We start from the raw sequence: 72,089 nt of genomic DNA, 5'->3' as shown, positions 1-72,089 counted from the left end.
TTAAAATTTTCAGTGTACAGGTCTTTTTACCTCTTTGATCAAATTTATTCCTAGATATTTTACTAGTTTTGATACAATTGTAAATGTGATTGGTTTCTTAATTTTTCTGATAGTGTATAGAAATACAACGTATTTTTGTATACTGATTTTGGACCCTAAAACTTTACTGAATTTGTTTATTAGTTCTAATGGATTTTTGGTGTTCTTAGGGTTTTCTACATATAAAGTCATGTCACCCACAAATAGTGATGGTTTTACTTCACGCTTTTCAATTTGGATGCCTTAATTGTTTTTCCTTTTCTTGCCTAAGAAAAGGCTATGATTCTGGCTACGATTTCCAAAATTATGTTGAATAAAAATATCTAAAATTGGCATCTTGTCTTACCCTGATATTAGAGGAAAAGCCTTCAGCTTTTTACTGTTGAGTATGATGTTAGCTGTGGGCTTATCATATGTGGCCTTTGTTATGTTGAGGTACATTAAGCCCACTTTGTTGAGAGTTATCATAAATGGATGTTGAATTTTGTCACATGCTTTTTCTGCATCTATTGTGATGATTATATGATTTTTACCCTTCCTTTTGTTAATGTGGTACACCACTCTGATTTGTAGGTGTTAAAGCATTCTTGCATCTCTGGGATAAATTCCACGTGATCATTGTGCATGATATTTTTAATATATTGTTGAATTTGATTTTCTAATATTTTGTTGAGGGTTTTTTTTCATCTATGTTTATCAGGGATATGGACTTGTAATTTTTTTTTTCTTGTGGTGTCCTTGTCTGGTTTTGGTATCAAGGTAATTCTAGCTTCAAAAAATGAGTTTAGGAACATTATCTTTTTTTTTTTTTTTTTTTTTTGTAAAAGCTTGAGAGGATGGGTATTAAATCTTTAAATGTGTGGGAGAATTACCAGTGAAGCCATCTGGTTCTGGACTTTTGTTTGTTGGGAGATTTTTTGATTACTAATTCAATTTCCTTACTAGTAATCAGTTTATCCAGATTTTCTGTTTCTTCATGATCCAGTCTTAGAAGGTTATATGTTTCTAGGAACGTATTCAGGTCTTCTAAATTACCTAATTTGTTGGCATACAATTTTCAATAGTAGTCTGATGTGATCCTTTTTATTTCTGTGGTGTCAGTTGTAATTTTTCTTTCATTTATGATTTCATTTATTTGAACCCTCTTTTTACTTGGTGGGTCTAGCTAAAAGTTTGTCAATTTTGTTTATCTTTTCAAAGAAGCAGCTCGTAGTTTCATTCACCTTTTCTATTTTTTTTAAGTCTCTATGTCACTCATTTCTGTTCTGATCTTCATTATTTCCTTCCATTTACTAATTTGGGCTTTGTTTGTTCTTCTTTTTCTATTTCCTTTAAGTGTAAATTTAGATTATTTAAGATTTTTGTTTCTTGAGATACGCCTATATTGCTATTACACTTCTTTCTTACAGCTGCTTTTGCTGCATCCCATAGATATTGCTAAGTTGTATTTCCATTTTTATTTGTCTCAAGGCATTTTTTTATTTCTTCTTTGATTTCTTTGTTGACCCATCAGTTGTTCTGTAACATGTTGTTTAATCTCCACATATTTGTTATTTTTCTAGTTTTCTGCTTGTATTTTTAGTTTCACACCATCCTGGTCAGAAAAGATGATTGATACGCTTTCAATCTTCTTAAATTTGTTGAAACTTGTTTTGCGTCATTCTAACATATGATCTATCCTGGAGAATGTTCCATGCATACTTTGAGAATGTTTATTCTGCTGCTTTTGGATGGAATACTCTGTATATGTCTATTAGAGCATCTGATCTAATGTGTTTTTTTTTAATGTTTATGTATTTTTTTAAAAAATTTAAATCTTTTTATTTTATTTTTAAGAGAGAGAGAGACAGAGTGTGAATGGGGGAGGAACAGAGAGAGAGGGAGACACAGAATCCGAAGCAGTCTTCAGGCTCTGAGCTGTCAGCACAGAGCCCAAAGCGGGGCTCAAATTCTGTGTCTCCCTCTCTCTCTGTTCCTGAGAGAGAAGTTGGACACTTAGCTGACTGAGCCACCCAGGTGGCCCGAAATGTTTATTTATTTTTGAGAGAGAGAGAGAGAGAGAGAGAGCACAAGCAAGGAAGGTATAGCAAAAGTGGGACAGAGGATCTGAAGCTGGCTCCACACTGACAGCAGCAAGCCCAATGCAGGACTCAAACTCATGAACCATGAGATCACAACCTGAGCCAAAGTCAGACGCTCAGCTGACTGAGCCACCCAAGTGCCCCTGGTCTAATGTGTTAAGATTGATTTTCCTCATTGGCTTTCTGTCTGGATGATCTATTCATTGATGTATGTGGGGTATTAAAATTCCCTACTATTATTGTATTGTTTTCAATTCTTCCCTTTAGATTTGTTAATATTTGCTTTATATAATATTATGTCCTATTATTGTCTTGACCTCTTTATCATTATGCGATGCCTTTCTTTGCCTCTTATTCCAATCTTTGCTTTAAAGTCTCTTTTGTCTGATATAAGTATAGTTACCCCAGCTTTCTTTTGGTTTCCATCTTTATGGAATGTCATAGACTATGAGTCTGGACTTCTCTCTTGTAAGCAAGAGAGTGGACACAGAATTGAATACAAGAGAGGTCTAATGTCTGGGAGGAGATCAGAGCCCCAATCAGGGGTTTTGTCTCCACATTTATTGAGCTCTCATGATCTTACACATGTGGTGAATGTGAAGAAAATAATCAGATAGTAATCATTAACTTGTGTGTGTAAGAAGCAAAGGGTCTTGGGGGCAAGTGGTTATGATCAAAGTTATTGGTACCAGACAGAAAGTAATTTCCTGCAGGTGATATAACAAGTTATTCATGATCCCTTTATAATACCTTGCTAACTAACCTTGGGCACTTTTGCCCAGTGGTGGCGGCTTTCCACCCTAAGCTTTTTTTTTCTAACCCATTTATATAAGTATAAGTCATTCTTGAATCCATTTCCCCACAATGGAACATTTTTTTCCATCTCTTCACTTTTAGTCTTTGTTCATTCTTACATCTGAAGTGAACCTCCTATAGGCTGCATATAGGTGGATCTTGTTTTTTATCCACTCAGCTATTATGTCTTTTGACTGGAGATTTTAGTACATTTACATTTAAAGTAATTATTGATGGGTATGTACTTAGTGCCATCTTAGTTGTTTTCTGGCTGTTTTGTTGTTCCTTTCTTCTTCTCTTGCTATATTTCCTTGTGGTTTAATGACTTTCTTTAGTGTGTTATGTGTGGATTCCTTTATTATTATGTCTTTTGTATCTACTATAGGTTTGCTTTGTAGTTTCTATGAGGCTCACATATCACATCCTATATATATGGTCTATTTTAAGTTGATACCAACTGATGTTTGAACGCATTCTAAAACTACATTTTAATCTCTCATGTTTTCCTTTTTTTTTTTTTTTTTTGAGAGAGAGTGTGATCCAGTGTGCATGGGGAAGAGGGGCAGAGGGAGAGAAAGAGAATTTTAAGCAGGCTCCATGCTGAGCGTGGAGCCTGATGCAGGGCTTGATCCCATGATCATGAGATCATAACCTGAGCTGAAATCAAGAGTCAGATGCTCAATGGACTGAGCCACCCAGGTGCCCCTGTTTTATGTTTTTGATATTACATTTTACATCTTTTTATTTTTTATATTTCTTAACTGATTATTATAGTTATTCTTTTTTACCTTTTGTTTTTTAACCTTCATATTAGCTTTATAAGTAATTTATCCACGTTTACTGTATATTTACTTTTAGCAGTGAAGTTTATACTATCATATACTTTCTTGTCACTAATTAATGCCCTTTCTTTTCAGCTTAAAGCTTTTATTTTAAATAAAATATTCTTTATATTATATATTAAATATATATTTTACTTAAAATACATTTTTAATGTTTACTTTTGAGAAAGAGAGAAACAGAGTGTGGGCAGGGGAGGAGCAGAGAGAGGAGACACAGAATCCAAAGCTGGCTCCAGGCTTCGAGCTGTCAGCACAGAGCTCAATGTAGGACTTGAACCCATGAATCCTGAGATCATGACCTGACCCAAAGTTGGAGGCTTAACTGACTGAGCCACCCAGGCACTCCTAAGCTTAAAGCTTGAACATTTCTCATAAAGCCAGTTTAGTAAAGATGAATTTCTTTAGCTTTTTCTTACCTGGAAAATTTTTTATCACTCCATCAATTGTGAACAGTAATATGACTGGATAGAGTATTCTTGATTGTAAGTTTTTTTCTTTACTTTCAGCACTTTGAATATATTGGGCCACTCTTTTCTGGTCTGCAAAGTTTTTGCTGGAAAAATCTGCTGTAGTCTTATGGGAGGTCCTTCGTATGTATCAAATTATTTTTCTCTTATTGCTTTTAAGACTCTAACTTTTGACATTTTAATTATAATACGTGTTGGTGTAGATTTTTTGAGTTCTTATTTGTGACTTTCTGGAATTCCTGGCTTAGGATGTCTGTTTTCTTCCCCAGGTTAGGGATATTTTAAGGCATTATTTCTTCAACTATGATTTTTGTTTTTAATCATTATTTTGTTTTGTTTTGTTTTTTCACTTTCCCTCTCCTTCTTCTGGGACCCCTATAATGGCAATGTCGTTCTACTTGATATTGTCCTATAGGTCTTTAAATTATCTTCAAACTTTTTTTTCTTGCTCTGTTGGGTGAGTTTCACTGCCCTGTCTTGTAGCTCACCTATCACTTTTTCTCAGTCATCTATTTTGCCTTTGAACCCCTCTAGTGTATTTTTCAGAGCAGTTATTGTACTCTTTAGCTTTGTGACTTTTGTTTGGCACGTTCTTATATTTTCTATCTTTTTTTGTTGAAGTTCTCACTATGTTCATCCATTCTCTTCCCAAGTTTGATGAGCATATGAGTATGTTTATGATGATTATTTTCAACTCTTAACAGGTAAGTTACTAATCTCTAGTTCATTAAGGATTTTTTTTTCTTGAGAATTTATTTTTTTTTCTTTCGTTTAGAACATACTTCTCTGTTTTGTCATTTTGCTTGACTCTTTGTTTGTTTCTCTATATTAGATGAAATAGCAACCTCTCTCAGTCTTGAAGGAGGGGCCTTGTGTAGGAGATAAACCTTGTCCTAACTCTTGGTTGGCCCATGAACCTTTATGATCATCTAAGTAGGCTGATTTATTGATAGGTTACAGGTGTTGAGAGTATTCCAAGACTTGCCAGTATTCCAAAGGGAGGGAATCTCAGTTGGCACCTAGTTTCAGGCTGATTGGAAGCCAGAATATAAGGCAGCTGCTTTTATATTATGAAAATATACAGTTCTATAGGATTGCAATTGTCAACCTTGGTGGCCTTTATATCAGGTGGTAAGAAGATGTCCCCTGGACAGCAGTTGCAAAATCTGAGGCTTTAGACAAATGTATAAGCTCTTTTCTAGGAGGTACTGGTGAGCTGTAATGAAGCCATGGGACAGCATAAAGATGGTGTTCTCCAGTCTACATTCCCTGAGAACACTTCTTTAGCCTTCATATATGTGTAAAACCTGAAGTCTTCCCCCCCAGATTAAAGCTCCAGGACAAGTAAATTAGCCTTTTTCACAGAAAGACTTGGGGTGCGTGTCAGTCTGCCATGTAGTGCCCTGTAGGTGGTAGCCTTCCAAGAATTATCTCTCTGATTATTACAGTCCCCTGGGACCCATGAATGCAAAGTCTCCTAGCCACTAGAGCCAGGTGACCAAAAAGCATCCTCTGTATGGACTGCATATACCTGTTCCTTTAGAGAGGCAGCAGGAAAGCATAGGGATGGGGCATGACCATTAGCTGTCACAGGGCCATGGGAGTATGCAAGGCCAGGGTACACATGCTGGCACTATCAAGATAGATGGAGAATACAAAAATGGTATCCAACAGCATCTCCATCCCTGGAGAAAGTTTCAACAGGCCCCTGTTCCTCCAACAGATGCTTTAAGATTATAAAATGTACCTCGTATAAATACTCTATAGGTGGTTTTCAAGCTACTGTTTTTTTGTTGGTCCTTATGGCAAGTGAGTCTGTGCCAGAGTTCTTTAAGAAAAGTATCTTGATTCCCTACAGCCTTTGTGTTTCTTCTGGACATGAACTCCATTGGCTTTCAAAAGTAGACATTTTAGGACTGATCTCTCCATTGCAGACAAGGGTTGAGACATATGATATAGGGCATAGACTTCTTGTTCCTCAGGGAAAAGCTGTGAATTAGTGAGATCCCTACTGATTGTGGGTCGTCATGCCAGGAGTGGGGTTTGTGGTGAGAGTGCATCTCTGACTGTTTTACCATCTCTGTGTGACCCTTTTACTGTTTATTCTGAAGGAGCTGTTTGGCTAATTTTCAAGTCATTTTTCAGAGGGAATTAATTTTTCATATGTAGCTATAGATTTGATGTATTCGTGAGAAGAGGTAAGTTTAGGATTTCCTACACCATCACCTTGGACCACCCTATTACTTTTTTTTTTTAACTTTTGAGAGAGAGAGAGAGAGAGAGAGAGAGAGAGAAAATCCCAAGCAGGCTGTATGGCTCAGTATAGAGTCAGATGTGGGGCTTAATCTCTCAATGGATGTTAGACATTTTGTATTTTACCTTATTGGGAGCTAGATTTTTAAAAATTCTTATTAATAAACTTGAGCTTTTTTCTGGCATGTAATTATGTTACATGGAAATAGTTTTATCTGGGTGGAAGAGATGGTCTTGCTTTTAATATCTGTTACGAGGGACTAGAGTTATGGTCATTCTAAGACTATTTTCCCCAGTACTGAGACAAAATAAATATGTGGGACCTACCCAATGTGCCATGAATCATGAGTTCTTCCAGTTTGGATGGTGAAATCAATAGTTTTCTAGGCATTATGCAAAAGCTAGGCATTCTTCCTGCTAAGCCTTTTGGGCAGCTCTTTTCTCAGCCTGGTATAATTTCCTCACATGCAAGTGCTGAATACTCAAGTAGAACACTGCACATTTCCAGACTTCTCTTTAGCTTTTTATGGTATGGTTGGATATGCATATATCAATTGTCAAAAGTTCTTTTTTCTTAATAGGATGATTCCTACAGAGCAACTAACTTAGGACTTTGTATGATTAGAAAAAAAAATAACTATCTTTAATATGCTATATATAGTATTTATAGCATATAAACCATCACCATATCTCTTAAAACTTTACAATAGTAATATATACCTGCTTGCTCCATAAACTGAACATCTCACCTGCCACCATCATCTCCAACTCTCACATTAAAAGAGAAACAAAAAGACATTAAATTTCCCCTTTAATTAAGCGTCCGACTTCGGCTCAGGTCATGATCTCACGGTCTGTGAGTTCAAGCCCCGCGTCAGGCTCTGTGCTGACTGCTCAGAGCCTGGAGCCTGTTTCAGATTCTGTGTCTTCCTCTCTCTCTGACCCTCCCGCATTCATGCTCTGTCTCTTTCTGTCTCAAAAATAAATAAACGTTAAAAAAATCTTTAAAAAAAAAAATTTCCCCTTTAACCTCTTTGTTCAGATTTACTTAAAAATAAATATCTACTCTGAAAAGCTGTCAGTTATTTCAAATCTAACACTTAAAAATTAAAAAGCTACCATCAGACACCTACTCCATTTCAGAGATTTTATCAATTGGGTTAAAAAAAGGAAAGATGTCTTAACACTCCTACTTTGTTTTTTCTTCAATTATAAATGCAAACATGCCTTCCTGTGACAAGTGACAGTGGTGTAAAATGCACTTCTCCACCCCCAATCTCCCCAGTCCTAAATGAACCAAACACTCTTATTATGGATATATTTAATCTGTTATCCTTGCACTATTAAGTTTTTTCTATAACAACAAAATCCTTCAGGCTCCTGTGATCTCACTTTGCTTCTGCAACCAGATTCTTTCTGTCTCCAAAGAATGCCTTTGAATCAGGCCATCCAAAATGTGTAAACATGCAAGTGATATTTCTGTTCTTTTTATCTATCCTATGAATGTGGGGGCTTTGGTGGTAAGAGTCTGCCTTCATTGAAACATAGATAATTTGCCCTCAGAAGAGCCATTAAGCTTCTAGCTACAGGTAGTAACAAAATGTTTGAACCTTGATTTTAGAAGCCATGCTTGAAACTTAATACAGCAAGTCTTTAATTTCTGTGTCAAGTGAGAACTGAAGGAGTCCATTGGCAATAATTCCTTCACTAATTTGAAATTTAGAAAAAGAGGTGAATAAAAGGACATGGGAAGAAATTTAAGTGAAAAGGAAGATTCTCAAAATTTAGATATCCTCAGACCCGTAAAAACTCTGTGAGGCTGCAGAATATAAGATTTTCTTCTTTTTAATTCTCTAGCTTATGGTGACTGTTATCTTTTTACAAATAAAAAAAAATGACACTGTTCATGTATGAGAATCAGAAGTATGTCCTTATTCTCTTCCTACCATAATCTGGGTCTTTCTTGGTGATATATCTATTTTTAAAAATGTAATTTTTAATATAACAGCCATCAGAAAACAATCCATACCAGCATGTCTCAATATGTCCCATGAATCATTTTTTAAAGATGTTGTCTGGTAAAAAAATAATTTATTGTCAGAAAAGTTTTGGATCATCTGAATGTTAGATAATTTTCTTGGAGACATAAAATGCCCATTATCATATTATTGAAGAATTCTGGAGAAGTCAACTTCTATTTAACTCTGCAATTCTCAAAAATTTTTAACCAAAATTGTATTGTTTCTATAATGCAGAACTACTGTTACTGAACATTCAGGGATTGTTGCCTCAAGTGCTTCTCAACAAAACCCTTTATTTGTATTGTTTTGCTACTTTTTAGTGTTTAATTAAAAGCAAACTGAGAGCAAGAGGGAGGCATAGCCCAAGAGACAGTGGTTGGACTTAAAGGACAACCTTGTTCTCTTAGCTTATTATGCTCAAGTCTGCCAGTGCTTGACTCATCACATTCCCCCTCCAGGACTCCTCTGGCCAGGAAGCTGAGGACTTCAACCTCTGTGACAGCAACGACTTCACTCAGTGATATTCATATCAATAGCTTGAGAAGTTTTGGGCTCTGAATTATTCCATATCTGCCCCAATTTCCGAGTTAAAAAGTGTAATATCTCTCTGACATTAATATTGTAGATTCCAATATGTTTTGTCAGGGAAATTGTGGGAAATTTCATCTTTTTCTTATTTATCCACATAACTATGTAAGCTTTAAAATTTTCAAAATATTATCTTATGTGGCTTCTACAATGAGAAAGTATAATTTCATATTTCAGGATGTGTGGAAGAGAGGATAATCTATATTCTTAGATTTGTGATTAAGAAAAAAAGTTGTACAGAAAAAAAGATATGGGAAAGAAAAAGGTAGTATAAAAACGACATATTGAACTTGAATTTTTTAATTTGAATGTCTTGAATGGGACCTGCAAAGATTTTATTCATGTGATTTGGGGCTTGATGTCTGCATTTAGATGCTCTAAAGCAGCTCAACCTCAACTAATCCCAAACTGAACTTGTGTTTTTCCTATAAATACTTTGTCTCAAGCAGAGTGTTATTCCTTAGGGGATAGCATCACAATTTAGCTAGCTGAATAAGCCAGAATCATAAAGCAGACCCTTAAAACTTTCTTCTTCATGACTGAAATCTAGTCCATCTCAAACTTTGTGATGATAGCCTAGTACATATCTCATAAATCTATTCATGCCTGAAGTATCTATCAACACATGCCTTTTGAGTGATTACTAAGTGTCTGCCATTGTAATAGATGCAGAATATACAGTTCTAAACAAAACAGAGTTTTCTGCAATCCTGAGTGTCCATTTTAGTAAAGTGCAAGTAAGGATGGTAAGCAAATAGAAACATATATAAGCTGAAGAAAAGTACTACCAAAGACTAAAGCAGAAATAATATGATAAAGAATTGCCATTACATATGTGCCATTTCATAGAGCTGTAGTCTTCGAACTATAAATAAGGAGGATATGAAATCAATTTAGTGGGTCAAGGGCAGTATATCAGTATATATGTATATGCATGTGTTTTGTGTTTCATTTGTAATTGTGTTCTGAATCATTTTTAAGTGGAATTATTTCCATGAAGTATCAGTAAAACAAAAAACAAAATTTGAAAAAAAAAATAAAAACATTATATGGAACAGTTGTGAGTTAAAAATGCAAATAGGTGGGAGAAATTCAGGAAAATAGAACCACTTGTGTAAAGACACTGAGGCAAGAGGTGTGTTAGTGGGGCATCCAGGATCCTGGCATAGCTACAGTGTAGTGAGACAGGATCAGAGGATATATGACTGGAGAGACAACCAGGAGCTATACCTGGAGGGCCTTTGAGACCAGGGGAAGATCATCAGATTTTACTCCAAGTAAGTCGGGAAGTCATTTGAGGTTTTGAACATCATGTCACAGCCATATTCACTTGTCATGTATTATTTTGGCTTATGTATGGAAAATAGATGTAGAAAGGCAAAGATAGAAGCAGGGAGAACAGTAGGAGATGATAGCAATGGTCCAGAAAGACATGAGAACTGGCTTGAGACAAGATGGTATTAAAATAAAAACAGAGACCAACCTTGGAAATTCCCTGAAGAGATGAAAATTCAATTTAGTTTAGTCATACAAACAAAGCTTAATTTAGCTTATTCTGCAAGGCTAACTTGACTTGGGTCATCTCTTGCCTATGTCTTTGAAAATCATAAGCAAAACTTGAACTGTTTCCCAAGGTTGACATGAGGTAACTATTGACCATTTTTTTAAATCATTTAATAAAATACTACTATTGTAACTAATCACTGTGAAGAATAGTCACTGCTTTCTCATGATAGAGTCTGCTTTATAACAATATAACCCTGAGCCTCTTTCCATGATTTGGTTAGAGTGTTCCCAATCTTTTTGGTGTGGGCACAATAAACTTTTACTAATTAATATTTCAATGATTCATCGGTTCTAATCTGGTTATTTATGAACTTGTTGACAATGGTAATTATGCAAAAATTGAGAAGTCATTTGATTATGGTCACATTTTAAAGGTAGAGCCAAAAGGTTTTGCTAATGGGTTGGATGTTGGTGAAAGACACTCAGAGAAGTGAAGGACACCAAGAAAGTTTGGCCACCAGTTAAGAGAATGAAGTTTCCCTTTACCGAGAAACTCTATGAGAGCACAGTTTTATAGTCTCTAGGGGAGATAAGAGATCAGTTGAGAGCAGGTTTTGCACCAGCAGTTGGGCATATGGATTTAGTATTCAGGGAAGTGATTTTCTGGAAGAAAACAACAACAAAATGGGTAGTATGTGAAGCCTTGAGAGTGGCTGAGTACCACAGGAAGTGTATTTAGAGAAAGAAAAATAGAGAAGGGAGCAGAATAGAAGGGAAGTAGAAAAAAGAAAAAGATCTAAGGACTGATCTTTGAGGCAATCTAATATTTAAAGGCTTGGAAAATGAGCCAGAAAGATTAGCCAGTAACAGAGAAAACAAGAGGAAGTAGAATAACAGAAACCAAGAAAAACAAAGTATTTCGCAGGAAATTTTATTCAACTTTTCCAAATAGTGATAGGTCAAATAAGAATGAATTTTTTTTACTGTAAAGATTATCGATGACTTTGATAGCTAGAATATATTGGTGGGGATTAAAGCAGCTGAAAAGAAACCTGAAAATGCATAGTAAGTAGACTTCTTCTAAAGCTTTGCTAATAATGAAGGGAGCAGATAAATGGGAAGGCTGATGGCTAGTGTGGAAATGAGATCTAACGAACAGATTAAGGAATTAGCCTTGGGTAGAAGAGAGGGAACTTCCCTGCATGGTATCTAAAGAGGAGACAAAGGATATGGAAATGGACTCATACAATTTAAGAGGTGATGATGGAAATGGGCAAGTTTTTTCTAGTTTTTTAAAATCTTCCCAGTGAAATATAAATCACAGTCATCAGGGTATATGAAAAGGAACAAGGAGGTGATGAATGTCTAAGAATTACTTATGGGGGGGTGGCACCAGGGTGTCTCAGTTGGTTAAGTGTCCAACTCTTGATTTCGGCTCATGGCCAGAATCTTAAGGTTCCTGAGTTCTAGCCTCCTGCTGGCTCTGTGTTGCCAGCGTGGAGCCTGCTTTGGATTCATTCTCTCTCTTCTCTCTCTCCCTCTCTCTCTCTCCCCCCCACTCACAGACACACACTCTCTCTCAAAATAAATTAAAAAAATAAAGAATTATTTACTGAGTTCCTAAATCCTCAGTCGGTGTCCACTTTAGCTCCTTTTCTTCCATTTAAAAATAAATCACTCCAATAATGGTACTAGGTAACTTAAACACCAAGAAAACCTCCCCTTTGCTCTTTAACACCTACAGTATTTGCCTATCAGCCCCCTCCCGAACTGGCTTCTTTTCCCTGTGCAGCACCATCTCTCTCACTTCTTATTCCTGCTTATGTTTTAAGACAGACTGATCCTGGAATATCATGTGCTACTTCTTATCAAGGCCTTTGCACATGCTATTGCTCAAGTGTAGATTTCTCAGTCTCAATCTTGCCTCATGAAAGTACTCATCATTTCCAGCTCAATCCAAATGTTACTTTCTCAGGGAGTTCATTTCTGAGCACTACTACTTTCTCACCTCCAGGAGTAGAAGTTGTATTTCTTGTTGGCTATTTTGTTTTTTACCCTTAGTCCTTACCAGTTAATAATTCTTTACGTTTCCCAATGTTTATCTCTTCCTGTGGTTTCTATGGGAACACTGTTCATGTGTGTTGTGTTCAACTCTGAAGTCTCCAGTTGGCCTGATAAAGAGCATCTCTTGTTACTTGAGTTATAAACTGAGAGATGAGACAAAGGAATAAGGCTTATGGAGGCCAAAATATCAACCTTATCATTGATAAAGGTTGAGTTGAAAGACATAGCTTATATCTATAGAAATATGAGCCCACTAAAACCTACCCGCAAAACAAGGCAGACTCACCCACGAGAGATCATGGTGGATCTCTCCCACTCCCTCCCAACACACACACACACACACACACACACACACACACCAACAAAAAAACCAACAAAACAAAACAAAACAAAACAAAACAAAACAAAACAAAACAACAAAACGAATCAAAACTGCCTGGAGCAACTCACTCCCAACACCCTAAGTCCAGTTGTACAATCATCCCAATTTATTTAGATTCATATTCTCTCATAACTTGGAACAGAGATGACAAACCGTTGTTGCCCATGTGCTAAATATGAGCCACCTGCTTTTGCAAATAAAGTTTTACCAAAGTATAGCCACATTTACTGGTTTATGTATTGGTTACAGTTGATTTTGCATCATCACAGAGTTGTGCAGTTGCAACAGAGATGGGGTGACCCGCAAAGCCCAAAATACTTCATCTCTCACCATTTAAAGAAACAATTTGCCAACACCTGGTTTGATTCCATAAAGCTGCCTATACTTGCATTTTGTAGTCTTCCTTGTTAAACATCACTATCTGTGTTGCTGAGAGATTCAGACAAATAGAGAAATTAACTTTTTATAGCTTTGTTCATGATAGGGCTCTATTTGGCTCTGTTCTTAGTAGTACCCATGCCAATGTCTCTAAAGGTACCTTTTTCAAATAAATTGGAAAGTGGCAAAATAATAAAAATGCTTTCCAGTACATCTATTCATCTAATTATCTCATTCTATAACAGATATAGTGGGTATCTGTAGTTTCTTTTGAAATATACCACATTATTTTTTTTTTAATAAAAAATTATCTTGGAGGGACCACTGGGTGGCTCAGTTGGTTAAACATCCAACTCCTGATTTCAGCTCAGGTTATGATCTCACAGTTCATGAGGTCGAGGCCCACATCAGGTTTCTTGCTGACAGCACAGAGCCTGCTTGGGAGTCTCTCTCTCCCTCTCTCTCTGCTCCTCCCCTTCTCACATGTACTGTATCTCTTTCCCTCAAATAAATAACCTTAAAAAAATTATCTTGGAATAACTGTTTAAGACACACACCACGAATAGTAATACTGGATTTACAAAGTATATCAGTGCTTTGAAAGGATGTGAACTGGGGTTGCAAACTCAGAAAAAATAATAGCTAACATTACAGAGCACTCACTACTTTGTAGGCAATTTTCTAAGTATAACCTCAGTTAATATTTGTAGAAAACCTTGGAAGTAGGTACTGTAGTTACCACATTTAGTAAAAAATAAAAGTGGGGCATGGGGTAAAGAAACTTGCCCCAAACTATAAATCACTTAATAATGAAGGTGGGATTTATTTATTTATTTATTTATTTATTTATTTATTTTCAAGTTTTTAAATTCTAGTTAACATATATGTAAAAGGTTTCATGTGTCAAATTTAGTGATTTGATACTTACAGATAATACCCAGTGCTCATCACAAGTGACCTCCTTAATGCCCATCACCCATTTAGCCCATCCCCACTGACCTTCTTCCATCAACTCTCAGTTTATTCTCTATAGTTAAGAATCTCTTATGGTTTGCTCCCCTCTTTTTCCCCCTTCCCCTATGTCCATCTGTTTTATTCCTTAAATTCCATATAGGAGTGAAATCATATGGTATTTGTCTTCCTCTGACTTATTTCACTTAGTATATTACACTCCTGCTCTATCAACATTGTTGCAAATGGAAAGATTTCATTCTTTTGGTAGCTAATATTCAATTCATATATATATTCATATATATATAAAACCCATACAAAGGTGGGGTTTAGGGGTTTAAATATCTTATATCAGAGGCTCTCAAACTTTCTTTGTTCCTGGAGCCCTTAGTGTTCAACTAATTTTTCATGGTGTCTTTGGCCAGAAGAAATGATACACACAGTTTGTTAAGTAGCACAAGTAGTCCAAGATTTTTACTAAGTAGATCCCATGAATCAGATTAGACAGGAATCTAAGAATGTGTCTGAGGCATAAACACACAATAAAAATGAGAAAATAGTGGAATGATACAAGGTAAGAGCAGAAGCTTGGAAGTAAGACAGTCCTATATTTGCATTGAGGCTCTTAATTATACTAGTGCTGCTCTAAGCACATATTCGTGTCAATTCTGCCACATCTGAGAGGCACAAAAATATTTATATTAAAAACATAAATAATAAGAGTCAAATATTATGGGTTATAATTGATATCCTGCCATTTCCATCTCTAATAATTCCTAAATTCATTTCATTTTTTGCCTTTCCACCATGGTTACTTAACTCTGACACTTACTACTTTTTGCTTATGTGGGGATGGAATTCTGGAGTCCTAGGAACATAGTTTTTATTACAAGACTACTTAAAATGCATCCTGCAGACTACTGTTAGTTTGAAACACATTTGTTATTGGGAGTGCCTGGGTGGCTCGGTCAGTTAAGTGTATGCCTCTTGATTTTGGCTCAGGTCATGATCTCACAATTTGTGAGACTGAGCCCTGCATCACGTTCTATGGTGACAGTACAGAACCCGCTTGGGATTCTCTCTTACACTCTCTCTCTGCCCCTCCCTTACTCTCTGACTCTCAAAATAAATAAACATTTTTTTAAAAGAAAAATGTTGGGGCGCCTGGGTGGCGCAGTTGGTTAAGCGTCCGACTTCAGCCAGGTCACGATCTCGCGGTCCGTGAGTTCGAGCCCCGCGTCAGGCTCTGGGCTGATGGCTCGGAGCCTGTTTCCGATTCTGTGTCTCCCTCTCTCTCTGCCCCTCCCCCGTTCATGCTCTGTCTCTCTCTGTCCCAAAAATAAATAAAAAACGTTGAAAAAAAATTTTAAAAGAAAAATGTTTGTTATTGGTTTGTAACAACATAAGGGCATAAATTGATGTAAGGGTTTTAGACACTTTTGTAGCAATTTGGAGAACTAATTTCTGTTGAATAAAAAAAATGGGGGTTGCATTTTATATGTTAGCTTTTTAGATTTAATTTCCCCAGTAATTAATTTCTAATATATTTTATAAAAGCATTTCTCCACAGCCGATTGGAAATTAGAGGGCACAATAAAAATGGGTTCTTCACCACAGATAGTTTGAGAAGCACTGGCCTGGAAGAGGTGTATTGGGTGGGCATATTTCCTGGTCCTGTGGATTCCTGGCCTCATGGGAAGTACCATGACTGGGAGAGGGCTGGGTAGGGATCCTCCAAAGCACTGGGCTCAGGATAAGCTCCAGACATCCAGGTCTAAGTGCTGCATGGATTATGATCATTAACCCATGACGGATAACATGATAGAGCACAACTCATTTCTGTCTTCCTAGCAACTAGTACCATAACTTGTGCCTTAAAGGCCCTAAATAAATTATATTTGAGTGAAGAGTTAAATACAATGCTGAAAGCACTGATGCTGATGCTGATGAGGATTATGAGGATAGTTTCCATCATTTATTTTAACTGCGTCCTGTGCCAGGAGCTACATTAAACATTTTATATAAATTATCTCTAATCTTCACCAAAACTACCAGAATAGGTATTATGCCCTTTACTGAGAGAGATCTCCGTTTTTACAATTTTGAAGAGGGAATACACTTTTGAGAGTAGGCTTAGGGAAACAGAAGGTGGCTTTATGGAAATAAATGTGATTTGAACTGAGTTTTAATGGATGAGCAGAGCTGTTGGAGGCAGAGGGAAACACCCTGGCTCGAGTATGGAGAATCGTAACAACCAAAGAATTTAAGATGCAAGGCATACTCAGGATAGGATGGATAAGAAATGCATGAAGAGTCTAGACAGAAGATACCAGGACTGAGGCAGCTTGTTATCTATGTAGAGAGGGCATGTTCCACTTAAAAGTATTCAGATTTATTAAAAGCACAGCAAACCAAACCAAACTGAACAAACAAGAGAACCAAATGCCAATTACCCAAAATTCTTACAGGTTGGTGTAATGCTGGGTTTCTGATTTGTTACATCATCCTAGAATGAGCTCTCATTACCTCTGATCTGTACCTTTTACATCCTGTTTTAAGTCTCCATGCAAAATCTATCATTGCTTGATATACTTTGATATAGTATTTTCTTGTGCATGTATTTATTTATTTTTGCCATTCTCTGCTTGCTAGGCTTTAACTGTAATCAAGGTTCTTTTTTTTTTTTTTTTTTTATTAATGACTACCTGGCACCTAAAAATATATCTACCACATGCTTACCGTATCAACTATTTTGCTACATAACAAACTACCAATACTTACCAACAAGTACTTAGTGGTTTAACACAGTATTACATTATTAGTATCCTCACAGTTTGGGGGGTGGAGGGGGTAGTCCTTCTTCTGGCCTCCCCTAGGCTTACCCCTGTGGCTGCACTTAGGAGGAAGTTTACCTGAGTTGGAAGTCCAAAATGACCTCACTCATGCATGGGCAATCGGTACTGTCTGTCAGCTAAGATGCCTCATACTTCCTCCATGGTCTTTCAACCTCCAGTGGGTTAGACTGGTTTCCTTATGTTGTGCTCTCTGGGCCACATTCCAAGAGGGTGATGACAGAATCTGTGAGGCTTCTAAAGCCCAGCCTTAGAAGTGTGCAGTATCACTCTGCTTCATGAATTGATCAAAGCAGGTTGTGTCACTAGCCCAGATTCAAGGGATGGGGAAACCATCTCTATTTCTTGATGAAAGGGGCTGCAAAATATTGTAGCCATGTTTTTTAATCAACCGCAATTGAGGTTCAATAAGAATGCATTATATGAATGAATAGATGGTGTGATTAAAGGCATAGCCAAGAAATAATATCGCATATTCTTTGGTTTATAAGCAATGGGCAGTAATGTGGATTCTGGAATATGAGGTGACATGATCAAAGTGAAGTTTCAGGAAGATTAATCTGCCTATGGCTAAAAGAGGAAATAAATTGGGGAGAAACTAGATGCAGGAAAGCCATCTGAAGCCTGCCATGATAAACCAAAAGAAATGAAATTAGGAACTTGAAGATTCATCATAAATTCTATTCCTATTTCTCATTTACTTACTTGGGGTTTACAGCAATGTATGAGTGTGGCATGTACTAAATGATTGCTTGCCTAAAGACAGATGCATGGGCCTGCCAATGTATGGCAGGAGAATAAAATGCACCTGAAAAGGAATTAGGATGACATTGATATCTGAAAGGCTCCAGCCAATTGTCCACATATTTACAGGTTAATTTTAATTTATTGGCAATTCAAGGTAGTTTGCATAATTGAAGGTAAAATGTGAGATCTGTTCTTTTGAAGAAAAATTTCCTTGGGGTATTTTTTTTTTAATGCCTGAAGACATTACATTTAGAGCTGGCACTTTGTGTACTAAAGTTAACTTAAAGCCTGATGGCCATTTGCTTAGAACTGACTGATACTAAAGAAATAAAAATATTAACACAGCATTTCAGTTCTCCCTGGAGACACCTCAGCTCTGTGTCTACTCCCTTGCTGAAAAATGAAGAAGCTCGTATATTTCAAGGTATTTTCACTTTGGATGGTTATGCTTGTCAGTACTTCTCCTGTTCAAAGATAGATTTGAAAAACACCCCAGTTTTAGGAATGTTTTCCTCTAGAAAAAAATATTTTCTTTCTTAAAAGGGCAAAAGAGAAAGAATTCAAGCTTAACAGAAATCAAGTTAGAAGTTTTTCTGGAGAATGCTGCCTTTTATATACTTTACCATAAAAAAAAGAGGAATTGATGGAAATATATCTGATCCCTATGTAAAAAGGTTATCTTTTGGAGTTTGAAACTGTATGTCATTTAAAAATTTTGTCTCGGGACGCCTAGGTGGCGCAGTTGGTTAAGCGTCCGACTTCAGCTCAGGTCACGATCTCGCGGTCCGTGAGTTCGAGCCCCGCATCAGGCTCTGGGCTGATGGCTCGGAGCCTGGAGCCTGTTTCCGATTCTGTGTCTCCCTCTCTCTCTGCCCCTCCCCCGTTCATGCTCTGTCTCTCTCTGTCCCAAAAATAAATAAAAAACGTTGAAAAAAATTTTTAAAAATTTTGTCTCAATGTGCAATTACAGAAAATAAAATCTCAACTGTAATACACCGAGCAGCAGTCTAGCAATTAAAATCTTTTATACAATGTTGAACTCTTCAATGGCTAAAAAATAACAAACAACAATTTTCAATAAACTTCCACTAAATCAACTTTTCAAAAATAAAGATTCTTAAATTTATAGGTATAAGAATGTGAAGTTGGTTTACATTTTATGTGTTACAATGCAATTCAATTCTAGCTCTAGTTTGTTGTTAGCTTTTTTGTTGTAAGTAGATTGTGACCTTTTTTAATAAAAATAATGATTTAGGGTTTAGATCTCCCTTTTCCCTCATAATTCCAACTGTCAATCATACTACTTTACATGGTTGAATGGGAGAAGTTTTACTTGTTTGGTTCTTTATTCTTTTTCCTGAGACCTCTAGGCCAGGGTGTCTAATAAGTTTGGGTGATGAAAATCATCACTGCTCCTACTTCAAACATACAAAATCAGCATCTCCAAAAATGTGGTCTTTTGATCTTTATTTTTAATAAATTATTTAGGTGACTATTTTGAACTATAAAATTCAGACACCTGCTCTAAATTTGACCTCTAGTAATTTGTTTGATACACCCTTGATTTGGTAAGAGGTAATAGTCATCTCTGTGTTTATAACTGCTTATTGGGTACTCTCCTTATGCTAGAAATTGCTCAAGGTGTTGGGAATACAGTAACTAATCAGATAAATTCTCTGTTTTCAAGGAACTCTGGATCTATGGAAATAATTCAATTACAATTAGAAAAATGCCATGAGACATGTCAGGACACATGACAACTTCAGGGAAGAGTGGCCATAGGGATATTAGGAAAGATTATATAAAGGAATTAACATCACATTGTAGTCTTAAAGAAAGGTTCTAAGAGATGGAGAGTTTTGCATAGTGGTGAGAGAGACCATGCTGTTTTCAGATGCTGCAGTTTGTTCTTTATTACTGGAAAAGAAGGGATAACTGGAAACATGAGATTAAAGAAGAGGTAAGAGATAAAGCTGAAGAAGTCTACTGGAGTCACTCGTGAATTTTTTTTAATATTATTTTATAAATTTTCTTTAAAAATAATTTAGCAAATAAACTCCGTATATGAGGTGAACTGACATTAGTTAACTAGATTTTACTCCTGTTTTTCTAAAAAATATGGCTAGTATTATTGTTCGAAACATTGCTACAGTGGGAATCCCATTTTATAAGAACAGAGTATAACCTTGTTTCTAAAATGAATTTTTTGGTACATGAAAGCAGCTCACTGTCAAAAAAAAAAAAAAAAAAGAGTCCTCAAGACTTTCTCGTTTTAGAAAATAATCATTCTTGATTGTGGTCTTCATCTCATACCTCACATCCACTCTACCAAAAAATCTTGCTAGCTCTACCTTCAAAATATATCCATAATTTGACCACCTTTCACGATTTACATTACTGCCACCTTGGCCCATCCACCCACCCCTCCCCCCACTCCCGCGAGCGCGTGTGCGCACACACACACACACATTCTCTTTCCTACTCTGTAATTCAACAATAGCTGCCTGGCTTCTCTGCTTTCATCCTTGCCCTCTTGTAGTTTATTCTCTACACAGAAACTAGAATTAGGGTAAGATAAGACTTCTGTTACATAAGGAGTTCAAGCAGGGAAGTTTGTGGCTCTCAGCTGATGCACCTGAGGGTTTTTTGTTATTCTTTTCTGCCTATTTTGATGGTAAATTTACAAATGTAGCAGGTATGGCCTAAGAAAAACACGGTGAGTAGGGCTCAGATCTACATCACCCTAACGATGTAAGTCACCCAGATCAATAAAGGAATGAACAAAAGCTGGGGGAGATCTAGAAATTACGGCAGACGAGGAAACACTGAGCATCAGTTGTGGTCTTATGGCCAGCTCCATCCGTGAAGGTTATAGTTTTTTGCACAAATCTTCTCATAAGTTTTTTTTTCCCCAAAAAGACTTAAGCATCCTAGAGAAGCTACTCTCAGAATTTATAAAAATAGATCTAAGTGACACAGGGGTTGACTGTAGTGGGTAATGTGTTGTGGCATCCAGGTCTGCTTTCAGATTTAAGAAATTATTCTCCTGGGAAATTGTTGTTGTCTTAAGCCCTTAGCTACCAACCCTCTCTGGGATTTTTATCTTGTCTGAATCTCAGGTGAATCATCACCAAACAGTAATGATCTCAAGATATTTAATTTACTTCTTGATAGGAATATGAAATTTAAAAAGCTCTTATTTGAGCTTAGTTTGATTTCTTTTGAGGACCCTAAATTTAAAGCATCCCAAAGCCTTAGAAAAGTCTTTTGGGACATTTTGATAGGTGTTTAAGTCTTAGATACACTTAATTTCTTCATCTCAGTTGAGAGGGCCCAGTCTCTAAAAACAGTAAATAGAATTAACCAGGAGGAGGAAGGAGCTCCTCATATGTTTTTGCTACTACTGTTTTTGCCCTTGAAGATATAAGTACATCAGGCAGATGCTGTTCTCTGTGTAAATGAAATGACCTTTCCCAACCTGCACATTTGAAATGAAACATGCTTGCCAGGGCCTGTATTTCCAAGATACGCATTTGTTTCTGGCCTGACACAAAAGGCACTATGTCTTATTTGGTTTTGTTGTTTTTTGTTTTTATGGATCACTATTTTCTGATTTCAAAAATGAAACTAGAACTCAAAAGAAAAATGAAGACAGAACATTTAAAGTAATAATAATCCGCATCATGAAAATACTCCATAGTGAGAAGGAAGATTAAAAAAGTGTAATAACCACCCTTCCCAAAGGTTCCAACCTTCCCATGACTTTTTGACTCAACACATATGGGTCAGCGTATGGTTTTTCATTTTATTTTTCCTGAATGTTGCAATACTCTTCTAAGCTGAGATGAACTTGAAATTATGAACACTGTGTTTATGCACATGAGAAAGCTTTTATATAAAAGATCAGTTAACATTTTTTTGCATCAGAAGAAATGAACGTTGGCATTCCCTGTTTTTTTTTTCTTTTTTTTGTAATTTCTTTGGCCACTATTTCATAGTCATTTGGCAAACATTAATGATAAAAAGCTTATCAAAGCTTAGTTTTGGCACTGAATATAGCTGTATTTTCATTTTTTGGTTTATTTACTCTTATGTTACCTTATTGCTTTGTACTCTAGAAACTCTTTTTTTTTTAATGTTTATTTATTTTTGACAGAGAGAGAGAGAGAGAGACAGAACATGAGCGGGGGAGGGGCAGAGAGAGAGAGGGAGACACAGAATCCAAAGCAGGCTCCAGGCTCTGAGATGTCAGCACAGAGCTCGATGGGGGGGGGCTCGAACTCACAGACCGTGAGATCATGACGTGACCTCAAGTCCGATGCTCAACCGACTCTGCCACTCAGGCGCCCCTAAATTTAGAAACTCTTGACACTTCGGTTCACAGTAAAAATATGTCAAAACATAAAAGTAGAAAAACCTTCACCTTTCATACTCAGAATATCAATGGGTGTTAATTATGTAATTTTGATTAACCACTCTCTGAATCTCATATTTGTCATTTGTAAACATACTTGACCTAATAGGAATTTCAACTTAGTTTTAGATCCTAAGAACATTGAAAGTCTTTTATGCTTCCTCACTGAACATAACGAAGTATCCCAGTGTACAATCTGTACAAACTCCAAGGGGAAAGGGAAAGAATTAGATGAGAGTGAACATTACATTGCATTTTATTGTTTCTTCAGAATTTTTCAACTATGGAGATTCAAAATTCGCTAGTGAAAATTGTATTTTCCTGTTTATTTTTCTAATGGAATATTAATTGACGTGTCAGATGGCGGTTTGTAGCGGCCATGCTTGCTGCTTCTGTTCGGTGTTGGAGAGAAAAACATGGATTTTTGTCATAGGCTTCCAAACTACATTATTATGGGATAGACTGATAACAATTAGTTCTTCCTCAATGTACCTTTCCTCTACAATAACATAATTTTAGACACCTAAAATAATGAACAAACTTATCAGCGTTCCTTTTAGCAAAACAGATAATGACTAATTCTCAATAGGACATAACTGTGGGTTTCTTATATTATCTTCTTGATAACTTTTAATTTTTTTTATTTTAGAGAGAGAGAGAAGATGAGTAGGGGAGAGGGGGAGAGAGAGAAAGTGAGATAGAGTCAGAGACAGAGAGAGAATGAATCTTAAGCAGGCTCCATGCTCATTGTGGAGTCCAACGTGGGGTTCAATCCCATGTCTCTGGGATCATGACCTGAGACGAAATCAAGAGCCAGAAGCTCAAATGGCTGAGCCACCCAGGCACTCTTACATCACCTTTAAGATACTATTGGTACTTGTCCTTTACTACTTCTCCCATCCCCCTGCACCCTTCTTCTCTATTGTCATTTAGCTGTCTAGTACACAAATTTGGTCATATCTAGTGGGTTGTGAAATAATAAACTGTAAGGAAACTGGGTCCCTGTGGACTTCACAGTCAGTTTTTAAATGCAGTAATGGATTACTTGCCCTTATTGATATAGGTAATACATATACTCTCTCTTATTTAGGCTATAATCTTGGGTTTCTCTTATACTCAACTAAGTAGAATATTGACTAATTTACTTATTTTAGAAGTTTAGCAGAGGAGCCAAGTTAATTTGTACTTACTATTTCCTGCATTATATTTTCATGCAATATTAATGGAAAAAAGAATAATGAAAATAATAAAACTCAAAAGAAGTAAACAAAGTAAATATTCCCTCCTCTCACCCACATCCAATTTCCTATGACTAAAGTTTGCATTTTTTTTAAATATGTAATTCATGGATAGACTGTGCCTTAAGAATTACTTAACTGAGATCAGACAAGCACTTTGGCCAAACTTCTGTTATAAAAATTTAAGATAATCTTATCACGCCCATTTTGTTGATGAAGTCATGTAGCTATTGACACAGTATTGATTGATTGAAATATAAAATCATTAAAGGGATGACCTTAATGTGGGGGTTGTAGGTGGTGGTGGAGAGTGGAGTGACATGTGTTTTCTTTTTCTTAGTACCATGTTTTTTTTTGTTTTTTGTTTTTTTACACGATTCAGGTAAATCCTTAAACTTCAGTCTTAATTTTTGATTCCTTCCTGAAAGGTCAGTTAAATATCACTTGGATATTTAAAAAGGAGAATGGGAACAAGGCTGGTATATATCTTTCTCTCAGTCTTGGTAACATTAGTAATTAATTTTCCAAATCAAACGTAATGTTTCAAAAGTGAAATAACTTTCCCAAAGCCAAATGTCTGTCTTGACTCTCAGGAGTCCTTGAAGAATGTCCAAAGCTTGGCTATACCCAAGGTATTTCCTGCTTTCTTTGGTCAGAGACTTTCAATAAACAAGTACCTTTCTTCTCACATTAATATTATTTATAAGGGAACTTGTCAGTAAAAGGAGGCAGCCAAATTCCTTCAGGAAGAGCCAATCCAGTATTTGCTATCTAAACAGTCAATGCATTTTATTCTGGCCCTTCTCACACCTGCAAACCCAATTGTACATTTTCCAAATTTAATCTTAAGATAAGGTCATTTAGATTCCAAGTTTAAAAATTCTTAAAGTTTTGGTGTGGCTCACCATGCATATGAATGAAATTTAGATGAAGTGGAAAACGGATTCTTTCTCCACTGTCTCACTCTCCTCTCCCACATGTTTCCTTTGACTGAATGCTCATCTTCATGACTCAACTATTTGAGCCAATGGTGTGGGTCATCTTGTATGATTATAGTCATCCAGTGATGCATATCTTCATTCTTTCTTGGGTTTCTGCTCTGCCTTCATTACTCTGCTTTCCTCAAATCCCTGTGTATCTACATGTGTTCACACACGGGTGTACAACTCAAGCAGAATGATCTGTTTATTCTGGAAACAGTCATAACACCATATTTGCCAATGTGAGATCACTGAAATAACTTGAGCTGATGTCTTCCACATGTTGGCTGACTATTCGAATTCTAGCTTAACCAATGTGTGCAATCTCTCAATTCCCACATATGCTGAGGAAGGTCCTTATTTAGAAGGCAGGGGAACCGCCAAGTATCTGACGAAGCATTCTGTGAAAATGCTGTTTTATCTGAAAGAAAATGTGTCCCTAAGCAATCTGAGATCTCCTATTGTTAGGCTAGTCATACGTGAAAGTAACTTGGATCTATAAAAACTTTTCCAGATTTCTTGGATTAGTAATAGCCAAAATTGAATGGAAAAAATATATATCTCATGATCTAAATAATTATATCATCTTTCCTCTGAGAAAAAGACTTCATGAAACTCACAAGACATTCATAGAAATAATTCATAGGCAGAAACTTGTTTCACATTGTATTGTCTTGTCTCTATTTCATGAGTAAAATGGCCATTTTTTTTTGTTTGTGAATAATCAGAAAGTGATCATTCTGAATTATACATCTCTTCAAATGGATTTATCTAGGTTTTGTATGAAAGTTAATGGTCAATGATATTGAAATTGTCTGTTTTTGCTCATTGTCATATTATTTGTAATTTGCTTCAGGTCCATGCCCCAGCTATAAGGTGATATATTTCAAAGTGGGATGGTAACATTATCCGCATACTTTAAATAACATTGAGTTGGAATCTTTGGTGTTTTCTTGGTTAAGAATAATACTGTAGAAGTGCAGAGACACATATGGTGGCTGACTCTAACTCTCTCTGATGATAAAGAAAACTTATTACTTTTTTTTTTTCCTGGTAACACTGGTAGATAGAGGCAATGTCATGATAGTGTATGAAGCTTTGCTGTATACGCAATAAATAAATTATTTACTTTCCTGAGTAATCTTATGTATAGGCAATAATTCAGTCTGTCACACACCTGTTGTTGATCCATTCACCCAACACTAGTCCCCACTAAAATCATAAAGGTCATCACTATGGTAGTACAAAGATAGTGGGAATCATGTGAACAGACATCTAACATTGACAATAGAGGAGTACTATTGTGAGTAATTAGAAATACCTCTAGGTTCTCAGACTTACTTAGATCACAGAATACCAAATACTTCAGGAAATTTTTAGAATTCTAGTGCACATCAATGTAATGCTACTTATAAACACTGTTGGCAAAAATAATACTAATAATGCCATTTTAATTGTCTTATTCATATAACGTTGTTCATAAAAGTAATTATTTTCTTAGGATAAGGTTTTTAGATACAGAATTTCTAGCTCAAGAAAAAAAATCTATATACCCTTAAGGATTTTTATACATATTCCAGATCGTTCTCCAGAAAGGCACTATTATATTCTCCCACTAAAAACACATGATGATGCCTGCACAGACACAGGAGTCAAGACGTGTAGAATGCTGTGCTTTGATAAAAGGTATCTTAACATCATATGAGGAAGTAGGGAGAAAATTTTGTCTGTCTTCCTAATAACAGATCCTCCTGTTTCTTGTTTATGCTTCCTGATTTTGCTTATATATTTCTTTTGCATGGGCATGTACTTAGGGAAGGTTGTGGCAGGGGGTCGTACTCAGGTGATAGGGCAAATTATGATAATTCTAAGTCATATATGGAATTCCATTTTCTTTACCAGTAATTGGCTAGGCATAGTCATGAGATATAATATCACTAAACAAGAGTGAGGTCCGCTGGGGTGGGGCTTCTATGAAACTGTTTCCTCTGTGTAGTAAAAAAAAATTATGAAGAAAAATGCCCCATATTTTTTCTGGCTTTGGTTATAGTTGTGTTCTGATATGATGTCTGCCACTCTAGCAGCCCTTTTGGAAGCATGAGGGCTAACCTACTATAAAGTCAATATGCTGAGGACAAATGGAAGATAGAAGAAAACCTGGGACCTGGATGTCTGTTAACCTCAATGACCTGTAACAGTAATTTTTCTTTATTGCTTAAGTCACTTTCATATTATTTTTTTGTTATGTAATGCCGTACATACGGCATTTTGTTATGTAACCTTACTTTCAGTTTCAAACTTAAAGCATCAAGAGCAAATTTGAATGCATATGTTCTAGATGTCCACTGCAAAGTTCTCATGCCTGTAGCACACTCTATTTATCCAAGTTAAATATCAGTAGCATAGTATAGAATATAAAAGAGGTCCTGAAGGAAATGTGATGATATAAAGTATTCATGGGCTTTATAAATTACGATAGAGACTTGGAAATGTGGGAAAGGATACAGTGTGGCATGAAAAGCTGAAATTCCATGATGAAGTTGATCTTTTCCAGATTTTACTCACTGACCCTTCACTGTGTTGGAACCGAAATAGTGAAATTCATTTTTCTGTCCTTCCCCATGCTTGCCTCATCTTCTATAGGAGAAAACACGTTAAGTGAAGATCTTGCATCTTCCCGCGAAATATAACACATTTTGGTGGTTTAAGGAAGTAGTGTGTGGTTGGCAAGGCTCTGTTTTTGGTTATTTGCTTATTTTAACACCAGATACTTGAATGACAGATTGGGAGATGAAGGAGAGTACAGGATTTCAGAATAGACATGGAAGTTTACTACCAATGCCTGATAAGCAATGTTATAAATGGCGTATGTGGTTTCAATAGTAGCAGTTAAAGAATTTTTACCACAGTACTTTCCAGTTGTCTAATATGATAATTATTGTTATTAGGTAGCTACATGGAGGATGGAAAAAAATGATCCTATCTTAGGTCTACTTCATTACATGGGCTTTTTCCATAAGGGTTATGATTTGCTTTAAAGTTTTACATGGCTTAGGCTGAGGCTTGTTCATTTTCCCTGGTAATTAGCTACTGAACAGAATGCTATCTCTCTGTGATATTAGGAATCTTATGGTTTAAAAGCTGTTAAGCAATTCTTGCTCATGGGGCCGAAACAGAACTTACTGATCTAGGTTATAACTTTACTTGTCAGTTTACTTGAGTTTAGATGGGTCCTGTCTGAATTTTAACAGCAAGGAAATCCAGTGGAGGATAAGTTATCAGCTATGTGAATGACTATTCAGAGTGTTCATTCACTGACTCTGCAAGAGAGAGGGTTAGAGCCTTTGCTTAGATTTCTTCTCTATTTCATGTTGTCTGTGGGAAAGTTAAATGAAATTCCTGGAGTGTGCTCTAGGCAAGAAAGGAAAAAGCATTCCATGTTAATCTCACCAGATAGGGGTTGTAAAGTTGCCAGTGAGGGCTAGAGCTCAAGGGGTGGGGTTGCTTTTTCATTTGCAAGCAAATGACTGTGGATACTACCAACCTTTCCTGGAATGCACTTATCATTTTGACATTAAAATTTTTGATTTTTACTCCTAACAAATATTTTTCAGACTGGAGTTAAGTTTACTAATACACACACACTCACTCACTCATCTCCATTCCTGCCCATCACGTATTTGCTAATCACCTTTTCTTCTGATTCCATTAAACAGAACAAGAAAGTTGAAAAAGAGATGGAAAATGGTACTACAATTCCTTGTCACAGACTTGACATTAAATCCTCTAGAATTTCTTCTCTTTCTTGGCACCCTGTGCACACTTCTGTTATTATACCACATTTTATTTATTTATCTATTTCCCATCTAAAACTCTGAGATTTTTGAAAGCTGGGCCTGTATGTTTTATCTCCATAGGCATGGTGACTCTACACAGTAGGCATTCTAGAGAAGTCTGGTAGAATTACAGAAAATGAGTATTTTGCAGGTATATAAATGGCTTCACTAAAATGAGCCCTCATTCAGAAATGAGGGTGGTTTCTTTACTGCATAATTTATGCCAACACAATATGGAAAAATAAGAGTGGTTTCATTATATTTCATTTGGCTTATTTAGGAAAAGGAACATTGGCTCAGTTGTCTGAGTTATAAAATAAGCAGGAAGAGGACAAAAAAAAAATGGTGTCACTATCCTAATTGATAGTGTAAAGAAAGGAATTCTAAGATTATTATCTTTTGTTTGTTTCTTTGCAGGGGCCCTTGTGAACATGTAAAACAGAAATTTAAAATAAACCCAGAGGTGGGACATGACTTTTGATGATATGGGTGAAGTTGTTTATTTAATTCAAGATGTGAGGACTGAGACAAATATTCGAGCTATGCATGTTATGAAAATTTCACTGGAAAAGCATTGTATCACTATTTGTTGTGGAGGACAATCAGTCTCACTCAACATGATGTAGTTATTAATGTACCAAAAGTATCATCATTAAATGGTGAACACTTTCAGTAATTGTAGCTATGAACACAACCCCAAAATAATTTTATGATATATGCTAAAGTATTTGGAAAGATGACTTAATTTATAGTTACAGAATAATGACAAGTAACAGGGGCTGACCAAAGTAATGAATGAGCATATGCATCTGTGTCTGGATATCTAAGTAGACGTAAGTTTCTGCCATTAACATTCTATAATGTTGGATAGAAGGTATAGCCAATCTTTTCTTCTGTTATCTTTATTTGTTAAAAAAAATGATGGCTTAGATAAGCTTTTATAAATAGCTTTCTAAAGAACATAGTTACGACAAAATGTTAAAAGATTTAAAACTGTGAATTCTCTGGTTAAGACAGTTAAACACTTACAGATTGAAGACGGCAGTGGAGTAGGAGGACCCTAAGCTTGCCTTACCCCCTGAATACAACTAGATAACTATCAAATCATCCTAAATACCCCAGAAATTGGCCTGAAGACAGGCAGAACAAACTCCACAACTAAAGGTAGAAGTCACATAGAAGAAGGTAGGAAGTGTGGAGAAGTGGTTTATGAGAGAAATGGATTATGGCCGCCAAGGTGGGGAGGGAGCCACAATCACAAAGAAGGGTAAGAGACAGACTAGCACTTAGGGGAGCATACAGGGAAAATGAGCCGCCCCCCCTAGAAATTGGCTAGGAAAATTTCTTGACTTCTGACAACGAATGAGGCTTAAAGGCTGGAGTTTTAAAGGTCAACCGGCTTGGCTGAGATGGAGCCCAGAGGACATCATGCTGCTCTGGGAGAGAAGGCAAGCAAACAACCCACAAACATACAGTAGGGAAACAGTGACCTGAAAAGTGCCTGGGGTGCATAATGGGGAGGTTATTTGTGCATCGTGGAGCACATCTCAGAGAGGCAGCCTTCATGGAGAGACCGGTCTGGGAACAAAGGAACTGACTGGCTCCATTTCCTCCCCCCACCCCTCAGTATAAGCACAGGGCCATCCGCAGAAACCAGCACAATGCCCACACTTGCTAGCTAACTTGCTTACACCAAGCCCTGCCACCCTGACCTTCCCCTGGCCCCATGCTCCGGTGGAATAGTGCTTCTCAGTCTTGCTTGCATCAGTCCCAGCTTAGCAGTCCCCCTCCTTTAAAAAATTTTTTAAGTGTTTTTATTTATTTTTGAGACAGAGAGAGACAGAGCATGAGCAGGGGAGAGGCAGAGAGAGAGAGAGGGAGACACATAATCTGAAGCAGGCTCCAGGATCTGAGGTGTCAGCACAGAGCCCGACGTGGGGCTCAAACTCACGGACTGTGAGATCATGACCTGAGCTGAAGTCGTATGCTTAACCAACTGAGCCACCCAGGTGCTCCAGCTGGCCCCCTCCTTTAGAAGACTGGCTCAAAACCATGCTCACACCAGGTCTCCCAAGTCAGGAGTTTTGTGGAGCCTCAGTTCTGGTGACAGAATTCATTTCACAAGCATATCAGAGCACACCTAGTTACAACATGTCACATTCAGGCCAAGAACCAAACACTGCTACCAATAAGCAAAGAGACCCTCTGCAGACGACTGGCCTGAAGATTAAAGTGGCCAGGACAAAGCAGCAGAGTGCATGTAGCACCCATTACAGACACTCCAGGAAGCACCAGGCCCTGGAAAACAAGATACACTCTACAACAGGGCAGTACAGGACCTCTTCTTCATAAGGTCATTGCCCTCAGGAAAAGGAGATATATCTGACCTTCCTAACACAAAAAAACAGCCATAGAGACTTAGAAAAAAATGAGAAGAAAGATAAATTTATCCTAAATGAAAGAACAGAACAAGGCCATGGTCAGTGATTTAAGTGAAATAGATATAAGCATCATGCCTGATGGAGTATTTAAAGCAATGAGAACAAGGATATTCACTTGACTTGAGAAAAGAATGGAAGACATAAGTCAGACCCTTAACACAGAGATAAGGAATAACATAGTAGAGATAAAGCACTCAATAAATGAAATGAGAAACATGCTTGATGGAATGAACAGCAGGCTGGAAGAAACAGAGGAACAAATTAATGACCTAGGAGACAAAGTAATGGAAAGTAATCAAGCTGAACAAAAGAGAGAAAAAAGAATTATGCAAAATGAAACTAGACTTAGGGAACTCAGTGTTTCCACTAAATGTAATAACATTTGTATTATAGGAGTCCTAGAAGAAGAAGAGAGAAAAGGGAGCTGAAAATTTATATTTGAAGAAATAATAGCTGATAACTTCCCTAATCTGGGGAAGGAAACATGTCCAGATCTAGGAGGCACAGAGAACTCTCAACAAATTCAACAAAAACAGTTCCACACAAAGACATGGTATAAACTCTCAACATATGGTAATAAAGAAAAAATTTTAAAGCAGCAAGACAAAATAAGGCAGTAACATACAAAGGAAGCCCCACAAGGCTGGCAGGGGATTTTTCAGCAAAAACTTTCCAAGCCAGAAGGGAGTTGCATGATATATTTAAAGAGCTGAATGGGAAAAAATCTATAGCCAAGAATACTCTATCCAGCAAGGCTATCATTCAGAATGGAAGAAGAGACAGTTTCCCAGACAAACAATAGCTAAAGGAGTTCATGACCACTTAACCAGCCCTGCAAGAAATATTAAAGGGGGCTCTTTGAGTGGAAAGGGAGATGAAAAGTGACAGTAAAAAGTTAGGAAGCACAAAAGCAGTAAACATGAATACTTCTGTAAACAAAAAATCAGTCAAGAAACTCACAAAATAAGAGGATGTAAAATAGAACAACATCTACTTAAAATATGGGGAAAAATATAAATAAATAAAAATAAAATGTGGGGAGGAGAGGAGTAACATTCTCCAGAACAGATCACATATTAGCCAACAAAACAAGCCTCAACAAATTCAAGAAGATTTAAGTCATGCCGTGCATCTTTTCTGACCACAATGCTTTGAAACTAGAAGTCAAGTCCCAGGAAAAAATCTAGAAGGACCGCAGATACAAGGTTAAATAACATGCTACTAAACAATGAATGGGTCAACTAGGAGATCAAAGAAGAAATAAAAACGTACCTAGAAACAAATAAAAATGAAAACACAATAGTCCGAAACCTTTGAGATGCAGCAAAAGCAGTTGTAAGAGGGAAGCTTATAGCAATACAGTTCTACCTCAATAAGCATGAAAAATCTCAAACAAACCACCTAACCTTACACGCAAAGGAGTTAGAAAGACAACAACAACAACAAAAAAACCTAAAACTAGCAGGAGGAAGGAAAGAATAAAGATTAGAACAGAAATAAATGATATAGAAACTTAGAAAAATGAAAAAAAAAACAATAGATAAATGAAACCAGGAACTGATACTTTGAAAATCTGATAAGCTCTAGCCAGACTGATTAAGAAAAAAAGAAAAAGGACTCATAAAAGTAAAATCACAAATGAGACAGGAGAAATAACACCACAGAAATACAAACAATTGCAGAGAGTATTATGAAAAACTATATGCCAACAAATTGGACAACCTAGAAGAAATGGATAAATTCCTAGAAACATATAAACTACCAAAAGAAGAAATAAAAACTTTGAACAGACTAATAACCTGCAAAGAAATTGAATCAGAAAAACAAAAACAAAAAAAAGACAAACCAAAAAACTCCAGGATCAGATGGCTTTACAGGTGAATTCTATCAAGCATTTAAAGAAGAGTTAATATCTATTCCTCTCAAACTATTCCAAAAAATAGAAAATGAAGAAAACCTTCCAAATTCATTCTATGAGGTCAGCATTACCTCATACCAAAACCAGATAAAGACACCACTAAAAGAGAGAACTATAGGCCAATATCCCTGATGAATATAGATGCAAAAATCCTCAATAAAACACTAGCAAACCAAATACAACAATACATTAAAAAAAATAATTCACCATGATCAAGTGGAATTTATTCCTGGTTCTGACAGTGGTTCAGTCTTCTCAAGTCAATCTGTGTGATACATCTCATTAATGAAAGAAAGGATAAGAGCCATATGATCATTTCAGTAGACTTAGAAAAAAGCATTTGACAAAGCATAACAACCATTCATGATAAAAATCCTCAACAAAGTAGTTTTAGGGGGAACATACTTCAATATAATAGACATCTTATACGAAAAACCCACAGCTAACATCTTACACAATAGTGAAAACTGAGAGCTTTTCTCCTAAGATCAGGAATAAAACAAGGATGTCCACTCTCACCACTATTATGCAACATAGTACTGGAAGTCCTAGCCACAGCAGACAGCAAAAACAAAAGGCATCCAAACTGGTAAAGAAGAAGTAAAACTTTCATTATTTGCAGATGACATGATACTATATAGAGAAAACTCAAAAGATTCCAGCAAAAAACTGCTAGAACTGATAAATGAATTCAGTAAAGCCACAGGGTACAAATAAAAGTATAGAAATCTGTTGCATTTGTATACATTGATAATGAAGCAGCAGAAAGAGAAATTAAGAGGAGCACTTGGGTGGCTCAATTAGTTAAGCATCTGACTTCAGCTCAGGTCATGATCTCATAGTTTGTAGCTTTGGGTCCCATACTGGGCTCTGTGCTGACAGCTCAGAGCCTGGAGCCTGCTTCAGAGACTGTGTCTTCCCCTTTCCTGCCCCTCCCCTGCTCACACTCTGTCTCTTTCAAAAATGAATAAAAATTTAAAAAAAATTAAAGAGAGAAAGTAAGAAAACAATTCCATTTATAATTGGACCAAAAATAATAAGATACCTAGAAATAAATCCAACACAAAATAATAAGATCTTAGAAATAAACCCAACGTCTGCATCTGGAAGACGTGAAAGACCTGCAACTCTGAAAACTGTAAAACACTGATGAAAGAAATTGAAGATGGCACAAACAAATGGAAAGACATTCCACGCTCATGGATTGGAAGAATAAGTACTGTTAAAATATCTATACTACCCAGAGCAATGTACAGATTTAATGCAATTTCTCTCAAAATACCAACAGCATTTTTCACAGAACTAGAACAAGCAATGCTAAAATTTGTACGGAACCACAAAAGATCTCAAAAAGTCAAAGCAATAAAAATTAATTAATTAATTAATTAATTAAAAGCAAAGATGGAAGCATCACAATTCTGGACTTCAAATTATACAACAAAGCTTTAGTAATCAAAAAGTATGTTTTGATTTGGCATAAAAATAGACGCATACATCGACAGAACAGAATAGAAAACTCAGAAATGAACCCACAATTATATGGTTAATTAATCTTCTACAAAGCAGGAAAGAATATCCAATGGGAAAAAGACTGTCTCTTCCACAAACTGTGTTGGGACAGCAACATGCAAAAGAATGAAAATGGACCACTTTCTTACACCATACACAAATATAAATTCAAAATGGATTAAAGACCTAAATATGAGACCTGAAACTATTAAAATCCTAGAAGGGAACACAGGTAGTAACTTCTTTGACACTGTCTACAGCAACTTTTTTCTAGATATGTCTCCTAAGGCAAGTAAAATAAAAGCAAAAATAAACTACTAGAAGTTCATCAAAATAAAGAGTTTCTGCACAGTGAAGGAAGCAATCAACAAAACTAAAATGCAACCTACAGAATGGGAGAAGATATTTGCAAATGACCTATCCAATAAAGAGCTAGTGTGTGTGTGTGTGTGTGTGTGTGTGTGTGTGTGTGTGTGTGTATTTCAATTAAATTCAAGTAAATTCAATTGAATTCAAGTAAGTCAATTAAAAATGGGCAGAAGACATGAATAGATATTTCTCCAAAGAAGAAATACAGATGGCCAACAGACACATGAAAAGATGCTCATCATCACTTACCATCAGGGAAAGGAGAATAAAAACTGCAACGAAATATCACTTCACACCTGTCAGAATGGCTAAAATCAACAACACAAGAAACAAGAGTTGTTGGTGGGAATGTGGAGTAAAAAGAACAGTCTTACATTGTTGATGAGAATGCAAACTAGTGCAGTCACTGTGGAAAGTAGTATAAAGCTTCATTAAAAATTTAAAAATAGACCTACCTAGATAAGAACTAGCAATCTATTTGGCATCACTTGCCCAGAGAACATAAAAAATACTAATTCAAAGGGATATATACACCCCTATGCATATATCAGTATTATTTATAATAGCCAAATTATGGAAACAGCCTGTATATCCAGTGGTGGATGAATGGAATATTATTCAGCCATAAAAAAGAATGAAATCTTGTCATTTGCAATGACGTGGATGGAGCTAGAAAGTATGACACTAAGTTAAATAAGTCTGGGAGAGACAAATACCATATGATTTCACTCATACGTGGAATTTAAGAAACAAACAAAAAAATGAGCAAAGAGAAAAAAAAAAAAAAGAGAGAGAGAGAGAAATCAGGAAGCAGACTCTTAATTATAGAAAACTGATGGTTCCCAGAAGGGAGTGAGGGGAATGGTTGAAATAGGTGGTGGGAATCAAGGAGAGCACTTGTAATGAGCACTGGGTGATGTATTAAATTGTTGAATCACTGTATTGTACACCTGAAACTAATATAACACTGTCAACTAACTAGAATTAAAGATAATAAAAAAAGATAATTGTAAACTTATGTGTAGAAGCATATGGGAATAGCCGTATGTTTAACTCACTGAAACTACAGTGTGTATAAACTGTCTTTCAAGAAACATCTTCTTTCATTGGTTACAGGGGTTTATAAACGTAAGTGTGGAGGCTTATGGGAGTAGACTTGTGCTAACTCACTGAAACTATACTGTGTATAAAGTGTCTTTCATGCAACATCTTTAAGTTATAAGTGACTACAAAATTATATGTAGAAGCATATGAAAATAACTCCATGCTTAATTCATGAAACATGGAAACTACACTGTATATTAACATATTTACTGCAGGACCACTCACAACCTTTATATGCTAAAATGCAGTGTGGCTCTCTAAGGCAGAGACTATAGTATATGTCTCCAAAATTGCATGGTTCTATCTAGTGTTAAGCCAGACTTGGTCACTTTCAATCCTAATTAGACTAATTGTATAAATCTATTTTTTAAAAGTACTAGGTTTTCAAAGAGGCTTACAGACCTCAAAACCTTTCATGAGTGGAAATCACCATTCACTATCACTTCCAAAACTATCACTTTCACTTTCACTATAACTTATCAAGATAAAGATAGGCTTGTATCTCTACTTGTTAATAGCAATCTAAAAAGGCAAAATACTTCCCCATTATTCATGCCCAGGACATTACTAACCTATATTTAATGAGCTAAAGATAATACTAGGATGGGATTATTTCTTGAAGGTATTCTCAGAGCATTGTTTTCTTTAAAGTAATACAATTGAATGAGTTTTTCTTCTCTGAAATATCTGCAAGATAATCAAATAGATCTCAATTATTTTATTATAACCTGCAGCCAAATGTCCTTGCTTTCCAATCACATGATGAACTATAGGAAATGCAAAAGAACTGAGTTGGTAATTCAGAACATAGGAAACATCTGACAAGACCAAATATGTTGATAGGTGAGTTTATGATTTGAGAAGGTATAGTTTAGCCTAGTCTAAAACTGAAAGTGTCCTTCTTCATGCATTAACAGCAATAAAAAATGGTTGAACAATAGAATTTAAATGTGGGGTACACAGTTAAAATGGTCACAAAGGGCCTCCTTAAATTTTATTAATAAAACCATAAATAACATCTTTCCTTTTATGCCCTCACTTTAGTGCAGGGGAATATTTTGTAGCAAACAGGTTTCATTGATGTTTCACTGACACTGACTTCATAGAGGATGGAGAGAATAATGGACTAAAACTGGAAACTAATAGTAAATGTTTAAAATCTAGAAAAAACAGTGGTCATGATATGACCTTGTATACAGAAGCTACTAAGAAAGCCATTAGTTATGTTAGAATTTGTTGTCACAGAAACGTTTTACATTAGCCACTGAAAGAACTGTAGGGTAGCATGGTATTTCACTGAAAATATAGAATCATTACTAATAATTAATATTTATTGAAGGTCTACAAAATCTATGGCCTTAGACCCCAAATCACAGGAGAACAAACTCACTCTGGCCAACTTTATACTTAGGAGAAATATTCAGTTCACAGTCTTTGAATTAATTACAATCCTCTCTGGAGTTTAAAGAAGGATCTAGATAAATTACATTTCTTTCCAGTTCTGACTCTACAATCCTTTTTTCTATGATTGGTGGTGTTAGCCTCTGGTGTACTATTTTCATTCCAAGTGAATAAGTTCTTTCTAATAAAATTCCCCTTGCTTGTAGGGCTATTCTTCAAGCATTCTGGTTCTACAGGATGGTCTTAAGGAGGTTGTTTAGCAGAAGCCATTTTTCTCCCTGAGTGCTGACTGGTAGGACCTCAAGAATTATGTAGTCTTAGGAGCACATTAGAAACATAGGATAGGTTACAGAAAATTCTGTTCTACAACAACGGAAACAGTGCCCTTGTAGAATCATGGTTTAATAGGAACATCTCGTCTTTCTCCTTCCATCCACTCACTTGAGAAGTGGGGTTTCCCAGTTCTGGTTCCATTAAATGTATCCCATCTGATTTTCTCAAATATCACATTGCAAACCTTATAGACCACTGATTGTTGTTTGAGGTTCAGGCATGAAAAAATAAAAATGCTCAGTGACAAGCGTTTTCGAGTTGTTTGAATCTGGCAAACTGGCACCATCCTAATGATTTCAGAAAACTTACTTTTATTGCTTAACTTTGGGAAATTAGTGAGAACCTAGTTTTAGGAGAAGGAGAAGGAGAGGGAGAGGGGCTGGATCATTTCAGGGACTGATTTCAGTGAAGTTTTCAATTGTGTTTTGGTTCAGAAAGAAGTTCAAGTCTGTCATGAAAACAACACAATCTGTTCCCTAATAACATGCCTGAGAAAGGCAGGACTCTAAATTGCAACCACTTTGCAACAAGTAGACAGATTCAATTAAAAATAAGGAAAGAAACCTTATAGCTCTCTAGTCTTAGGGGAATATCAACTCAGGAGACAAGAACTGTTGTTTAAAATGCATTTTTAAAACCTTAGTACACTATGAGTTCTGAACAAGTATTACCTAAAGCAACTATTGCAGTAAGCGAGTGACCTAAGAAAACTACATTGGTACATAATCATTTGTGGTTCATTGGAAAGAACAGCCAATGGAAGATTACTGTGAATTTTCAGTTTTATAAGTCCTATGTAACTGCAAAGGAGCAAGCACCTTAAGGATTTCTTTAGGTACAGAGTAAACTAGATTTTTTTTCAAAAGATTTTAAATTCCAGTAATTTTGGAACTATTTCCCAATAGTTATGGAAAGGGTGAATAAATATTAAATAAAGTAATCTCTGCATTATCTAATCATGCATTGTAACCAAGCTTTCTGAACAAGGTAGAAATCCAGAGCAGTGGGTGAAGAAAATGTTAAGTTTTCAGCACATAGTCAGTTCATTATACTTAGAAGATACTCAATAATAAAAGTTAAAAATTTTTTTTAAAACAAGTAAAAAATAACAATGGTATTATATAGGCTTAATGAAATATACAAAAGTATTAAAAGAAACTTAATAATTTATAATACAATCATCAGCAAAGAGACATATTTATTTCCTTCTATTGCAGAGTATTATGCATCTTTTCATAATTGATATACTGCACATAAAACTGTGCAGCCTTGTTATAATCTTATAAGATTTTTATCTACTTCTTTAAAAATTATAAGCGTCATTTTTTATACGCATCATTTTAATAGCTGCATGGTATTCCATGATAAGGGTATGTTACAATTTACTTAAATGTTTCCTCTATAAATAAGCATTTATGTTGGGTGTAAATAGTTTTATTTGTGTATAAACCATTAAAAAAATAGTTATCCCCCTAGGATTTTATTCTTAGAAACTGAATTATTGGAACAAAGGATATAAACAAGAGAGTTCTTTATTCAGTTCTCTTTATTTATAAAGAATATTTATTGCTGAAAGAACTCTAAGACATATCTAATTCATGGAAGTTCAGCAACTGAATTATGATAGTGTCCTGGTTTTTCACCAGTGGGAGTCATTTTGTAAATAACTATTTCTCAAGAATTTTATATACAAGATGTTTTCTGGATTGTTTGATTACTGTTAATGTCTTTAAACCTTTATGAATAAAACATTTTTAATATTGTTAGAAACTAGCAAATTATTTCATATTGCTTTTGTGTTACCATGGTTTAATTTCATGCAATAAAATTTATCTGAAACCTGAAACACTTAATGTATTTCCAAACAGTGATCTTTTTACTGACTTATTAACCTAAATTTGTGTACATTATGACAAATTGGTTACATCAGTAGTAACAACTCTGCTCTGGCACATAGGGAGACAAAAACCCAAATGGCTAACTTTATAAAATATATTGCAGTAGTGAAAAAATCTGGGAATGGAGAAACACTCCAAGTAAAATAGAGACTGAAGCTCAGATCAGCATTTCCTTTCTCCTTGAAGAGCACATTTACAGAAGACTTTAATGCCAGTGAATATCTAATCATTCTTGTTTTTTTTTCTTCAAGCTTTACTGTTTGCTTCCCCCCCCCCCCCCCCGCCCAAGATAATATTTAAATTCAAGTTAACATATAGTGTAGTATTGGTTTCAGGAGTAGAATTTAGTGATTCATCACTTACATATAACACGCCCAGTGCTCATCCTAAGTGCCTTCCTTAATGTCCATCATCTATTTAGCCCAACCATCCCCACTTCCTCTATAGCAACCCTTAGTATATTCTCTGTAGTTAAGAGTCTCTTATGGTTTGCTTCCCTCTCTGTTTTTATCTTATTTTATTTTTCTTTCCCTTCCCCTATAACCATCTGTTTTCTTAAATTTCACTAGTGTTAAATCATATGGTATTTGTCTTTCTCTGACTTATTTTGCTTAGCATAATACACTGTAGTTCCATCCACATTTTTGTAAATGTCAAGATTTCATTCTTTTTGATGGCTGAGTAATATTCCACTGTGTGTGTGTATACCACATATTCCATGTATATAGATGTGTGTATAAATATAAATATTTATATATATAAACATATGAATTATAAATAAATAATTTGGGCTCTTTCAATAATCAATAATTTGGCTAGGTTGATAGTGCTGCCATAAACATTGGGGTACACATGCCCCTTTGAATCAATATTTTTGTGTACTTTTGATAAATACCTTGTAGTGCAATTGCTAGGTATTAAGGTAGTTCAATTTTTGACTTCTTTAATTTTTTAAATGTTTTTATTTCATTTTTGACAGAGAGATGGACAGAGTGTAAGTGGGGGAGGGGCAGAGAGAGAGGGAGGCACAGAATCCAAAGCAGGCTCCAGGCTCCGAGCTGTCAGCACAGAGCCCGACACAGGGCTCGAACTCACAAACAGTGAGATCATGACCTGAGCCAAAGTCAGATGCTTAACTGACTGAGCCACCCAGGCACCCCAATTTTTGACTTCTTGAGAAACCTCCATACCGTCTTCCAGACTGGCTGCACCAGTTGTGCATTCCCACCAAGAGTGTAAGACGGTTCCCTATTCTCTGCATCCTCACCAACATGCGTTGTTTCCTTAGTTGTTGATTGTAGCCATTCTGACAGGTGTGAGGTAGTATCTCATTGTGGTTTTTACTTGTATTTCCCTGATGAAGAGTGATGTTGAGCATTTTTCATGTGTCTGTTAGCCACTTGTATGTCTTCTTTGGAAAAAGCATCTGTTCGTGCTTTCTGCCCATTTTTTAACTGGAGTATTTTTTTGGGGGGGGGCTGTTTATTTTGGTAAGTTCTTTATAGATTTTGGATACTAATCCTTTATTAGGTATGTCAATTGCAAATATCTTCTCCCATTCCATAGGTTGCCTTTTAGTTTTGTTGATTGTTTTCTTCACTGTGCAGAAGCTTTTTATCTTAATGAAGTCCTAATACTTCATTTTTCTTCTGTTTTCCTTACTGTTTTAATAACATTACTAAATTATAGGAGAAAATGAACATTTTCAATACAAAGATGTTAATTATTTTGAGATAATCCCACCCTTACATGTATTATTTTATTCTAGGTGTATAGAATTATAAGGGAGTCTTCTATTATCAAGTGAATAATAATTAAAGCATTTCAACTTAATGACCTGGATATTTTGTTAATAAATACTGTTTTAAGCATGAATTACCTATAAATATGCTCAGTTGCCTACTTCTGCATTTTGGGATTATGCTAATGTTTTTCATAAATTCAGAAACTAAATATTAAAACCAAGTCTATTGGGAAGATTCTGGGAAGATGGAAGAATAAGATGCACCAGGAATTTGTCTCCCACCTAGACATTTATACTAGAATTATCTGTCTGATGTGACTATTTTTGAGCTCTGGAGTCTGTTGAAAGCTCGCAGCTTCCAGCAGAAGGAATACAATTACCTCTGTCTGCAGATGATATGATCTTATATGTAGAAAACCTCAAAGATTCTACCAAAAGAAATGTTAAAATTAATAAATGAACTCAGCAAAGTAGCAGGATATAAAGTCAACACACAAAAGTCAGTTGCATTTCTATGAATAACCAGTGAACAATGTAAGAAGGAAATTACAAAAACAATTGCATCCACAATAGCATCAAAAAGAAAAAAATGTTTTAAAATTAACTTAGCCAAAGAGGTAGAAGACTTGTACAATGAAAACTACAAAGCACTGCTGAAAGAAATTAAAGAACATGTAAATAAATTCCAACATTCCTCATATTTGTAGATTGGAAGACTTAATCTTGTTAAAATGTCAATAATGCAAAAACTGACCCACTCAATGCACTATCAAAATCCCAATACTATTTTTTGCATAAATAGTAAAATGTATCCTACAATTCACATGGAATATCCAAAAAGATCTTGGAAAAGAAGAACAAAACTGGAGTACTCACAGTTCCTGATTATAAAACTTACTACAAAGCTATAGTAATAAAAAAAATATGGTACGTCCATAAAGATATATATCAACGGAATAGATACAAAATAGAGTACAAAAATAAACTTCCCATACACTGTCACGATTTTTTTTTAATGTTTGTTTTTTTATTTTTGAGAGAGAGACAGAGCACAAGTCGGGGAGAGGCAGAGAGAGAGAGAGGGGGAGACACAGAATCCGAAGCAGGCGGCAGGCTCTGAGCTGTCAGCACAGAGCTGGACGTGGGGCTCGAACTCAAAAACCACGAGATCATGACCTGAGCCGAAGTCGGACGCTCAACCAGCTGAGCCACATAGGCGCCCTGTCAAATGATTTTTGACAAGAATAACAAGAGTGCCAAAAGTGTGCTGTAGGGAAAGGACAATATTTTTAATAAATGATACTCAGAAAACAGGATATCCACAGGCAAAAGAGTGAAGTTTAGTCCGTATCTAATATCATATACAAAAATGAACTCAAAATGAATCAAAGATCTAAATGTAAGACTTAAAACAATAAAACTCTTAGAAGAAAACATAGGACAAAAGCTTATCAACTTTGGATTTGGCAATGATTTCTTGGACATGATAACAAAGGCACAGGTAATAAAAGAAAGAATAAATTGACTTCATGAAAATTTGAAAAACTGGAGCATGAAAAGACACTATCCACAGAGTAAGAAGGCAGCACACAGAATGGAAAAACTATTTGCAAACAGTATATTTATAAAGGATTAATAGCCAGAACATATAGAGACCTTTTGAAACTTAACAAAAAAACAATATAAAAATGGAAGGATTTAAATAGATATTTCTCCAAAGAAGATATATGAATGGCCCAAAAAACCAAAACAAAACAAACTGCAAATGTGCTTGACATTATTAATCATTAGAGAAATGTATTTAAAAAATGTATATAAAATAATTAGATACCACTTCACATCATTAGGATGACTCCTATAAAATACACACACACACACACACACACACACACACACACACACACACACACACACAAATAAAAAACCAGAAAACCATAAGTACTAGAAAGATGTAAAGAAACTGGAATTCTTGTGCACTGTTAGTGGGTGGGACTGTGAAATGGTACAGTCATCGTGGAAAATAGTATGGTAGTTCTATAAAAATTTAAAAATAGGATTCCCACATGATTCAGCAATTTTACTTCTAGGTACATACCAAAAGGAAATGAAAGTAGGGTCTCCAAGAGTCATTTATACACTTATGTTCATAGCAGGATTATTTACAATAGCTAAAACAGGGAAGCAACCCAACGGTCCATTGACAGATGGCCAGGTAAGCAAAATGTGGCCTATACATATAATGGAAGATTATCCAGCCTTAAAAAAGGAAATTCTGCAATATGCTACAACGTAAATAAATCTTGTGAATGCTATGCTGAGTTATAAGCCAATCATAAAAAGATGAACACTTTATGATTCCACTTATTTGAGGTAGTTACAGTAGTCAAACAAAATCATTAAAACAGAAAGTATATTGGTGGTTGCCAGACGCTAGGGGGAGGGGAGAATGGGGAATTATTGTTTAATGGATACAGAGTTTCAGTTTTACAAGATGAAAATTTATGGGGATGGGTGGTGGTGATGGTTGCATAACACTGTGAATGCCAGTGAACTGTAGGCTTAAAAATTCCTAAGACAGTATATGTAATGCTGTATTTTTCCACATAAATACACAGAGTTCTACTTACTACTTCTATATCCTACTACTTTTAATTAATTTCTACTACTTCACTACTTTCAACTACTGTATGAAACTTTCAATTGCTTTCTAAGATTTACAAGGACTGGATTTTCTTTGATCTGAATGATAGATAAAAACACATTACACCAAAATGTTCGTTTCCACTACTGTTAAAATACACTGCAGGGACCTATGAAAACACTGTCTACTAAATAAATATATGTTGATGTTTCATGTGTAATTGCTTCCATGGGGACACTAAATATGTTCCATAGATGGTAAGGCAATCATAAGTCAGAAGAGACATCGAGTGTCTAAATAATGTAAATGCTTGTCTTGAGTCATGGGGGAAAACTCTAGAACCATTTTTCTTACCATTATTTCAGCAGCCATTGCTTTTGTTGGTCTGAGAGGCAAATAATTGGAGCTACCTATGTATGTCTGGTTATTTCAGAATCCCTGTGCCCCTGTCCAGGTGAAACCACTATGTGTCTCAGCTCATATTTATGGGTTCTTGTAATAGTGGAATTCCAATGACCTTGGGAAATATGACAGTCCCAGGTAAATACTTCTATCCTTAAAATTAATTCACTTTCATAGTTAAATTGAGAAAAAGCAGATTCTAGTATGAGAAGCTTAAAGCTAGAAAACTCTTTACCAAAAAAAAAGGTAAATTGCATGTAAAAAAGCAATAAAATGTAATCAACATTTTAAGCTCATAATTTTTATAGACATTTACAGAAAGGTGAATAGTTACGTCTGATGCAGAAGAAAAAATGAGAAAAAGTGGTGAAGCAAACTGGATTCTTTTTCCTCAACTTGGTCAATAAAACTGAAATATAAAGTGATATTAGATCACAAACTAGATTTTTCTTCGAAATTATCTCATCTAAATCTTTGCAAGTCATATAGTGTCTTTGTATCTCAGTTATATCATCTGTAAAATATGGAAGAAACCAGAGAATATGCTAACTTTATTTTCCACTTTTTACCTTATTCCTGAAAGATCTGCTGTGCCACGTGAAGGTAAAAGCAAAATCACATTTTTAAGTAAGGGTTGATGAAGGCAAAGGTAGAGGAAATAAGACAAAATCAGACATAAAGTCAGGACATAGTACTTACATTTTCTCTGTGTACCTGCATAATTTTTAACCTCGACACAGTTACAATTGACAATCATTGCATGTGACAATAACTAATCATTGTAATTACAGAGTCATTTAAGAAATAATCTTGGGGAACAATTTTAATGTTACTGTTGACTCTTAGCATTTATTATGGCTTCTTATATGTTTGGTTTATTGCTATAATAGATTGCATTAAAGTCCTCAATTCTTCATCCTTCCCTATAAAGCTGACCTTTGACTTCTAACTTTGCAGTACCTCCCAGTAAAGCATAGAGTGTATTTCTCTGCCCCTGAGGCTAGGCTCAATCATATGAATTGTTTTGGCCAAGATAATGTTAGTAGGCACGATGTTATTAGAAAAAGTACTTTCACAGAAAATAATTATGCAATTATACTCACTCCAGTGTTTCTGTGATGGCTAAGAGATGCACATGCGTGGATTAGCCCAGTAGGCTCGGGGAGAGAATAAGGGATATATGAACCAGAACTGTCCAGTTGTACACGGCCTAGATAAAACAACCTCATACTGAATGCTGCAGATGTGTGAGAAATCAATTTTTATTGATATATATCGCTGAGATTTCCAGTGCTTTGTTATGCAGTATCAGCATTCCAATATACCCAAGAGAACATTGTTATCTTTCATAGCTAATGGTGCTCTGTGGCTCAGACTCCTAGAGAGGTGAGTCAGTCATGTCTATCTTCAAATAACAGCTCAACTTGGAAACTGTACAGTGCCAATAATGAAATAAATCTGCTTCCCAGAACTCATGTTCTACACTGGAACTGAATACATTGAGTTTTTAGAGGCCCAAGCCAACACACAAGCCATTTTTTGAATGAGCTTAATTGTGACAGAATATAGGTATGAGAACACTTCTTTACCACCTACTGCTTTTATTTCTATTACTCTTGCTGGGATTTATGTTCTGTTGGGATTCGGTCCTATCACCAAAGTCGGCCATGAATGTTTAATTCTTAAACATTAATGCTTTAGGTCATGAAATAGTTGAACATATAGACTTTTGGACCTCTTTAAAGTCATGGGAAGTAAGCCAACAAAAGCTAAGCACCTGCTTCTTATAGAACAGCTTTGGAGAAAAGCAGCCAGAAAGAAGCTGGTCTTTCCTGAATCACAACAACAATGTGGCTGATCATGAGCCATAACACCATTTTACTCCTTTCCGAAATGATATGAGCTGGTGATCTAATCCAGCAGAACTGGAGTCCAGAAGTAACAAATATCACCTTTTTTGGTACCAGCTACATTTCTTCCACCCAGAAGCTGAGAGAATGCTACCATGGGACCAGTGGTGAGGGGGCATGTGGCTAACAAATGTGATTGGATTGTTAAATAGTTCACCACCTAAGTCATGACTCGTTGATAATTTTGTTCTTTGACAGTGTGGGTGGAAAATCGTATTTTTTAGGATTTTTTTTTTTTAATCAAGAGCTTTACTATGTGAAACTTTAACACTTTAAAATGATCTGTGCTCCCTATAATGCTGTTAATCAGGGTTTATGAAAGTATCTCATGGTAAATTATAATTTAAATTTGAGGCATTTTCAAATTTGGCAAAATATTTGGTTAACATTTAGTTGAGGTAAGGAAGTATTATGACATTTGGCCTCAGGCTGCAATTCAAATCCAGATCTATAATTTTCTGTGCTGACTGCTTGGGTCAATTAGTTAACCTAATAAATCATTAGTTTTATCAGTTGTAAAATGTTTTCTGATACCACCTATCTCACAAGGCTATAAAATATATAAAGATATAAAAAGAGGGGTGCCTGGGTGGCTTGGTGGGTTAAGTGTCCAACTCTTGATTTCAGCTTAGGTCATGATCTTACAGTTTATGGGTTCGAGCCCTGCCTTAGGCTCCACACTAACAGCAGAGTCTGCTTGGGATTCTCTCTCTCCCTCTCCTACTCTGCTCCTCCCCCACTCATGCTCACAAATGCTCTCTCTCTCAGAATAAACTTATAACAAAAAATAAAGATATAAAAAGAGCTTAGCATTCTGTATGACACTATTTCTAGAATTATCTTAAGTTAAAATACTTAGTCTTCTAGATTTAATAATTTACAGTTTACTTAAAGTCTAAGGTGGACTTTAAAAGACTTCAAAACATGAGAATTTTGCTTGATGTTTTTTACCATTAGATTCAAAGATTGTAATGGTTTCCTCTCAAAATGAAAATCATATGAATTAAGAAAAATTGGGATAGTTAGAATAAATGACAGAATAACTGAAAAAAATGTTCTAATTACAGTATGTTAAACAATAAACTGAGGTATATCAAAGGTGTTGAGTCTGTGAAAATATCTATACCATAAGGTCAGTATCAAACAGGAAGTAGGAGCACCCTACCCACAGGACATAGAAGAAAGACTTTTTTAGAAAGGAAGAAACAAAGCAAGGAAATTATTTGATTGGCTTAAGTGGCTCCCTTGTTTGGGAAAAGGTAAATGGCCTTGACTGCTTGCCCTTAGGTTTCAATTTGTTTTTTAACCTTGAGGTATTACAGGCTTAGATTTTGATTGGCTTACATAGGTTGTCAAGGCATTAGAACCACCTCAGTCTAACAGCCTCCTTGGTTATCCGTTTCCTATACCTTTAAAAGACCTGTTTTTCTTCTGTTGCATTAATTCATTTCCATCATATTCATTTTCTATTGAGTGTATTCATTTTTTCCTTAGATTCCTCATTAACTTGATTTTTGGCCAGGAAAACAAGTTCATTGGCAGATTCCATTATCCTCCAACACCTTAAGCTAATATTAATGAAGATGTCTGTTTTTTGGAAAAATATTTAGTTTGATAACCAATTTATTCTAGTTAATCAACATTCATATGGGGAAGATGTACCCGTGCTAATCATGAAGAACGATACCATCATTATTTGTTCTAGTAGCTACAAGATAATTAATATCTAGTGATAGACACATTCAAAATTTCATTAATTATATTATTAAAACTTTTAATTAGGCTCCAATATACTTCTCCCATTTACAAAACAAACTGAAAGGATTCCCCAGCTATCTCTTGCTGCTATTTACGTCCCAGAAAGATTTATCAAATGTTATGAAAGCTATGAATTGGAATTAACTTGAGCTTTGTTTTCTTAGCTTCTTTCCACCTTCCTACTCCACCAATAAAATCTTAATAACGAAATAATTGCATGCATTATTTACAGTTGCCTCTCTTTCATTTTCTGTTCTCATATTGAGACTTGTATGCTACCCAATGAATTAAAAACACAGAACTATCATCTTCCTCCTGATCTCTTTAAGAAAAAAAAAGTTTTCTTCTTATACTGTAATAATCAAGAGCAAATTACTGTGGCACTGCTGCCTGTTTCACTTGGGAAAGAAAACAGAAATATTCTCTGCTAGTTAGATTTACATGGCTTCCTTTGGAAGGAAGAGAATAATTTCTTTTTAAATAAAGTGAGCATTAGTCTAGGAGGTTATAGTGGCAGCCAGGCACACAGAAGGCTTCTTTTGTTTACATTTATTTGACACACAATAGCGATGAGACATGCAGGTGGAGGGTCCTAGATTCTACCTTCCCCTTAATGCACTTTGAGGCTTTGGCCACAAAAGGACAGGTTGGCCAGAATTAAAAAAAAAAAAAGGAAACAGTCATCAATCCACATTTTTTTGTAAAGTTCAAATAGAGAAATAATGATGTAGTGGAAAGAATACTAGCTCTAAAGACCTATTAGCCATCAACCCATGACTCTATCCATTCAGATATTGGGACAATGAATATTTCTGGCTTTAAAGTCCTCATTTATAAAATGGAGATGTTCAAGATGATACCTGAATCTAAAGTTCTCAATTTTTATAATCACAAAGAGATAAGTTCTTGATGAGTCCTTTAACTCACGGTGGAGAAGGTGTCTGCTTTGAAGAAATGAATACAATCCCATTATCAAGAAAGGTCTCACCTTTTATCTTCCTTCTCAGCTTTCCTTCTTGATTTGTAATAGGACATGGTTTGTGAGGCAGATGAAACATTAAAGTGATTAAGAAATCAGATGCTGTGGTCAAACTGCCTGATTTCATATTCAAGCTTTGTCACACATTGCTATGGGCTTTAGATGAGATACTTAGCTGTTTGGTTACTTAGCTTTAGAACAAAAATAGGCATAATCATAGGGTATGCCTTCCAGGATCTCTCTGGGTTCTGCCAATACATGTAAAGAGCTGATCACAGCATGTGGCACATAGTAAGTGTTCCACATATGCTCATGTTATTTTAAGGTTAACCTCAGCACAAGGACTGACGTGGAATCCTCTTGTAGGGGAAAGTCCTTCCTAATCACCCAAATAAAACTTGGGTAACCATCTCTAATCTAGCAAAGTACTTAAGCTAAGCCATCCATTGTTATAAAAACAAAAGTGAATTTTCCTTTCTCTCCATCTATGAGGACTTTCCCCCAGCACAGGTTGAAATGTACAACATACCACTGAATTGAGTTATCTGTCACTTCTCTCTCTACCTTCACCTATGCTAGAGAAAAATTCTGGACCATGAAGTTTATTGGGCTTTGGTTTCACTGTTTTTACAGATATTTTCTGAAAAATATCTATTAAAACACTGTTTTTCTGGGGAGTGTGGGTGGCTCAGTTGGTTAAGCATCTGATTCTTGGTTTAGGCTCAGGTCATGATATCGCAATGTGTGAGTTCGAACCCTGTGCTGGGCTCTGTACTGGCAGCGCAGAGCCTGCTTGGGATTCATTCTCTCTCTCTCTCTCTCTCTCTCTCTCTCTCTCTCTCTCTCTCTCTGTGTGTGTGTGTGTGTGTCCCTCCCCCACTCATGCTGTCTCTGTCTCTCTCAAAATAAATAAACTAAAAAACAAAACAAAACAAAAACCCTCTGCTCCTTTGAGCATATTTAAGGATGCACAATATCATGTGTCATCAGGGAATTCAAATTAAAATAACAGTGAGCTACCACAGTATATAAGAATAAATGAAATCCAAAAAACTGAAGAGGTATGGAGCAATAGGAACTATCTTTCGTTGCTGGTGGGAATTCCAAATGCTAGTGGGCATTGGTAGCACAGTGGCAAGCATAGTTGCCTTTCAAAACCGAACGCCCTTCTGGAAGACAGCTTGGCAGTTTCTTACAACCTAAACATAGTCTTACCATACAACCCAGTAATTGTGCTCCTCAGTGTTTACTCAGTTCAGCTGAAAATTTATGTCCACACAAAAACCTGCTTGTAAAGGTTTACAATAGCTATATTCATGATCACAAAAACCGGAAGCAACCAATGTATCTTTAACAGATGAATAAGCAAATTGTGATACATCCATGCAATGGAATATTATTCAGTGATAAAAACAAATGAGCTATCAAGCCACAAAAAGACATGGAGGAACCACAAATGCTTATTTCTAAGTGAACAAGAAGGCTACATAGTATTTGATTCCAATTATATGACATTCTAGAAAAAGCAAAACAATAAAGACAATAAAATGATTCATGGTTGCCAGGGGTTGGGGGGAAGGATAGGCATGAACAGATGAAGCACAGGAGATTTTTAGGTCAGTAAAACTATTCTGTATGACACTGTGATGGTGGACACATGACATTGTGAATTTGTCAAACCCCCAGAACTTTACAGTTTACAGCACAGAGTAAACCATTAATGTAGGCAGATTTAAAGAAATCATGTAAGAGTTCAGTCAGTCCTGACAAGAGAATCTGACTGTATTACCCACGTCTGAAACAACCTCACTGAAGGGGGCTTGGGAAGGAGTTACCCACCTAAGTAACTCTATAAATGAATGAAATTTGTAAGACCAAAGGCAAAAGGAACTGCTCAAAAGCACTTCATTCTAGTTGATAAAATTATACCCTAGGGGCATCAATTAACAATGCTAGAACTACTATAAATGGATACTGAACTGAAAAATTAGGTAAATGAATGGTGGATGGTAGGAGCTAGGTTTCTCACTTGTTGGAGTAGGAAGAGTAGGAATTTATAGATAAGCAAAAGAGGGATGCAATAACCTATGCGATAACAAATTACAGTTGGAGACACCAGTATCAATTCAAGTTTAGTTTTATACAGATGCATATGGTTACACACAGGAATATTTATGGATATGTGTATCTAATGAGGGAAAATAGGTATGTGATATGTGGAAATCCCCTGTACTATCTTCTCAACTTTCTGTGAATCTAAGATTGTCCTAAAAAAATAAGACTATAATTTAAAAAAATTCTGCTTTTTATAATGCCTCCATATTTTTCCCCATGTTACCCCCCTTCTCTTTTTCCTCCTCCCACTTCTATCTTATACCTATAGGAAAACATATATGGGTTTAGATCAATAAAATCAACATCAGACACATATACTTTACTTATTGGCTTATTGTTTATAACTTCTATCAGAAAAAAGAATTTACTTATTTTGTTCATACTGATTCCCCAGGGCCTTGAAGATTGTCAGATAAAGAATGGATTTTTTATTATTCCCAAATATTACACAACAAATAGTGGGGAGCCTGGGTGGCTCAGTCAGTTAAGTGTCTGACTTCTGCTCAGGTCATGATCTCATGGTTTGTGGGTTAGAGCCCTGCATCAGGCTCTGTGCTGACAGCTCAGAGCCTGGAGTCTGCGTGTCTGTCTCTCTCTCTCTCTCTCTCCCTGTCTCTCAAAAATAAACACAAAAAAACCCACAACAAATGTTTAGTGGATATTAGAGTAAAAAATATCATTGTTTACCTGAAATTCAAAATTTTCTTTTGAGAGAATTAGAGAGAGGGTGTAAATGAGTGGGGAGCAGAGAGGAGAGAAAGAATCCTTTTAGGGGTGGGATGGGGGGGGGGGAAGAGACAGAAGCGGGGCTCACCCGTGGCTTGTGCTCACCCGAAGCAGGGATTGAGGTCACCCAATGTGGGAGTCAAACTCAAGAATTGTGAGATCATAACCTGAGCCAAAGTCAGATGTTTAACAACTGAGCCACCCAGAAGCCCTGAAATTCAAATTTAATTGAACATCCCACATATTTGTTTTCTGCTTGATTGGTTGATTTGGATTTTGTTCAATCTGTTAATCCTACTTGTGACTTACACAACTTTGGAGACTGTCTTATCCCATATAGGCCTTTATAACAAAATAGCACAAACTAAGTAGCTTATAAGCAATGAAAATTTATTTCCCATAGTCTGGAGGCTGGGAAGTCCAAGACCAAAGTGCCAGCATGGTTGTGTTTTGGTGAAAGCTGCCTCCCTGGTTCATAGCTTGCATCCTCTCTCTGTGTCCTTACCTGGTGGTAGGGGCTACAGTTCTCTCTGGACCCTCTTTTAAAAGGCATTAATCCCATTTATGAGGGCTCCACCCCCATGATTTAAGCACCTTCCAAAGACCCCTCACTCCAAATATCATCATCTTTAAGGGTTCATATTTCATCATAAGAATGGGGGGGGCATACACACAAGAGCATAGATCCAGTTTATAAAGAATGCAAAATTACAAATTAAAATTGTGTTAATAGCCCAGGAATTGGCCCATGCAAATGAGGATCCCTAAACTTAAGCTTTATTAGCTTCACGGAATATCTGCTTGTCTGTAGGAAACCAGTAGCTTCTCCACTCCAGATGGAGGTTGTAGAATCCACATCACAGCAGCTTTACTACTCCTTTCTGGCACCATTGACAAAAATTTTAAGGAGTCTTAAAATGTCAATTTTAGAGTTCCTCTTTAGGAGCTTTTGTCTTGACACACTGTAAATTAAGTTCAGCTGTTCTCACCATGAGGTCTATTATCTCTTTGCTGATCACTTAACTCCAGTACATTAATGGAAACTATGCCACATCATCAGGAGGACAGACCTCCTTAAAAGTCAATTAGTTTTATAAAATAGATGCCATCTAGAAGTCAGAGCCAAACTGTGATCTCATTGGTATATACCAAGTATTCAAATACTGGGGACTACTAACAGAGTTTGCACCAGGGAATTTCAAAAGATGCCCTATGTGAAGGGATACAGAAGCAAACATTAACTTTGCCAGAGGATCACTGTCAAAGGTAAAATCTCAGTCTTCTGGAGACAACAGCCCACACATCCTCCAGAGAGAGGTAATGGCAGTACAGGATGGGAAGCAGGATTCAGACGGAGGAAAACCCTGAGGGATAAACAAGATGCTCCCCAGGCCTAGTGTCTAAAGGACCTGTCATTTCCATAGTGACTGGAGGTGGGGAGGGTCTCCAGGGTCTCCTGGATTTAAGCCCTCCTCTTTGGGCTGCACTAAATTTCTCTAGCATTAAATCTTGCTTCCCTGGCTACCACACAGTTCACAGCTGAAAGACTTGCCCAGTAACCATATTCTACATGTTTAACGTGGTGTGAATATAGATTACCAAATTACTTGAAGAACAATGAAGGGTTGTGTGTACGTGAGTGTGTGTCTTTAAGAACTGCTTAAAATCTGGGAGCCTATGTGAGCTCAAGAGAAAGGAAAGACAGAGATAAGTATATCCCCATTTCAGGTATGAAAACATCCCCATGGGCCTGTACATCAAGCCCGCTACCAAAGTGACTACTTATCTGAAATTCAGTGTTCATGTTACAGAGTAAAAATTGCTATTTTCTTCTAAGGAACTCTTGCCCTTCTGTCTCCCTTCTTTCCCCTCCCCATCCATTCTTACTTTTAAAATTAACTTTGAGGTGATGATCTGAAGTCTCACTAAAAGCATAAATCAATCAGTTAAAAATGCTTTATCTTTATATGAAATGTCAGACTGGTTAATGAAAACAAAAAAATGGTAGTGGATTAGAAGTCAGTCCTATTTCAGTTCCTCAAGATGTTTAAATCATCATATTGGAGATCATAAATCTCAACACATTTCTTTCTTCTTTTCATTCTTTGGTATTTGACTTCTCTTCCTTCTATCCTCTTACTTGTTTTAAGTTTATTTATTTATTTATTCTGAGAGTGTGTGAGCAGGGGAGGGACAGAGAGAGAGAGAGAATCCCAAGCAGGCTGTGCATTGTCAGTGCAGAGCCTGACGTGGAGGTCGAACTCACAAACTATAAGATCATGACCTGAGCAGAAACCAAGAGTCATATGCTTAACCAGTTGAAGCACCCAGGAACTCCTCTATCCTCTCCTTATATCCTCTTTTAGCCTCTTCTTTCTTTAACTCTCCTATATCATCTTGTCTATATCTCCTTGTCTTTATTTCCAGTTTAACCTATTAGACTGGTAGTAGAAAAGATGAAGCTCCTCATCTTGAAAAATATTTTCATTTGTTGAAGCTTTCTCATTCTTAGCTTGTTGACTGGTTCATTCTCCTGAATTCATACAAAAGATGTGTCAGGGTGACATTGAGAGCACCCATTTCTCAAATTTTGTGAAAATTAAAACAGGAATCTAGAGTTCAAATAAGATAAGGAAAACAAATGAGGGCTAAGCACAGTATCCATGGGGCCTTTTAAATTCTGGATCCACAAGAATTATAAATATATGATTGCTGTGCCTTTAACTTGATCCAATCATGTGAGTTTCTATGCATCCAAAGTTGGAGATTGTGTAAGAGTCTCCACCAGCCTAGAGTAACATTCCATTGACCTATGAGCTTGGTGAGTTTTGCTTTGAAGTCATCAGCATGCAAAACTGTACTTTGCTTTTTCCCTGTTCCCCTAGCGTCATCTTTGCCAACTTCGCAAGTTTGATTACTTCCGCTCATCATAACAATCTTCGTCCATCCAGGCATCCTCATTTAAGACTATCCTCAAGGCGACCAGGCTAATTACTGTGCACTTTAAGCAGCTGAGTTAAAATTAACCGCAGCCAAATATTTACCAATGCCAACTAAACAGATTCTTGCTCATTTATCTCCTTCACATATTTTCTTCCTCCCACCAATGAAAAACAGCATCGTGTAGTTGAAAACTAAAAATGTGTATGCACCTTGAAGCAGGGTGCCCTTGTTTTGAATGCTGCTTTCAGCAGTTATTAGCTAAATGCATTTCTGATAAATCACCTAATATCTATAACCTGCTACATAGCTCCTGCTAAATGTTTTAAAAGAGAAAAAGTGCCCAGCACTGAAGTGATGTTTTAAAACAGTGGCTATCATTCAATCTCTAATGACCCCTCCCCGTTGTCCCTTTCCTGCTAGTCTTCTTTAATTTTGATTTCTAGCATTCTTATTTCTTGTTGGGAAGGCATATTCTTTCCCAAACATTGGTTAAAGATAGCAAGAATGGAACATAGCTGTGCAGCAAACCTATCCAAAGAGTTCTTTGGCATCATCTTTGGGCTGTTAGGTTCTGTCTGTAACCAGGTGTTCCATTAGTTTCAATGCTGTACTTTTCACCATACTGTCTTCTAAGGCCTCTCACACATAGGCTCCCCTCTGGGAAGCCTGATCTGACAGGACTGAAGTTGAGGTAATAAAGTTTAATTATTATCAGTGATGATGATATTTAATAATTTTATTCTCACCGGGAAATTTCCGAGAGAAATCATCTTGCTTCATTACAATATGTGAATTATGAGACCAATAAAATCGTACATGAGAAATTTAAAAACTCTAGGATAAGTTTCCCCAATAAATGTTTATTGTATTTACATAAGTCACAAGAGCCTTTGTTTTGGTTAGAAAAAGATAGCAGATTCTAAATTTTCTTTGGCCCTATGATCACAAAATATAGTCAGTTCCCATGGGGAGTAAAGGGTAGACTGGTGCATCCAAGGGGTCACAGAAACGGGATTCATTTTACCAGGAAGTGAACTAGAGGGAGGACAGACTTGTATATAAACTAGACTTAAATTTGGAAAACAGTCTTCAGTCTTTGGATTTTTTCCAGATTCAATATCATTGATCTTTTTTCTCTCTTCATTACAGTGAATTTTAGCCATAGACATAGGGAGTTGACTGCTCCAATTTAACATGAAAATGAAAAAGATGCCAACTAAAGAGTATTTCACTGAATCATATTTTGGAAGAAGTTAATCTCATTTCTCAGTAACATTAATGCTCAGGTCTCCTTCAGGTGGTAAGATCCAACACTATTTTTCCAGTTCATTCTAGGATTCTTGTAACTGATAACACTAGCATGCTCTGGGAGTGATTCCAAGTGAATGTTTATATGGAGTGTGTATGTATTATTTTAAACAACACATGTAAGGAGCAACATGTTATATTTTGACTTTTCCACATTTTATGTTATCACCCTTGGTTTTGGAACCACACTATGTTGTAGGATGGAGAAGCAAGAAAGCATGATGCCAGAATTTTAGTGATTAAATATGTGATGAAAATATTATCTTAGACCATTACAGCTCTAGGCAGATGATAGAAAAATATATTACACTTTCAGGTATCATCACATGATTCTTATTTTTTTTTTTTTTTTGTCTTACTCTTCAAACTAAGACAAGGAATGAGATGTCATTGACAAAATGACAAGGGGACAATAAATATTTTCTGATCTTGGGAAATCAAGCTCTGCCCTGCAATGTCATGCTTGGAAAGTGAAGTGTTCCTTCTCAAGTGGGAAAAAATAAAATATCTGGAAATCAAAGTCAAGTCACATCTCTAGATAGATGATGACCTTCACTTCCAGGAAGGTCTTTGTGTGGTTGTGAATTTGATGTTCTTTAAATGACACCTTGTAACTGCTGAGTGAGAGCCATTTTCACTTTCTCTTTGCGCACAATTGGCTGCAGCTGGTTTGACAGAAGTAGCTGGTGGAGAATTTTCTCCAGAAGGCCTTCCTTGACAGTGTTGCAGTCGAAAATCTTCCCTTCTTAGGCATTCGGATCTTAGACTGACATGCTTAATTTTAATATTATTTTTCTTTGAGAAGAAGCTTTAAGAGGAATAATACTACAGTTAGAAATGAATATTTAATAAATTCCCACAAAATGGAGTAAATGCTTGGCCAGTATTCTTTATTTACAATGTAATAAAATTAGAAATTATTATTAACAGACTTGGAAGCAAAATGAAAATCAAAAAGAAAAAAAATTTTAAATGTTATCACCTAGTAATTAAAAAATAAAAAGGAATCTCAAGCATCATCATCCCTTGGTTCAAATAAAAATGAAAACCATAAGAGCCTAATATGAATAAAATGATAATAGTTAAGACATTATAAATCAGAACATATGTAAGAATAAACAAGGACAAAAGAAAATTTGTGTCTTAAATGCGTGTATTAACAAGCTTGAAAGAATGCAAATAAACATTAGACTTCAAGCAGTACAGAACAGCAAAAAACTATAGAAAGGGGAAATATAGAAATCAATACACATAAAAACAGAAATAAAGCAGAAAAACAATTTTGAAAACTAACAAACCCCTTTAAGATCTGATTCACTGATGGGGATAAATAAACAAAAATTGTTTTAATGTTTATTTATTTTTAAGAGAGAGACAAAGAGACAGAGTGTGAGCAGGGGAGGGTCAGAGAAAGAGAGGGAGACACAGAATCTGAAGCAGGCTCCAGGCTCTGAGCTGTCAGAGCCCCCAACATGGGGCTCGAACCCACGAACTGCAAGATTATGACCTGAGCCAAAGTCGGGCGCTTGACTGACTGAGCCCCCCAGGCACCCCTCGAATTCTTAAGTAATAAAGGAAACAGGGGAAGAAAGCATAAATGTACAAAATAAGAAACGATAACATTGAAATTACAAAAACTTTAGAAAAAAATTAAAAGACCACCAGGGCAATATTCTCAGCTTTATATGTAAATCTATTTCAGAATCTGGATAAAATATGATTACTGAGGAAATAGAAATTACCAAATTTTACCCTATGTGAAACAGAAATTCCAGATATGAAGCATTATCAAAGGAGATGTAGAAAAGAACTTTGGTCATAAGTCTTATGGAGTTATTTTTCAAACATCTTAAGAACAAATAACTTGAAATATATTTAGATTATTTCAGACTAAAAATGTAGGGAAAATGTACTTTCTACAAAAATAGAACTTTCTACTGTAGCATAACAGTAATGCCAAAATTTTACAAAAATACTACAAACAAAAAGAAAATTGGAGATCAGTTTTACTAATTAACACATAGAAACCTTTAATAAGCATTAAGACATAGTTTTGACACACATTAAATAAATGACATGCCCTAAGTCAAGCTTGTTTCAGAAATGAAAGATATCTACTGCAATAATACACATATTAATATGTAAATATGAAAATCTTTATCTCCATAAGTACTGAAATAGTACCTGATAAAATTCAGTATTGTCTTGATTTTTAAAAATATTTTTGAATCTTAACTATATGATTATTTTCTTATATATACTCATATGTAGTTTAGGATATGTAGTATATGATAACATATACATACTATGGATACATGCATGTATACTAATTATAAAACTATGAAAATATATTTATCATCTATCTAATCTATGTATCTATCCACCTATCTATTGAAGATATGGATATAACAACCCATACATAGCAAGTATGATGTATAATAGGGGAGATACTAGAAACATTCCAGATTGAGTCAGAAAGCAGAGAGGACTTTTATATTATACTACTTCATATTATCCTGCAAGCACTTGCTAACAAACTTAGAAACAGACAGCAATAAGAGAGTAAATGTAAAGAAAGGTGAAAAATATATTTTTCTGAAAAAAATTTTTGATGGAAAACAGACAACTGCTAATCTAGGAAAATTATAAATAATTGGGTAAACACTGATATACACAAAGAAATTGTTTTCATATAGTCAAATGTTAGCAGGCAGAAGATACATGGAAATAAAAGATCACATTTTCCATAGCAACTTAGAAATGAAGAATTGGAGAAATTTTCAAAACCATGCAAGATCCTTAGGAATAAGACCAAAATTATATTGAAGGACAAAAGACAACCAAATAAAAGATCATATTTTGATGGAAAAAAACTAAACAGAAAAACATGCCAATTATCTTTTATAAATTCATAAATTTAGCACATTTCTTCCAAAAATTACCAAGAGGATTTCAAACTTGTCCAAAGGATACTAAAGGTGATGTAGGAAAAAAACATGTAAAAACAGCCAAAAAAAAAAAAAATGCTTACAAAGAAGGGCAATGGGGATGAGATAGAGAATACCAATGCAAATTGTAAATTTTCAATGACTAAAATAATGTTATGTCAATGGAAGAGAAAAGCAAATCTAGAGGTACACCCAAATCAATATGGAAATAGAGTACAAAAATCAATTTCATAATAGAAGAGGTCAATATATTTTTAAAAAACAAATTATGGGGACAAATCATTTAATATAAAACTGAATTAACACTTCTAACCTTGCAGCAAAATAAATATTAGTAGGTTGTACATTTAAATCACAACAAAATAAGCCATGATATTTAGGAATAAACTATAGGAAGATTACAGTTTCAGAAAATGGGAGTTTTTCTGTGGAGTACATATAATGCATAGGGAGTAAATAATACATTAATAGATAAGGCTACATAAAAGTAAAAAATGCAATTCTGCGTGGCAAAAATGTAAAAATTAATATGCACGTGTAAATCATAGCACAGGAAAAGGACTTAGTTCTTTTATAAAGAGTTACACAAATTCTAAAGAGAAATTAATGGAAATATAGCCAAATAGTATGAAAAAAATCGTTCATATAACACACAATTTTGTTCTTAATAAAAGCAAAATAAAACCATATGGTATGTTAGTAAGCTGGCTACATCAAGAAATACATGAAACAGGTTTAGTAACATGTTAATGTTAGGATCTAGACAGTGGTTATATGGGTAGTCATTGTAAAATGATTTTAACTACTCTGTGTTTTTAAAATTTTTCATAATAAAATGTTAGAATAAAATATGTGATAACGGCTTTTCAGCTATCAATTGGCAAAACAATGAAGAACTGATAACATAGTACTAGAGAGAGTCTGAGAGAATAGGCACTCACACATTGTTATGGAGAACTAGATAATTTCAACATTTAAAAGTTACATACTCTTGTGACACCTGGATGGCTCAGTGGAGTGTATGGCCATGATCTCGTGGTTTGTGAGTTCAAGCCCCACATTGGGCTCAGCGAGGTCAGCCTGTCAGCGCAGAGTGCAATTTGGATCCTCTGTCTTCCTCTCTCTGCCCCTCCCCCTCTTACACGCTCCCAAAAACAAATACTTTTTTTTAAAAAGTTACATACTCTTTAAAGTATTTCACTTTTAGTACCTATTCTATAGTTTACTAACTTAGCTGAGAAATTATGTATGTATAATGACCTCCACTGGGTCACCAGATATAATAAAAGCTGCTAGATATTTTGGTTATAGTTAATGGACAAATGCTTTAAAAATCTATGGTAAAACCGCAGATGGAATATTATGCAGCCATTGAGTATATTCTGCTTATGTACTTATATGGACTAAAATTCAAATTATATACTCTTTAAGGCATGCCAACATTGAATTAAAAAATATAAAAAGGAATACATTTATATAAAAATTATAAAATGAAACAAATTTGCACACAAAATTATATAAGACAATATCTCTACAACCTTAGAAGAATTTTAAAAATGGAAATGACAAAAGTACCTCTGAAGAAACCTGGATAAGAGAGCTATTGTGCCCATCTGCATTAGGTAAGTTCAGTCTGTGGATGTTACTCCTATAATTTTTAGTGAATTCTTAAATATACAAACTTTATGTTCCCCCAAATTATAGTGTTAGCCCATTCTATTGTTATCCAAGATTTTAGATAAAAACAAATTTCAAATCTACTGTAATTTAGCTTAAACAAGTAAATTATCATAAATCCTGACATGAAAATTGTTAATTCCTTTGAGGCTTAAGAAAGCATATTGGGGATATTTTTTTCATAGCATGACTGGGTAAGAAGCAACAGATCCTCATCCATTCAGGATAAAAAACTCTCAACAAAGTAGGTTTAGAGGAAACATACCCGAACATAATAAAGGCCATATATGAAAACCCCACAGCTAACATCAGACTCAATGGTGAAAAACAGAGCTTTTCCTCTAAGATCAGGAGAAAGACAAGGATGTCCACTCCCATCACTTGTATTCAACATAGTATTAGAAGTCCTAGCCACAACAATCAGACAAAAATATCACAAAAATGAAAAACAAACAAACCACAAAAACAAACAAAAAAAAGGAAGAAAAGTCATTCAAATTGGTAAGGAAAGAGGTAAAACTTTCATTATTTGCAGATGATAGTATCCTCTATTTAAAAATCCCTAAAGACTCTATCAAAAAACTACTAGAATTAATGAATAAAATCATTAAATTCACAGGATACAAATCAATACATGGAAATCTGTTGCATTTGTATACACTAATAATGAAGTAGCAGAAAGAGAAATTAAGAAAACAATCCCATTTACAATTACACCAAAAATAATAAAATACCTAGGAATAAACTTAAAGGAGGTAAAAGACATGTATTTCAAAAACTATAAACCATTGATGAAAGATTTTCAAGAAATTAAAGATGAAAGAAATTAAAGAAATTAAAGAATTAAACAAATGGGAAGTTACTCCATGCTCGTGGACTGGAGAGCCAATATTGTTAAAATAGTCATACTGCCCAAAGCAATCTCCAGATTTAATGCCATCTCTATCAAAACACCAACAGTTTTCAAAGAACTAGAACAAATAACACTAAAATTTGTATGGCACTACACAAGATCCTGAATAGCCAAAGCAGTCTTGAGAAAGAAGAGCAAAGCTGGAGGTATCACAATCCCAGATTTCAAGATGTACTACAAAGCTGTAGTAAACAAAGCAGTACAGTACTGGCAAAAAACAAACAAAAAAAAAACCCCAAAAAACAAAACAAATTAAAAAAAAAACAAATAAAAACAAAACAAAACAAAAAACACACACAGATCAATAGAAAACAATAGACATGCCGGAAATAAACCCATGCTTATATAGTCAATCTATGACAAAGGAGGCAAGAATATACAATGGGGAAAAGACAGTATGTTTAACAAATGGTTCTGGGGAAAATGGACAGTTGCCTGAAAAAGAGTAAATCTGGACTACTTTTTTACACCACACACAAAAATAAACTTAAAATGAATTTAAAGACCTAAATGTGAGTCCTGAAGCCATAAAACTAGAATAAAAACATAGGCAGTAATTTCTTTGACATCGGTTATAAAAAGTTTTCTAGATATGCCTTCTTAGACAAGGGAACCAAAAGCAAAATTAAGCTGTTGGAACTACACCAAATAAAGAGCTTTTGCACTGTGAAGGAAACTGCCAACCAAACAGAAGGCAACAAAACTGAATGGGAGAAGATATCTGCAAATGATACATCTGATAAAGGGTCAATATCCAAAATACATAAAGAATGTATACAACTCAACACACACACACACACACACACACACACACACACACACACACACACAAATAATCTTATTACAATGGGGAAAGGACCTGAATAGATATTTTTCCAAAGAAGACATACAAATGACAGACTCATGAAAAGATGCTCACCGTCACTAATCATTGGGGAAACACATATCAAAACCACAATGAAGTACTTACTTTGCACTTGTCAGAATAGCTAAAATAAAAAAGACAGAAAATAACAAGCGTTGATGAGTTTGTAGAGGGAAAGGAACTCCTGGTGCACCACTGGTGGGAATGCAATGAAAAACAGTATGGTTACTTAAAAAATTAAAAATAGGATTACCATATGATCCAGTAATTCCACTACTGGGTATCTACCACAGAAAACAAAAACATGAATTTAAAAAGACATATGTAATCCTATGTTATTGCAGTATCATTTACAATAGCCAAGATATATATGGAAACAACCCAAGTATCCACTGATGGATGAGTGGATAAAGAAGATGTGGTGTGTACAAACAGACACAGTGGAATATTACTCAGCCATAAAAAAGAATGAGATCTTGCCATTTGAGACATGGATGAACCTAGAGGGTACAATGCTAAGCGAAATAAGTCAGGGAATTATAATTGCCATATGATATCACCCATATTTGGAATGTAAGAAGCAAAACAAAATAGCAAAGGAAAAAAAAACCAAAAACACAGACTTTTAAATACAGGTTCCCATAAGAGTAGTGAGGGGGGATGAGTGAAATAGGTAAAAGGGATTAAGCGTACACTTATCATAATGAACACTGAAAAATGTATAGAATTATTGAATCATATTGCACACCTGAAACTAATACAACACTGCAAATCCATTATACTTCAATTTAAAAAAAGGAGAAGCAACAGATATCTAATACTTGTGTGTAGTTCTAGGTTCTATAGAAAAAGGAACATACGTTTTGGGTGAAAGACTCTTTAAAAAAATAGTATATAATTGAAAATACAATGTCAGGTACAAAAGTAAATATTTTAAATGAAATAAAAATTAACAATAAATTTCACACTTAAAATTTAAATAATATCATAAGCATCAAAAATCCAGAAATGACATTAGAAACTTATTATAATTGTTATCATCAGTTAACTGCCTGGTGCATGCCCCCATAATACATTTTTTCCCATATTTTTGCCTACTTAATATTTTTTGCCTCTTCATCTCACAATGATTTAATAATATTTTCTATTAAAACATACAAAGATAATTCAGTCTTTCTGCTAGCATGGTTGACCAAATTGTTATTATCATTATTACCATTCACTTAGATTTTTTCTTTCCTGCAGCTACACAGTCTCTAGACTTAGAGCGACTCTTCTGAAAAGGTCAATCCTCTGATGCTCAGCTCAGCCAATCCCTGTCATGCCCCTCTGGGAGGAAAAGCATAGGGGTAAGAGGAAGTTCCAGAAAGGAACTTCCGATTTCATTAAAGTATTGTTGATTTTGAAAATTACTGTGGGAGGTTTTTTTTTCCTTTCATAAAAACTATTGCTCTCAGCTTCTTATGATTGTGTTGGTGGTCTGCTGTTACTCTGTAGTTAATTCCTTTGATGTTATTGAGGATTTCATTGATACATGTTGTACTAGGAGGACCGACTCTGGCAACTGAAAATGCTTCCAGGTTGACGTATTCCATGATTAATTCTTTAACTGACACTGTCATCATACAACAGCCAATACAAAGCTCATTACATTTCTGTCCTATAAATTTCTTTGTATTTCTTAAGTAGTTTTGTGACATAGGATTAAGACAGAAGCAATAGTAAAAGTGTACAGATTTCTGTTTATAGTAGTGGGTGTTTCTATAATGCTCTCTGAATATATGCTGTGATAAACAGAAATCTAGGATGACATTCAATGACACTTGACCTTTTGTGATTCCTAAACTTTAATGTAGATAGAATCTGTGAATATGAGGAGATATTCCCATGTTTGTTGCATTGTATGACAAAAGAGATTTCACAGATATAATTAAGGTCCCAAATCAGTGGATGGGGAGATGCTCCTGGGTGAAGAGGCTTAGCCTAATATGTTTAAAAGGACTGGGGCTTTCCTAAAGACAGATAATCAAACATTCATTGATTCAATGGAGAAATATTATGTTGATTGTAGGGTGAGAAAATGCTCCATCATCCCTGGTACACACTTGATATTTTGGTAGCTTCTTGGCTTTCTGTCTGACATTCTAACAGCACTCAGTGACTAGGAATACTCACTGGTTTAAAAACATGTTGGATTTGATTTGTGTATTCGTTTAGGGTCCTAAAACAAAAATATCACAGATGGGTTGTCCTAAACAGCAAACATTTATTTCAGTTCCGAAAGTTGCGAAGTTCCAAGATGAAGATGCCGGCAGGTTGGGTACCTGTGAGAGTCTGCTTTCTGGTTCATAGACAGCCATTCTCTCCCTGTGTCTTCACATGATGGATGGGGTGAGGGAACTCTAAGGGGTCTCTTTCAGAAGGTCGCTAATCTCATTCATAATGGCTCCATTCTCTTGACCTAAATATCTCCTAGAGGCTCCACTTCCTAATATCATCACCATGAGTGTCAAGATTTCAGTATATGCATTTGCGAGTGGGTGGAGATAAACATTGTCCAAATAACAATTAGTCCAATTTGCATACCTTTTCTAATGGAAAAAAAAATGGACCATTCAGAAATCTTCCGCTGATATTCATAAATCTTTTAGTTGAGAGTGTAAGATAAATTATTATAAAATTTATTGCTAAAGACTGATAGAATTAGCAAAAGCAGAGTGAGCTCTTTGACAGAGGGAACGACTGTAACTTTTCCAAATATTCTGTTCATTAACAAGAAACTCACAAAGGTGGTGTGGCTAGCTTGTTCTTTCAAATCAATTCCATTTATTTCCTATATAGATCATTGATTTGACCTCCTAAGACTACTTCTTTCTTGTTTGGAACTTCCTTTTTTTCCTGAACATAAGTGGATCTGCTCCCTTGTAAATGTAATGTTCAGGAGGACTTCGGAGCTACTTTGCTCTAAGGTGGAGGAATTGGTAAATAATCACACATCTTGTTAAGGAATGAAAAGTTTACAATATGAAGACAACAGCATTACATTCATGAAAATTAATGTAGATACTGTTTCTTTTTAATTGGTGAGAATTTAGAATTCGATCTTGAAGAATGCAGTTATCCTAGAGCTGACAGTGACATTAATTTAATTCAATGCATTTTCAGATTTAAAAAAGTTTAGACTCCTGAAAATGTTTCACGGAGCCTTGCACCAGCTCTACCACCATCAGATATTTTTTCTCAACTTTGTGGAAGCTGAACTTAATTGTGTACCTGTTCCTTCTCTGTATCATTGTTCTTCCTAATGTGGGTTACACCAATGACACACTCAACACTCTCCCTTCTATTGCTCATTGATCACACTGCATCTTTATCCCCAGTGAAATCCTTCAATTATGTGCCACTCAATGTGGCACCTATAGGCATTTCAATAAACAGTGGGGGGGGGGGTTGTGAAAACACATGAGGATACATATTTTTGTCACTTTTAGAATCAAAGATCATCAAGGGAAGAAAGTGAAAGAACAGAAAGATGAAGGGTGTATTAACTTTAGCATCTGCTTCCTAGGGGCGCCTGGGTGGCTTGGTTGGTTAAGCCTCTGATGTCAGCTCAGGTCATGATCTTGCAGTTCGTGAGTTTGAGCATGGTGTCAGGCTCTGTGCTGACAGCTCGGATCATGGAGCTTGCTTCAGATTCTGTGTCTCCCTCTCTTTCTGCTCCTCCCCTGCTCTCTCTCTCAAAAATAAAAATTAAAAAAAAAAGAATCTGCTTCCTAAACAAATTGATTAGTGAATGATTTCCTTTTTCTTTCCTCTCATCCAGCCTGTTTCTCCATTAATGTGAATTGGATAGAGAAGCAGAATTCCTAATTTAAGAGAGATGATCATTTTTGAGAACCTGGGGATTTCCCCTAATTTCCAATATATAAAATAGCAATGAAGAACAAATTTAAGCATGAGTTGCTGGTGGTCAAGTAAACAGAAAGAAAAAAAATGTCATTTAGCTTCGTATACATCCTTTGCCTTCTGTCCTCAGAGTGTGATTCTATAACCTTTCTCTGGTCATTCTTGTTTCCCACCCTCTCCTATACATTCCTGACTTCCACAGACTTTATGTTAAAATGCATAGGCTCTAGGTCAGGACACCTGGTTGTCAATCCTAGCTACGCAAGATCTTGTGGTAACTAGTTCTCCAAAGGTGGCCCCATACACATTTCTTTCCCTAACTCATACTCTTGTATAGTCTTCTTGCACACTGAATCTTGTCTGAGCCTATAGTTCACTTTATCCAATAGAAAATAATAAAGATGAAGCTATTAAAGTTCCAGGCCTAAGCCTTAAGAAAGCCTGACAGGGACACCTGGGTGGCTCAGTCGGTTAAGCGGCTGACTTCGGCTCAGGTCATGATCTCGCACTCCGTGAGTTCGAGCCCCACGTCGGGCTCTGTGCTGACAGCTCAGAGCCTGGAGCCTGTTTCAGATTCTGTGTCTCCCTCTCTCTGACCCTCCCCCATTCATGCTCTGTCTCTCTCTGTCTCAAAAATAAATAAAATGTTAAAAAAAAAAAAAAAAAAAAAAAAAAAAAAGAAAGCCTGACAGCTTCTGCTGTTGTGCTTTTGAGAGCCCTGAGCTACCATGTAAAAGATCTGGTTACCCTGCCTGAGAGACCATGTGGAGACGTCAACTATCGGGAGAGGTCACTTGGAGGTGAAGAGGCCAAGAGGGGGACACCCAGCCATCCCCAAAAGACACCAAATATGTCAGTGAGCCACCTTGAACATTCAAGCCCACTCATATAAAAAAAAATCTCTCCAGCTGTCCCGAGTTGTGCCACAGAATCATGAAAGAAAATGCCTGTGTTTTGTTTTGTTTTGTTTAATTTTAGGCCAGAGTTTCAGGTCTGTTTGGAAGCAATAGACTACTGAAAGACACACTAACTGTGAAACCTTGGTAATCACTTGACCTTATCAATTTTCTTATTAGTAAAATTGGATTTCTAATAATAATACTTGATTCATTGGGTTCGTGTGAGCACTGAATGAACAAGACATGGAAAGCTCTTGGATCTATTTGTAGCATGTAGTAATCCTCAATAAAATAACTGTTATTATTACTTTACTGGCTTTTCCTAGTTCCAAAAATTTTGCTAGCATTCACAGCTCTTGCTTTCACCCATTGTGAACACTACATTTGGCTGGGTCTTATCTTTTTCTCCTTATACGGTAGTTAGAAGATGAAGAGTATCTGAAATCCTGAGTTTACATTCTGACTCAGCCATTTACTAACTGTTTAAATTTGTGTACTAATTTCTTTGATCATTGTTTGTAGAATGGCCGCAGTAATGGCCATCTGTGTCTGATTCCTGGTAGGAAGTTTGCAAATGTTAATATATGTCAGGGGTTTACATAGATTAGTAACTTAAGAAAAAAAGCAATTTTTAAATAGGCACAATTATTATTCTTGGAACAAACAGCATCTCTAGGTGTCTTTCCAGATTATTATATGCAGATTTCTTTCCTCCAACCTCTGTGATTCCAACATAATCTGTGAAATGTCCCATAATCTATACAAGAATACATCATTTTGATTTGTTGATGTGTCTATCCAAATGAACTGCTAAGTTTTAAAACAGGAGCACATCTTAGTGATTTCTGCATAATGTGTCCATATTATAGACCATTTTTAGTAATTGACATTTGCCATTTTGTTGCTGCTGTTGTTTGTTTTGGCTGTTTTGGATATGATGATCTTCTGCTTTTGGGGAATCAACCATTGATCAACCACTGTATGAACTTTGGTAGAAGCAGGAACCTCATTTTTCATTTTAAAAACTGCATATGCCCATCACTCGGTCTCCCTAACTCTTGGCAACAAAGGAATAAACCTGGTTTGGCCAGGTGGATATTTACACTCATGATTTTAATCTTATGGTCAATGACCCAAGGAGCAATAGAGAATTCACCTCAGCACAGGCAACAATGGTGACTATAGCAGGGAGGGTCTAGAGTCAGCAATGTGATGATGACTGTTGTGGATTGGATGTCCAGCCCGATTCTCTCTATAGTTGGTAGGAGTGTGGTGCTCACTACCTCAGCCACCACTGATTCCTTCCACATTCTGATTCTCCAGGCTTCCCTTAGCCCCTGTGAGACCACCATTATTCTCTCTAAATTCTTTTTCCACTTAACTTCATAGAACTGGCTTCTGCTGTTTGAAGCCAAGAACCCTGACTAGTTTAGTGCCCTTGACAAGAGAATCCTTGGAAGATGGGCTATAATGAGAATCCCTAACAGAGAGAGTTAGTGGCATTTTGACTAATGAGAAAAATTGAGAGAGGAGAATAGAAAAGATAGTTATAGCAGGAAGAAGAACTGAAGGCTATTGATTTGCACAAATCCAACAAGAGTTTTTATATTAATCCATGAGGTATTTGGAGAGCAAATAATTCTGCTAGTAGATAACTGTGGCTCGTTATGTGGTCTTCAAATTTTTAGAATGAGGAAAATCACAGCAAGGGTCCCAGAACGGCTGCCATAGCAAAGAAGGCAAAGGCTCACTGATAAGAAGTTTTCTCATCTTCAAATATCACAAAGAAAACCAGGATCATGTCACTAGCAGAACTAGAAGAAGCACAGCAGCAAAATTCTCAGATGGATATTGTATTAGCATTTACATTGTTTAGCTTTACTGAAAAGATTAAATAGTGTACCAAATATGGTATTTATTTCCCAAAAGTCTTTTACGTCAACTACACAATGGAAAATTGGGTGAAAAAACTGCTTGATCAAGGACATTCCATTGCTAAGTGATTTTTTTTTTTTTTTTTTTTTTTTTTTTTGCTTTTCTACTAATGGTCTGGAATATACCAGAGAGAAATGGAGATAACCCATTACTGAGGAGTTTTTGGTTTTGGTTTAGTCAAATCAAAACCAAAGTTCAGTGAAACTGTGAGATTTTTAGGTATATTTTAAGAGGAACATGAAAATAAGATTCAATACAAGTCATTGTAAATGAATCATTCTGGTTACAATGCACAAGTATTTTTCAAAGTTGAATGTTCAGATCCTCTGAGAAGAATGGTATATGGAAAACTGTGCTTATAAATATCTTTGTTTTCTTCCCAATGACTCAGTGAGCCTGGGGGTGTGGGTGGGAGGGCAATGAGGGAAAACGATAGTGAGCCAGAACACATCCGTTTCTCCTAACCACAGAGAGGCCATCTTCAGTCTGCGTAGCTTATTGACATGATATCCTTCTTGTCCTGACTTCTTGGAGCCCATGTTGTTCTTATTAATACAGAAGATAGCATATAATATTATGGCCATTTGTTTATGTTTTATATCCTCCATCAACCTTAAGAGGAAGCTCTTGATTTAAAGTTTTTTTTTTTATCACCCAACAGCAGAGGTAATGAAAAAATTACACAATGAAGGCACTGTCTTATTAATTGATACATTCTTGCCAACAGTCAGAAAAATTGTTTTTAAATTCAGTTTACATACTCACCTCTCAGGGTTTGAAAGTACTTGCAAAGATATAAGCAATTTGGGGAGAAAGAATGGCATGTAAAGAAAATTGTCACTCTTCTTGCAATATCTAAAAATTTCTGTAGACTGGTTTAATTTCTAGAGCTCCAGTTAACAGGAAGAATTGTCTGTCTACATGGTCTCTAATTTAATAAATGCAGCATTTGGCCAAATTTGTTTCCCCTTGCCTTTAAAGCAGTTGTCTATATTGGTTGTGATGAACTGCTTAATATAAATATTGCACAGTACCAAAAAAAAAAAGCATCATATAAAACAACCTTGAGCCAAGGCCTTTCAACTTTGGTATTACAGAGCCAAGCACATTAATTTTAACATAGTAGGCACTTATTACATGTTATTCTACATTATAGCAAATATTGCTTCAAGATACTGAATATACACATGGTTTCTAAAAATAAAAAAGTATAAACATAAGAAAGAAGTGGATTATTTAACTCTTTTAAATGATGCCATTTTCCCCAAAATAAAATAATCCAATATTGATAATGAACAATTTTCCACTTTATTCAATTTTAGTGAAGGAGAATGCTCTCCTGGCAACAGAATGTCTCCAAGTTATTCTTAATTTGATCCTTGTCTGTTCTATCCTGATGTGAAAGACAAATGGAGACTGTGCAGGCTCCTGGGCTCTCTATTGCTTCTTGCTGTAAAAATGCTTATCGTGTCCACAATTTGAAAAGCGATGGGGCATCACTACTCCATTTTTTTGGAGGTCAAACTAAGTCCCTTTTAGCATGGTTCAGATTAAGTAGAGTAACTTCTTTTTCCATTATTTCTTCATGTTAAATGATCCAGACACTATCTAACTTCAAGGACTGATTATTTCCCAGCAATATAAATGAGAATTGTGTTACCCTCACTTGGCTAAAAAGCAATTGGGTATTAGCAGCCAGTGGTTTTCCAAAGTGTCACTCCACTGTCCATCCTTAAACTTTTGTATCCCAGGCCAAAATGAAGACTTTGTTGAATTTCTTACCAGAGGAAAGGATTGATGAAGCAGGTACTTGATATATGAAGGTATGAACTCTTTTCCAACCATATACTAAGGGTCATCTCTGACCAACTGAAAGAGCAGAGAGTATACAGAAAGGCAGCATCATGACCGTTTTTGACAAGGAGTTTCTAGCACTAGCAGAAATGGAAAAAGTAGGCCACCTGGTCCCCCATCCTCCTCCACTGCTTCCTCCAACCAAAGGGGAACATTAGTGGTCTCTTATGGTGGCATGCAGTGGATTTGTTCTGTCCTTTATGGTATGTATTATGCGTTGAATTTTGTCCCCCAAAAAGATATGTTGAATACTTAAACCCCTGTGCCACAGAATGTGGAAATGGGGTCTTTACAGAGGCAATCAAGTTAAAGCAAGGTCATTACTAATGGATACTAATCCAATAAGACTGATGTCCTCATGGAAAGGGTCAATTTGAACATGAGGACAGGCACAGAGAGGGGAGGCAATGTTGACAGGCATATGATGACAGAGGCAGGGATTGTAGTGAGGCAGCTGCAAGCCAAGAAATGCCAGGGATGTATAGTCATCATCAGATGGGAGCAAGAGGCAAAGAAGGATTGATTCTACTCTGAGTTACAGAGGGATTAGGGACCGGCTGACATCTTGATTTTGGAATTCTACCTCCAGAACTTTGAGGGAAAACATTTCTGTTGTTTCAAGTCATGCAGTTCATGGAAATTTGTCATGGCAGCCCAAGGAAACTAGGACAGAATGCCACATTCTAATTTAATGCTCCCTTCATACTGTGAGAGTAGATGAGAGAAATGAGGTTACTTGTAGATACTGGAGGTCCACAAGGTTGTCAAGGCTGAAGTAACTATTTTGTAAGTAGCTGCACGCATCACTTCCCCCTAGCACATGGCTTCCCAGTTGTTTTTCAGTGAACTATTACTAGCTTTGTGGAGCAAAGGTTTGTTACAGTTTATCAATGTTTTGTGGAAACACTAGTGTACTATCACATAATTGTGTTTGCTTTCTGATATCAGTATGCTATTCTTGACTTTAAGAGGCTGGCTGGATATAGAACATGGAGTTTATGTTGCTGTGGACACTCAGCTATTATGTTCTATCATTAAGTCATTAAGAATTTTCTATTCTGCAAAAACCACAAAAATACCTAGGGATAAATCTAACCAAAGAGGTGAAAAATCTATACACTGAAAACTATAGAAAGCTTATGAAAGAAATTGAAGAAGA

Source organism: Panthera pardus, unplaced genomic scaffold (genome assembly GCF_024362965.1).
Source record: "Panthera pardus isolate Hobbes unplaced genomic scaffold, ASM2436296v1 HiC_scaffold_24, whole genome shotgun sequence".
Classification (NCBI taxonomy): Eukaryota; Metazoa; Chordata; class Mammalia; order Carnivora; family Felidae; genus Panthera; species Panthera pardus.
The sequence above is the reverse complement of the archived record's forward strand: the minus strand, read 5'-3'. Positions refer to the sequence as shown.